Source organism: Megalops cyprinoides, chromosome 3, assembly GCF_013368585.1.
Source record: "Megalops cyprinoides isolate fMegCyp1 chromosome 3, fMegCyp1.pri, whole genome shotgun sequence".
NCBI classification, from domain to species: Eukaryota; Metazoa; Chordata; class Actinopteri; order Elopiformes; family Megalopidae; genus Megalops; species Megalops cyprinoides.
The window spans coordinates 28,056,228-28,123,949 of NC_050585.1; the positions used below are offsets into that span (position 1 = coordinate 28,056,228).

Sequence of the window (67,722 nt, forward strand, 5' to 3'; positions counted from 1 at the left end):
GGGTAAACTGGCTTACCATGCAATAAAGTAAACTATACTCAATCTCCAGGAAAAGCTCATTTTTACTCTTCACTTAGCATGTTATGACATTAAAGTTTAAATGTACATGTTACATTCATTCCTGCTTCTCCTCCCTTACAACACCCACAGGAACTACAGGAAAGAACACTATGACATGTGAGTGTTTCCAACTGCTGGAGCACTGCTGGTAAATTTAAAGAAACAGGACTGGCCTTCGTACTTGCATACTTCTGTTATCACCAAATTCATGTACTCCACTTCACTTAATCGTAATATTTGCAGTGATAGGGTCATTTAAAAGCCCTGTGTGACTGGCAATACATGAAAAGAAAAAAAATTAACATGCGTTCTGTCTCCAAGCGAGGAGGGAAGACACTAAATGCTTTCAGGGATATCAGTGGATGGAGAAAAAAGAACACAGAAATAAAAGAGAAAGTGAAGGCATATCTGCAAATGATGTATGCCAGTTGATTTACACTAATGTTTCAGTGTCATAAAAATGCACATATGTTCATGCAATTAGAGTTGTATTTCATTATAGCTGCAGCTTCACAGAGGATTCAGTCATAAAGCTGTACTGCCATTATTTTGTTAGTGCCATACTTCAAATCCATGCTTCGAATGGAAATTACTCAGGTTGTCCTGTTGCACAATGAAATCAAACTGATAGCTCAGAAAAAATGTGAAGCAATAACTTCATTTTCATACATCACACATCACAACATCACACGGAGGGGGCAGTGAGGTTAAAAAAAACCCTTACGAAGAGATCTGATGTTGATGTTGAAACTTACTGTATTGCTTCAACATCAGACAGCCAACCAACCTTGTAGTGCTTTGCAGCTCAAAGTTATAATGAGATGTGTCACATTACTGTGTCGACTTTATCTCAGTCAGAGTCATATTCACTATACATATTAAACATTCACCCATTTTATTAGCTTCCCATCAGCTATGCCAGCACTGTTGTAAGTGCAAAGAAATAATCACTTAGATAGTGGTTAGATGATGGTATCTTTAACATGAACTTGTCACAATTTGTCTTTGTGAAATGTCAAAAAATCTTCAGTGTAGGTGTGTAGCCACAGCTTGACAGAAGTGGTTGCCCGGTTACCTGGAGAAATGAGAGCATGTGTCAAGCTAGACTTAGTTCCTAGGTAATATTGTTGCTATGCTTTTGCATAGCCTACAGTAGAATTTATTTTAAGGAAAGTGAAATGATAGAGTATTTTTATTCCTATCCATAGTTTGGTCAGGAAAAAAATGGTAATGTTGCATATGTGCAAAAGTTAAAAGAAGTACAAGCAATCTAGTGTCCAACAAACACCCCCAGGCAGGTCCAGGACACACTGAGTATGCTTCAGTTCTTTATTAGGATTCAGTTCATTACCAGAAAAACACAACTGTATGTGCAGACTTCCCCATTGCTGACCCCAGCCTTCTGCTCTCTCATTATCTCAAACACAAAGCTCGCCTGCTCTTTAACCAGACAGCACCTCTCGCCACAAGCTCTCTAAAACAAAGAGCAACAGTCTCCTTTTATTCAGCCAATGCTCATGTGCGTTTCCCCTCAGGTACGGTCAATAATCCCCAAGTGCACTCTAACTGCAGTTTCTCCCCCCTCCCACCGCGCTTTCTCTACTCCCACTCACATCATCCTCCATGACTCACATGCATGCAGTATTGTTGAGAATGCATCCGTTTTACGCACGTCTTCAAATATCAGTTCTTGCATATGCATCTTGGCCACATAAACATACAGCAACCTCTTCCAGTCCTGCCTTTAACACTTCTGTCAATGTTTCCATCTCTCTGGAGACAGCTTTGATCATAAGCGAAGCATTCAACAGTGTTCAGCGGCTGATTATTACAAGGTAATGGCATGGTTGAAGATTTACCAACATTCATTTGCCATGTGCCTGTTATTATCTGACAGACACATTTAGTAAAATGCATTTTTTCATACTTTTCAGTGATAGAAACTAACTAAATGTTTCCAGTGATATCACCAAAATTTCAGGTCTATGCTAAATTTTAAGATATAAGCCAACAGCCAAACAAAAGCTAAAACAAAAGAAAAATGATTAGGGCATCACACATTTTCATTTCCCACAGGCTAGTGGTCTAGCTAGTTATTTGATCCATGCATCATAGCTAATGATTTGCTCATAATTTAAAGAGAAGCAGGGCCACAGTGTTAAGAAGTCTGAGCAGAGATCAACAAATGTGCACATATTTTGTGTTGATAGTCGAGACTATTTTAAGTGGGTGGGGTTTACTGACAGTGCCATGCAATGGCCAAATTCATGTCACTATATCACACACACACACACACACACACACACACACACACACACACAAACATCAATACACACATTAGCACTGCAGGTAAAATTGAAAACTATTTATGAATCATAATAGTAAAAGGTAAAAGGCCCTGCTAAATGGCATACGAATAAAATATAAATTATTCTCTAAAATGCCTAATACATTTTTCACACTGAAATGATCAGAAAACAGAGTGAGGCATGCAGAAGTAGAGCCCTTGTCAGCTGGTGTTATAGTGGCCACCAGAGGCACAATGTACTTTCAACCTCACAATTTTGGTCAAAATAATTCACATCAGTGCCATAATTTCAAATTACACCATCCCCTACTCCCACCCTTGCCTGGTCAGTCTCAAAATAACTTCTTGTTCTGTCATGATGAAGATTTTGTGGAGAAAAATCTGGGCATCCCTAGAACAGTAACAGTAAGAGTCTGTGCCTTACATTTTAACAAGCTCCCCAAGTTTCCTGAATACATTCTGTGGCTGGAGAAGCACTTTATTCTCCGCTTAAGCCAAACCAAGTGAAATAATGACATTTATCACTAACATTATTCAAACAGGACCTTCCATTCAGTCTCAGCAAGCTGACATTCACTCTGATTCCCTGTTCATTTCAGCTGCCATTATGGTCACATAAATGTGTTTGGGCTTGCTAGTGAAGGCTAGACTCTGTCATGGTGAATGGAACATTACATTTGGTTAACAGGATGTGCAATGGAATCTTATCTCGTTATATTTCTGTGTCAGCTTTAAGGTTGATTTTCACTCCCGCCCTGTTCCTCAACAAATACTTTACTTTAAAGTAAAACCAAATTTGTCTTTTCTTATTCATTACTTGTAGCAAACTATAAATAAGGAAGATGGGAGATCTGGGTGTGGGAGAATGATACTAGGTTATGTATTAGGTGCTTATGAACAGGCACGTACCCCGTTGCTTGGTGGGCTTTTCTCTAAAAACTGATAACCACTAATCCTGAGTGCCGGTGATTTATTTTGAAATACCCTGTCTTCACTGTCTTCTTTTCTTGAGCATGACACATTGACAGTATCTCAGGCTGACAAGAAAATGTTTTCACTGATTTTCTATACAGCTGGAGGAGATCAATGATTGGCTCAAAATGAAAACACTCATTTTGACTCCTGGATTTGAATCACTCTTCAATCTATCTTCTGTGTAAATTACACATTGATTTAGTATTTAACAAACACGCACAGAGAATGGAGATGTATTGGATTTCAATGACTTCAAACACTCATAAGCCTCCATACAGTGAACAATATTAAAAGCAAGATACAGAAACATGGAACTCTGTGTACTGCTGTGCTATCTAGAGTGAACTGTGAAATAGTGATGGAGTGAAATGTTAGCCAAAATCTGACTCAAAGTATCATTTTGTATAAGACTTTTTTTTAAGATCCTATCAATTAAGGATCCTATCAATCAGGTATCAATAATCATTTAACATGAAAACCTTGATAATAAAATGTGTTCCTGCATTTATTTTCCGTAAAAGATCTGAAATCCCAGGGGGAAATTGTGGCACTGAGGCACTCACAGTGCTGCATTGAAATGAGTCAATTACAGTGTTGGCTACAAGGAGTGCAGGAACATAAATCAGTCATGAGAGCTTTTACATTACTGTAGACATAAGCCTTGATTTCACTGAATAGATTTCAAACATGACCTCTTCGCTCACAAGCACTTGAATGTTGCTAAATTGGGCACCCCATAAATACAGCTGGTCAAATTCTGCCAGACAGAGGCTGGCCGAAAAGAAAAAAAGATGCAAAAGATAATTATGACGTCAGTTATTTTCCACACAAGAACATTTTTTTCAAACATTTGTAAAAGACTTTAAAGCAGATTTTGTGTAAAAAAAAAAAAAGTCACACACAGAAAAGTGGAACATTTCCATCAATTGACTATCATCAGTGCAACGATGTAGAAAATGGGAAAACAAAATCCTAAACAACTAAGGAGATGTCAACAATGGTGTAGAACCGACCCAAGGGATGGTTAAATTACAAAGACCAGAACCTTTCTATGGCAAACCTCACCATAGTAGGTGGCATTCCAGGCAAAATACATGTAAAAGTTGAAATACAGAAACAGACAAAACAGATGAATGCATACTGTTGTATGCAAAGGAGAGGAAATAAGTCAGAAAATATGCAAATATATCGCTGATGCATGTATGCAAATGTATCCCAAGTACGCATTCAACATATGTTTTATTTGTCTATTATAGGTCTCTTAAATACAGAGTAGCTGCCCTAAGGGGGAAATTCGAAAATCAAATTCAGAAATAGAACCGGATAAAGCACTTCACCTTCATATTAAGGAGACCCTGTGGAAGACGTAGGAGGATTGTACAGCTGTCACCTCAGTATCCCCACTGCTAGAACCTCAGATGCTGAGCTGTGGACAACAGTAAAAATGCAGTACAGTAACAGCAGCAAACAGGGATCAGTTCTCAGCAGAACGTTGATGCTCTTGCAGCGGGGATTTAATTAGCTGCCTATTTCTCATCAGTAAGCAATTTCTGTTTGTTTATAATGAGGCACTTGTTTATTTATTTTCTTATGAATTATATAAAATATACATATACTGAGGACAAACACACATAAACACACACAATTATATGTATATTAATATTTACATATTTTAAACATCAGAATAAAGCTGAACCGCCTCATGAAAACCTATCATAAATACTACATGCATTGATTAGGCACTAACATTTTACATTTACTTTATACATTTACTTTACTGATACATTCACTTTATTACTGATACATTTTACATTTTACAGACTCCTCATGTATAGGAAACATTGTGTTGCATTTTGCATTAAATACCATCAAAATGGAGGATGCAGTGAAGGTGATGTTTGGAATGTCTTTGAGTGTAACCAATTCTATCCACAACGCATCAGTGATGCTCAATGTCTTTCATTCCTACTCTGTCTGAATAATGATCCATACCAAACTGTAATTTTTATGTATGCAGTTATAAATTTCTTTAACAATACATATTAACCATGTTTCCACTTGCATCATATTTTGTAGATAATTTGTCTGATTCTAAATGTTATTTGTATTTATGAATCATGTTGCCTTATTACTCTGTCAGCTGACTCCACAAATTCAGCATCACTTTTAGGAATACGTCCTCAAAGTTCTTCAAAGGTATCGGTGAAATTCCTAAGCGGGTGCCAAGGTAATTAATAAGCGATCATTTGCTTTTATAAATGCCAGGACATTAACTGATGTCCATTGTCATAGCCGTATCCACTGCACATATATGCGTGTATGTGTGCATGTTCAGACATCAAAATAAAGTGCTCCTCATGAAGCCACAGAGATCATCACTGCCTCCCAGTGGAATCAGTTAAGCAGTGAGGCTCTGCCTTGCAGCCTCAGAGGGGAGAGTATAGTGTCAATGACAACATCGAGCACCAAGACACCCTGTATACTGACACCAGGGGATCCCAGTCAATGGGGGCTGTGCATACTCAGCTCTTATTTATTAACATCAAAGGTAGTTTGTAGTTGCTCTGTGCTCACCTAGCTTTGTAAAATCACGTGTCCGTTTCATGTGGATGACAGATCAGTTTCCTTTACTATACATTTCAGCACTCTTTCTAGGCTCTGTTGGTCAACAGTCCTGGTTAAGTGTGGAGGCAAATCTGAGGTTATTCCTTTTGCTGTAGCTCTCTCTTACCTCTCACCAGATGCCCCTGAAAGATGCCGATCTTGAATGGTATTTAAACATTTATTCTTGATTTGCAGCAGATCTCTGATGGAATGAACTGCTATAATTTAAAGTCATTGTTTTTGTGTGTGAAGTTCAGTTTCTGTGCGGAGACAATATGAAGGCCTTTAAAATGTGCATTTGTTTTTTTAATGTATTGTATAATATATGAAGATAGTGACATAGGGATAAATCCCAAAGAATAAAGCAAGCAAACTCTAATTACCAGCTCTACAATGGAAAACAAGAAGTACTTCTGGTACTGGTGTTTTTCCAGGTGTTTTGTATGTATTTATGTATTATATATTACAAATATATTTATTAAATATTTAAATGCATTACTAAAATGTATATTATTCATCAACTGATGAACTAAATCTATTATAAATATATATCTTGTTTTACTAAAACATCATGAGGTGGGTGTAAAAAGAATGGAACAGAGGAAAGTGACTTTAAGAGAGAGTCTTTAATTGAACAAATTTTCTTCAGAAACCATAAATGAGATTTAATCTTGTTAGGCAAAACTGTTGATGAATGACAAAATAAAAGACATTTCACAGATCATACATTATTTTATTATATTTTCCTCTCCAGGCATTGGTCAGGAACCATATATCACTTGGAAAGGGGCTAAATATGAGCTCTTGAGTTTAAATTCAAAGCGTGTCGATTACAGTGACTCCTGCTGGTCACTTTAGCTGAACACATCAAATGTTTCTCAAAGACAGATCCCTTCTGTCTGAGCGCGAGCTTATACAGACACGTGGCTCCATAGTGGACCTCATTCAATGAAAACAAAGCAAAATCCGTCTCTGAATTGTTCCCCGATGTTAAAGGACAAAAAGGAGGAGAGAAACAGGACATTTCAGGCTTTACATCCCGCTCCTTGTCTTGTGATCCACAAAGCATCAGTCTCCACTGAAGATTCTCCACCCCCCTCTTCACGGTCGTGCTCATAAATATCTGTTTTCTCCCCACGCTGGAAGCTTTTCGCACGAGCGCTATCTAACAGGCATCAACCGTGCTGCTGCCCCTTTAAATCCTTACCCTTTATAATCCCTGGAGCAAGCATCAAGCTGTGAAAAAAAGAGAAAGAAAGAAAGAGAAAAGCACACATTCCCCCATACAAACAGACACATGCTCAATCTCATGCCAGCACCCTCAGCCTGACAGCCAGGGAGAACGCACTCCTGGATCTTACACTTGCGAGGACAGAGTGGGTAGGGGAACAGAGAACTTTCTGTAAGGATTTGCCTTGATCGCAGAACAAGACAATGTCCTCCCGCCGAGATTCACGCACCGCTCACTGGATTTAGTAGTTCCTCAAGATTATTTGCCCCACAGATTGTTCAGCGAGGCTGAGAAGCTGAGGATGCTATCACAATTCCTACGGATTCTATATGTCCTGCCTTTTTGCTTTTTTCAAGGCAATTTCATCAGGTAAGAGCAAACTAAATATTTTGCTCATTTGGTGGTCGGTGTTGTCATGGGGGATCACTTGCTCGACTTTTTGAAACAGTGTAATTGACTCATTTCAGGTAGTTGTACAGAGATTTCTATTGGTTTACTTTGACTTCTCAGGATAATATGCTGTATTGTGTCAGTGGCTCATTTGTCCAGTTACCATGGAAAAACAGAGCAAACAGAGAAATGGGGTTTTGTTCAATTCATTCAGTGTTCAACTGAATGAATGGCAGGGAAGTACGCTGACATTAAGCATTTAATAATTTGTGGTCACTGGAGACTGATATATGCTGGGATCATTCCAGTTCATTGTTTTCATATGGGTCATATATTTGAGAGGAATTAAAGAAGAAAACCTACAGCCATAGTTGAATTCATGAAATACCCTGTGAAAAGCATGGAATTCTTATCTATTCAGTGGCCAAGTTGTTTATGAATCTTGTGCTAATTTCTCCACAGAGAAGGAACATACAAATGTATTTATTTGTTTGTTTATTATTTCCCTTCAGAAATCTAATGAACTGTTAATAAACTGTACAGTGGTGCATGAAATGCAAAAGATATGGTGTGGTCTTTGATGCATGGATTTGATGATATGGCCTCAGAATGTAAACAGCAAAGCAGTAATAACAGGTTGGCCAAAAGCTGCATATGCCTTAGGTGTGTAGTGTAAGGAGCTAAATCAAATTCTTCTGTTCTTCTTTGTAAAAAATTCTCCAATGCAACTCTATTGTCTCAGCAGTATTCCATAGGTAAATATGTTGCTGTCTTATTGCATGCCAAACCAACAAAGCTAAACTAGAAGGTAGGATCACCCATCAAGGGAAAAGGAGGCAGAAAGTTGTGAAGGTAAAGCCTTAAACTACACGTCTTGCCTGAGCACTTCTTCCCCTCCCACACTTTCATTGCCATGCAGGAAAGTTTGAGAGGGGCCTGGCGCGGTGAGCGCTTTCCCTATTTCACGCCCCGTCAACCCCAGGTGTGAACTGCTCGGAAATTAAGATCTGCATAATCCTGGCTCCAGAGCCCCATGAACCCCAGGGCGGAATGGAAGCTTTGGCAGCGGGGCCCTCAGGAGAAATCAGGGCGCTTTCGATCCATGGCAGGGTCGGGCTGAGAAGAGACCCACCACATCCTAACTTCCCCAGAGGCAGTGGGCTTTGCATTAGCACACAGTGAAAGCATTTTTCTCCCTGGGCGATCCGTCCCTCATACTTGATTTGGGGGAATTGGAAGTGCCTCCAAAATGGCTCTCCGTAAATGGCATGCCCATCAGAAATGTGCATGGAGTACATGAACCCCAGGGGTTGTGGGGTAAGATAAGGAGTTGGTGCATGAGGAGAAAGATTTCCACCAGATACCCGCTTCAGTGGCAGCGTCGCCCCAATGCCATTGGACATGGTGCAACAGCTGAGGCAGAGCTGACAAGTGGCAGAGACACATGTCCATAAATCAGAGAGTTTACGGCAGAGCTCCGGGGCTTCTGATTAGCAGGGTTACTGTATCCAGTGCAGGAGCCCTGGCCCTAATCCGCTCAGACAGAATGAATATCAGAGCTGCTGTTGCCAGCCCCCAAACTGCTCCATTTCATCACATGCTCCAGCGAGAGAGGAGAAAGGACTAGAGCCAGGGAATTGAACGAAATGATTTCACAACACAGGGCAGAGCGTGACTCAACTTGTGAGACTGGCATCTCGATTAAGCCACTTTTATGGAATCGGGTCAACGGCTAAATAATTACTGTGAACGAGGATGCTGAGAAAATAAGATGACACCACATCACCGGAGAATGACAAAGTGGTCAGGACAACAGGTGGAAGTGGGTGTGACGGTAAAGGTCAACAGTCCACGGGGGGGGGGGGATCACTGCTGTTAATTTATAGTCAGATCTGAAAAAATACACACACCTATAAGATGGGTAACAGAGTGTTAAGTATTCATGAGTTCCTATGTTAATGGGGTAAAAAAAGAATCAGGCAGTGAGTCATTAAAGCTTCACAAACAAATCATGTGCTGTGGAAGCTCAAACCAGGTATCTTTCTGAGTGATGAAAAAAGCTAATCTCAAGACAAAAAAGGTGATAGATTTTCACACTAGGGTACTGAAGTCTTTAATGATCACTGATTTTTTCCTCCCTTATGTTAAAGGAAAACCCTGCAAATGGAATGGTTTGTCATTAATAGTGACTGTATCATTTGAATTTGGATTTCTGTTGTCATTATGGCAAGAAAACATCTGTGATTGAGGGTGTGAGTTCATTTCTGACAATGTGAAGAGAAAAGTTGGAGGAGTGTTAAGCATGTCTTGTTGCTTATCAATTACTGAGTGATTGAGGCTAAGAGAAACAGCAAATTCTGGGTTAATTTCTGCTCCAACTCCTCTAGCTCTGTATGCATCTCCTTCTGTTATTCAAAGCAAGGAGAGAGACAGAGGGACTGAGAGTTTGTACTCCATGACAGGATGGAGACTTGCTGATACAAGAGCACAGGCCAGAGGGTAGTAGTGGGGGTGGTGATTATAGTGTTCGGTGCTATGTGTTACACATAGACTGAAGGTGAATTCCAAATGACCTGGGAGTTTGTGACCTGGTTTCCGCTATAGGAAAAGTCATCTCAGGTCCCAGGGTGTCCATCCCCTCAGTACTTAATGAAGAGGAAGAATGCAAGATGCTGGGCCAGACAGTGTGCGAGTGTCAGCTGGCTCAGTGCACAAAAAATGTCACTTAATGTGTGACCTCTGAAACAGTTGAGGAGGTCTTTCCCATTCATTAAAGTGACGCCCCGCCAAAAAAATATAAATTCAGAAATGTTTTCTGACCTTCACACATTAATTTGTGGTAGGGCTTGAATGGTGTTGTGTTCTCATCGGTTTGGGAATGTTGTTAGCCTGGTCTAACACTATTGCTCAATCAACTTGAATGGATACACTTCTGTTGTCTTGTGCTGGAAGCTGCTCTGGATGCCAGCGCCTGCTATATAAATGTAATGTAATGTAATATAATGACCTCAAATATTACTAATATTGGAGGGATTTTTATGATGTGTGATATCTTGAAGTCTGATCCTTTCTAGTTTGACTGCCAAATTATGACTGTGAATTATTGTTTTCCGTACGGATTGATCTGGTCCCCATATTTATCCTTTTAGTAACACTGAACCCATATCAGTCACATACACATACCCATACAGACCACTCGTTCACTGCTACATTATTCCCCTATGAATCAGTCCATGTGATGATACTTCTTGAGCATTTTAACATTTTGACACATTGATCTGGAGTCTCTCCAATAGGATTTTAACACCAAAAGGAATCAATTTTAAATCCCATTTATTGTGATCATTTACCATACAGTCTATCACACAGTGCAACATATCTATGGTTAATGAGCTTGCTACAATAACTGGCTAACAACAGCTTCTTTGAGAAACAGTCCATGAAGAGCTGACAGTGGGGATAGCACTGGGTACCTCTACTCAGTCAAAGGAAAAAAAGAAAAGTTTAACCAGCACATTTAATATGTAAAAAAAAAAAATCCACAGTCAATATTCTGTCTCAAATGTTCTATCACCAAAAATAACAACAATCTTGATAAATTCATCTAAGAGCAGTCTAGCTAACAAAGGCCAAACTGACAGGCTGATAATTACATAAAAGTAAGCATGCATTACTGCTTAATCTAGTTTAAGATGCAAAATTGCTTTGCCTTTTAAGTTCAAAGAATAAATTGTATTACAAATTGCAATGGTTATTATATCACCATTCATTCCCATGCGCTACAGCACCATTTTAAAACAGCCAGTTGCAGAAATACTGTTAGACCCTTTGATTGCTTATTCTTATGACCAATTTCTTTAAGCAATTTTTCCTGCCATTATGAAGTCAACAAAAGACATGCTTTTGACATGCACTAAAATGCTGGTGAAATGCTGGAAATATCACAGTTTTTACAAATACTTTTATAATACTTCAACATGCGCTCAAAAATAGTACATGACCCTCCCCCTTCTGGAACTGACCACCCTCAATAAACATTGTGCAGTTCCCTACATATACAAGCTGTTGATGTATGGAAAGATAGCCCCTATCCAGTATTGACATAAAAGGGGGGGAGGGGTCTACTAAATAAGGCATGTGATATTCATCTGGGATTCAGGCTAACACACCCACCTAGAAACACCAGCATCACCACTGTTACATAGCATTTACATTTTGGGTAGATGAAACCTCCAGTACATGGAGTAGTGAAAGTAGTGAGGAGTGAAAGAAGACATGTAGCCACAGCAATGTAGTGTATAAAGAAAATCCAGAAATAGTTGATATAGAGGCACAAAAATCGAAACAAGTTACTATATGAGAAATAAATGCATGTGATAAAGTTTCAGTATTTTTTAATGAATCTTTATCTATTCAAGGACCCAGCTTTCAAAATCTTCTGTTAGAGGAAGGTGGGGTAAACAGCATAAACTGCATCTGTTGCTTTATGCATTAAGCATATCGCCTCTGGGTGTGTGTGACATGGGTTTGATGCAGCTTTATTTTTCCAAAATATCGCAAAGTTACAGATTCAGACAGTCCATTTCTTCATTTCTTGCATTTAGTATTCTGTTTCAGCACTGTTGGGGGAAAGGGAATGAGGTCGTTAGCCACAAGAAAGTAAAACAAGTGTATTCCATGAGACACATGACATTTGTTACTGTGTACGTAGCTCCTTTTTCAGTTCACATTGGTCTTCTTCACTTTCTTTTCTGAAATGCTTACCACATCACTGTCTCCTTGGAATTATTGGCATTGTGTTGTTGCTGTTGATGTTTTCAGGTGGGCAGCACAAATATCCAATTACTTTCCATGGGTCATTGCTTTGCACTCACTGTGTGCATACCGTTCAGCTGCATACAGGTATTACTCATCAGCTCATCTCAGTTAAATAGACTGCTGCAGTGCCAGACGCATCTGATCGAAACTGCTCCTAGTACGTGCAACAAAAACAAACAGAGCTTATTGTTATTTCTGTTGATTGTGTTCTCTGCTGTTGTAAAAGTCAGGAAAAGATCTGTGCAAACCAAAGTATGGCCCTTGCAACCACAGAACACATCTCTTGACTAGAGATCGAAAGCCACCAGTAGTGCTTTAGTCCTGATTCAAGGAGCTGACATCACACTCTGTAACAAACAAATGCATGGTACTCATGTAGCCGTTATGCTGGGACTAACTGACACCCATTCAGAAGGGAGGTTAAAAGTGTTAGCCCAGTAAATAAATCCTGTCATGTTGACAAGTTCACTTAGCCTGACCTTGCAAAAGCCAGCATGGCTCTGCACTCACAAATCCTTGTTCTCTCATATAGCCATCCTGTTTCACTGACAGCTCTGTATCAGTCTCAAGAGCATTGTCCACCACAAACCAGAATTAGTGTGAATAAGAGGCAAGCAGTGAAAATGAGTCTTGGATCAATTTACCCTTTTCAGAAATGTTTTGATCTGAGCTTTGGTGCAAAAACAAATTGTGACACTTCCACTCAAAAAGAAAAGAAAATGTTACTTTCTACCAAGAGATCATAAAATCTATCCTAAAAATCTATCCAGCACCAAATCTAGTTTTGGAGTGGAAGTCTTCATACTCAACATAACAATACACACGTGAACCCTGTTTCAGGTAGCCCTTTTTGTCTACAAGTACTCCAACTCTAAGCAAAAAAATCACATGCCTCCTGTTTCAAGTTGCCCTTTATGAGCACCCATCATGAAAGGAAACTGGGTAATATTTGAGGCCGAGTTTTAATCTGACCATACCGTTCTTCTTCGTCTGTCGACCTTGTAAAGTAGTAAGAGCTGTGTGCCCAGGTAATTTTATCATGTTCGGGTTGAACCTGAGCCTGCATCTAGTCCCAGTCATCCAGGCACAATACTTTCCAGGTCTGTGGCAGGGCTTCATTTTCTTTTCTCCACTGATGTAACATGTAAGACTGGCAAAAAAATAACAGTGAGCTATGTGATATTAAGACCCACAGCAAGGCACAGTGATAGGGATGAACCCGAGGTAAACTCATAATCTCCTCCTCCTTGTTCAATCGCCTGGCGAAGATCAGTATGAGGCATGCTCCCCCGGCCAGGCTGGGAAACGCAGGCCACTCCGATGCACGTTTCTTTAAATGGGGAGAAAGCAATTGCAAGTCTGACTGCATGGCTGCACTTCTTTTCTCTCCTGGAGTGCTCTTCTGCTCCACCCATAGAGAGACACAGGTTAATTCAGAGCAGGTAGCTCTGCATTTTATCTAACATGTTTCCCAGCAAAACAAGGTTTTTTCCTATTAAAGATGCTCAAGATGTTTCTACTGTTTTATGAGTAGGGATGAGGTAGGAGCGAAATGTACCATGTGAAACGTACCATGTCAGAGTGAAACGTACCATGACCGCATGTATACAGTAGCTGTATAAAAAATAAAAAATGATTGCAAACCTAGTAATTAGCTGCTTTGTTATAGAAGGCTCGGGGCTGTTTGGAATGTGATTATTGTGTTTATTTATATGCATGTGCATGAAACCATATTTTTGAGGACCCAATTTGTGTGTGTGTGTGTGTGTGTGTGTGTGTGTGCGCACGTGTGTGTGTGTGAATAAATGAAAGAATCACCATATTATTCAATCCTCCTGCATTCTGCTGCTATCCAATGAGAGGCTCCCCAGTAATGTCAAGAACCCCCTCCACACTGAAATATTGGTTGACCCGAGCAGCACTTGAACACTGGGCTCATTGATGTGAGTCATTATGTCCAATGCAATTAGTGCCACATACTGGACCACTTATGCAGCCCTACCCATTTCAATTCTGGTAGACTTGTGAGATCCTGGTTTAGAATTAGACCAAGAGTGGCAGAAGGGCCTCTCCTTGCTCTTCAGGTTATGGATTCCCTGCACAAAGGGGGTGGGGGGCTAATGGATCAGGCCTCCTCCTGCCAACCAGTTCCAAGGTTGCCGACATTAGGAACAGCAAGTGAAATGACAGAAGCACAGAAGTGGAGCTTGCACCACAGGGTACTCGCTCCTCCAACCCCCGCATCACGCATGAATAGTCTCCCAGCCCTGGGAGAGAAGGGGTGGCGGGCGGGGAGTTGGGGGGGGGGGGGGGGGTAGATGAGTAACTGCACTCATCTGATAGCACAATGGCTGCGCAAGAGCCAAGAGCATAAGGATCGTAGCAGTGCACAGAGGGCCCGCGCAATTCCTCCGAAGAGGCTAGACGCTCACATCGCTGCACTCCCTGACCTCAGCCTGACCGAGCAGGGAGGCAAATTATGCTTTTGGTTAGAAGTCATAGTCCTTCGCCTAGGGAAGGAAACCCATCTGAGCACAGGGGCAACCACGGTGCAGACGCAGGGGGGCTAATTATTTGCCTTGTTCAAATACAGGTGTCTCTCCTTCCATTGCACTGCTCTCACATTTTCATTGTACCTGCATTTTATCCTTATCCTGCATGCAAGACAGTAACCATCAACTATAGACATAATAAACAGCTATTCACACTTTCTGGCATATTCCACAACTGCTCAAACAATCAGTGAAGTAATAATGAACCTGTGCCCGGAGTTAACTTATCAATTGACTACATTTTAAATTCTCTGTTCAATAATAGTCATTTACCAGAGAAATTCAGATTAAGGCACTCATTTGAGGGTATAATGTCAATTTCCAGCCCAGGGTTTTCTCTCAAGACTTTCTAGTTGTGGGTTTTGTTGACTTTTCCCCACAATGCCACTCATCCTTTGGTCTGCATATGACATATAGAAAGATGTACTGCAATGATTGCCACTGCACCTATCTGTCCTGAGCTGTCAATACATGGCATTGTTCTGAGTGACATGGACTGTTAACAAGGTTTCACGTATAATTTTAGTCCAGCTGCACTGCTCATGCTACGCAAATCCCAGGTCTCCGCTTTACACCGCTCACAACAGACACCTCCAAAACAAGATGTGCAAGTCAGTCTGATGATCTTGTACAGACATGGCTTCCTGCAGCCTGGTGCTCTGACTAGCCACAGAGCAGTCCCTGAAAAGGCATGTGACCAGTATTTATACCACTCTCATGCAACACTGTTACACCTAGATCCATAGCTGATCAGGTAAGGTATAAGTTTGTAGTCTACATCAGTACACCAGGCTGTGACTACTAAGTCTGTGTTTCATTACACATACAGTGCCAGTCGAAATTTGGACACACCTGCTCATAGAAGGGTTTTTCCTTTATTTTTACTATTTTACACATTTTGGAATAATAGTAAAGACATCAAAACCGTGAAATAAAACAAATGGAACCATGCAGTGATCAAAAATGTTTAAAATAAAAAACAAAACTATCTTATATTTTAGATTCTTCAAAAAACATTTAAAAGTAGCCTAAAATATTTTTTAAAGTTAAAATATTTTTGGAAAGAAATTCATACATAGGCATAAACCTCACTGTTTATATTTGTCTAAGAAACACATTTCAAGCATTTAAGCATAAGTCTTTAGATAAAAATGTCTTTGATGCATGTTTCCCATTATTTTAATCAGGTGTGTCCAAACTGTATATACTGTACAGTATACAACATATTTCATTCATCCATGATATGATGCTGAAACTATTTTTGTGGGGGCATGTGGTAAGACTCCAGAAATCACATCTACGTGCCTATTTTTGCCTGTCTTCCATGTTATAGCAAGCAGAACACAGACATCAGTTTATAGCATTAGCTAGTTCCATGCAAAAAAAATCTTTTTCATGGCTGAAAATATGATCCCTTCTCCGTAGCACAGATAAGGGCATAGGCCCACTGCAATCCTGCACTGTGCTCTGCATCCTAACAAATAAAACCTTAGAACTGGTGCTTAAATCTAGCTAAAGTTATTTCAGTTTAGCAGAATACTGGCCACTGAAAGCTCCATGCCAAATACACCAGGCAGGAGATGGCATACGTCTATCTATGTATGTGTATTTATGTGTGTGTGTGTGTGTGTGTGTGTGTGTGTGTGTGTGTGTGCACATCTGTGTGTGCATATGTATGTCTGTATGTCTGTGTGACACTGTGTCATACTCCCTTACTGAGATCTTGGAAAAAAATCCATAATCTATTCCCACCATACCTGCTTCAAATCTAGACTGGAATAATATCTTCAATGGGATGCTAAGAAGCAGAAGCTGCCACAGAGAAGTGAGCAAGTTTGGAAGCATCCTAGACCAGGGTCCTTTGGATACCTATATAGTTTTTTTTTCCTTCTTAAGGAAAAATTTTATTTTCTGCATCATGTATTTATTATTCCACTATATGCAATGACTAGCAAATATCCCTTGGGATTTCACTGACATACATGTAGACCTGGCTCTCCTGAGGAAATAATCAGTTGGCAGCAGGCAGGCAGTAGTAAAGTAAAATGACTGAAAGAAAGGGTGGCAGGGTGATGTAGCAGGTACTTCTCAAACCAGTCTCTGTCTGTGTGGAGTAAGTGTTCACTGTGGCCAAGCGTCTTTGAGCCAGACCCCCACCAACCAAAGACGTGCTGTGTTAATTTTAGATGGCATTTATGTGTCTGTGGTGGGCTGGCGTCTAGAGTATGTCCTACTCTTCACTACAGTTCACTGTGGCTCTCAAAGGAATAATGTGGTTCTAGAAAAAGGATGGATGGATAGACTGAAATAAAATCAAAGTTCTCCGAGGGTCCAAAGAGTTCTCCGAAAAATGCTTTAGTTATAATTAAATGTTGGTTCTGAGCGGAAGGGACCTGCAATATTTCTGAATAACAGGCACTGTATGGTCATCTGTTATTTTTGTCGTGCTGCATGTACATGAATAATGCAACTTTTTGTAAATTGATGCATCTAAGCAGCTATACGAATCAAAACTCAATGGAGCTGACTTGTAATGTTCCAGCTAGTTAATGCCAGCTCTAATAGCAGTAATTAAGGAACATGTTAGAATAATATTACGATTGTCTGTAATCATGTAATATAACACCCTAACTTTCTAAATATGCAATTTTATTACAGTTATCTTTCATTAATAATAGGTATGTTATCATTATATTAGACATCCAATGGTTATAGTTATTATATAGAGTGGTGTTTCTCCTTGAAATGACCAAAAATAAAAAGTGTGCAGAATAACCAATTTTCTGATTATATACACTGGATGTTAAAGGATATTATCCTGATTAAATGTGTTACACGGTAATTGGGTACGTGCCCATGCATAGTTAAGAGACTCCCTTAGAATGAGGAAACACAAAACCAGATAAAGTGGCAGAGGCAGAATGGCAGAGTATCACTGACTGTGTCCTCCATCTGGAAAAATCCACCTTCAGTTAAGATGGGGATCAAAAATATTAATAACTGGTGCAATTTGTGCCTACTACACAAGGAGTAAAATTGCATTGTATGTCAGGAACACCTCCTGAGATTTAAAAAAACATATACAAAACAATAAATGCCATTGATGTGTATTTGTTTCAGACTACATGGCAAAAAATACATTTAAAAATTGTAATTTCCTCAAATGTTTGGTTTTGTTTATAAGATGTACATGCAGAGTATAGTCACTCTGGATAAGGGCATCTGCTAAATGTAAATGTATTATGTTTCATCTTTTTTATCATGTTGGGTACGTGCCCATTCAATTAATTTAGTTCACTTGGGTAGTCAACGCAGTAAGACAGCTAGTGAGTAATACAGTGCAATTTTCTGAACACATTGACACAACTCTGTTCTAATATACTAATACACCTCTATTAACTGTTACAGGACTAACTTAGCAGTCACCACAGAGTGTGTGTTCCATTACCAGAAATTGCCATTAGTTTGGTCATTTAGTTAGGAAAATATCATCTTCAAATACAAATGTGACTGTAGCACGAATGATACCGACCTCTGTATAAAATAATTAAAATATTTTGCTACATTGTACATTAATGTTTTAAACACATGATGAATAGGTCTGCAGTGTATTGAAATGTATGGATTCAAATGTATACATTGCTATGCAGGCCATCTATGCTGTTTGAGATGCTGGTGTAGTAGCTGTGCCAATGTGGGTGTGCACTGATGTTATGTTGCCATCACTGTCAGGCGAATAGGAAGTCAGTTTTATAAGGAGCAATATAATGCCTTTATTTTTATTTGAGTTATATCTGTGAATATGATATTACATTTTTAAGTACATCATGATAATTATCACTTGTCAGTGACCCCCAAAACTGATAGTAAGCAGTGTGTAGTTTTGAGTGTGTAGCAATTATTACTAGGTGAGCAGCAAAATACCTCAAAAACCCAAGATTAAAGGTCAAATACATCAATTCCATATGTGGAATTTGATTGCTTTGGTTTTGGGCGAAATACCAAATCCTTCGTAAGAGACTGAAATAAATACAGAAGCCATTACCGAACTATACTAAACCTTAAAAATTACAAATAACAAATCTACAGTGCTTCTGCTGTCAAATCCCTCAAACTATAAAGATGCACTTTATCAGGTTGAGAGGACTGGTAATCTTGTGTGAAGCCGTTCTGATGTAAGCCTGTTTAGTATATTCAGATATCTATGTTTCAAATGCTAATGCGGTCAATTTGTCAGATGGAGTTTCTACTTCATTTGTTCCTCCTACACATCAGGTATTATTCTGTCAAAGAATAAATTGGGAAGATGGGGTTTTGTAACTTAGCAGATAAAACAGTTGTGAAAATCTGACACCCTCTGTAACAGAGCAAGGCTGCATATCCAGATCACCATCTAGCTGTGCAAGCCTTTTTTAACTGGAGGGCATTCTAAAGGCCCTTTGCTGATTTCAGGCTGCAAAGTTTGCCTGAGTTACATGTCCACTTTGTGCCCAAGAGTTCTGTGGCATCTCTGTGTCACCTTCAGTGTATTACTGTATTGCTGATCAATATTATTTTAGCAGGTCCTTCACTACAAAACAAGTACTATTGTCCAGAAATTGCTTTGGATGTAGGTGTTTGCGCAACAGTAAGATGGTGCAGCATCTCTCTTAATGATCATTCTGCACTATATGAAGCACATGTCACCAGGATCAGTCTTGTTCAGTTAGAAAACTCCTGTTCAGTGAGAACTCATTTCAGAATGAACAAATACATTGGACTTGTATTTGTTCATTTTGAAATGAGTTTTTGCTGTTCCAGATGATCAGAAAAGAACTACGAATGGTCCTCAAATTATGCTCTGCAAAACGTGGCACTGCTGTATATACAGGGCTGTATGCAGAAATCCTAGGTGTTCAGCCAAGTCTGAACCTTGCTGAGACAGGGACATATACGGTATAACTGACTGCAAAACTGAATCCTGGACTCGGTGCATCTGTACCACTTCACATGGTAGTCCTTGCTTTTTGTTTAATTCGTTGTCTTCAGGGTCACTAGGCTAGTAATCATCAAACCATCAGACCGGAATTCTCATGATGACTGGAGGGATCATTTGGGCAGGGAACAATGAGCACACATAAGCACACTGTCACATCAAGACATTCTGACAACCTGCAAAGGAACATGATTGCTAAGTCATAAAAGAGAGCAGTTCCTTCATTTCAGCCAGTGCTGAACATTGCAATTAGAAAATATATGCACGGTTGAAGTGACACACATAAATGTTTTTTTTTTTTTTTTGTTCAACACACTAACCTTCATGAAGCATTACCCTGAAAATTTAATGCAACTTATTGCACTTCATTTGAGATGACATTCAGAGCAGTTGAGGACTCATTAAAGTTCAGCGCTGGAGGTGTCAAGGAATCGCAGATGGCATTTCTGGATTGCTGGGGACATTGTTTAAGCACTGACAGTCACATCTGAAAGTGCCAATAAACACAAAACCACTCAGTTTTTGGTTGAGGGTTTTTTTCATGCAGACCTTTTTTTTTGGCTGACTAGACTTTGATTGAACTCTGATTTCTGGTACATCAGTTTCATCAGGATGTCCACTGGACATTTTTTATTCGTAATCCTCAGAAATCACTGAGTTCTGTTATGCCATCACAACCCCTCGGTATCACACTTCTCCACTGTGTGATGTTGACCCGGAATGACTCACGCACATTCCTGGCTTTGTTTATCTTTTCCTTTTGAGCATGGATTTGGCCTCTGCCGTTCAAAGCACAGCGCAGCTACAGGGAAACTGTTACAGGTTGCACTAACGTGATCTGAAGAGTGAGGTGGAAAAGGGGGGGTCTGTGTGATGCAGAACCCCAGAACCATGGCTGTATGCACAGGCAACATGTAGGACTCCGCGGGATCTGAGAACTGGCTTGGCCAGGCACGGAGAAGTGCCGAGTCAAACAGAAGGTCCTCCCTCCCCAGGGCAAAACCAGTTCACCTCTGCCAGGAAAGCAGCAATCAAAGGATAATAACCTTGTGACTCAGCAGGGCACAGATCACATAGAGAATAAAGCTCAGTAATAGCCCTGTTCGTATCTGGGGCTGTGATTAATACAGAGCCTGATCCAAGCTGACATCTCCATCCATATTCATACACCACAGGTAGCAAATTGAAGGCATTAATCATTGCAATCTGCTGGCTGGTGGTTATGAAGTTAAATAAAGATATACATGCATGTGTATATTCGGAAACAAACACTAATTTTCTTTAATGAACATGTGTGCAATTGTTACTGCAATTATGTACTCATGTTTTCTGTTAAGGACATTTTCTTTTTGAGTGTTTTCCTACAAAACAAAAAAGAAAAATTAGCTTGTTTATTTATTAAGGTGGGAAAATAATTTTGACATTGAAGGTTTTTTTCTTTCTTTAAAGGGAAATACATTATTGCATGGTATTATTACAAGGAAAAAAATAGTTCCCTTCTATATGTGTACGTGCATTACGTGAGTAATGGGGTTTTTCAAGGGATTGACAGTAAGGATGCTGTCATTGGACCAAAGGCACCTTATCCTTCACCCTCTCCCTGCATTTAAGTACTTCTCTTTGAAAAAGGGTTCTCAGCACTATCAAACTAAACAATAAAGACAGTCCAATGAAAGAATGTCAGACTGGTCACTTGATGGACATGCATTAAAATGTCTTAACCAAACCAATAAATTATCAGACAAACATTTATTGCAGTCTTGTCTGAGTTAAGAGCTCCATAAATACTGTAGTATTGTAGCGGTGTGGTATAGACTCAATGACTTCTCCATATCTGTTTTTGTCACATGTTGCTCTTTTCCTTAATTTATCTTCATACCGATAAAGAAGCAACGAGGCAGCACCCAACTGATTGACAGCAGTTAGCCCAAGCATTTGATTCAAAGCAAATATGAATGTCTACATCCTAGACAGAAGGTTACTTACATTAATTCTATCCATTTAGGCAGATAAAAAGACATGCTGATATAGATACAGTGGTGTAGATGCAGTTCATTGCACACACAGTATTTGCCTTTGAGCTCCAGTATAACAAAAAAGACAAACAATCTTCTCTTTCACCTACCTTTTTCTCTTCTCGGCCCTTTTGGGAGTCTATCTTGTCTATGACTCTGTCCCATTTCCATGATGTGTGTGGGCTGTGGGGGAGAGGGCACACTTGTAGTTGATTAATCAGCCCAATTAAAATTTTAGGCACCACTGTACAGCCATAGTTGTTTTCATACAAAAGGAGGAAAAACATAAAGCCAGTATGCATTCTTCATTCTTTATGCACTCTTAAATGCTAGTGGGGAAGAATTCTTTACCCAGTGTGCACAGAGCACTGCTTTGTTGAGACGCACCTGTCAGGAAACCTGAGATGAGACATGGTGATGTTCAATCTGCTTACCATAATCAACCACTACAGATAAATGAAAAAGCCAGCACCTTTAGAAGATGGAAGATGTTTTTCATTTTAGATGGTAGATGTTGGCTTTCTGTAATTTTGTAATGGTGGGTGGTTCACTGTTTGGTTTGAGAATCAGTCATGGTGACAGAAACCCACCACCACCATCCCCTCCCCACTCTTAATTGTAGACCTTGGATTTTAAAGGCATGTTCCATGAAAGTCTGTTAGTTTTATGTTACTGTGATATATTGTCAAAAAATGTTAAGTTTCTTTAGATCCTGACAGCAGGAGGGCAATAGCAATCTCCTTGCTGCTACTGAAACGTATGCAGCATTTCACTTATTCCACTCCACAAAATTTACCTGAGAATATCTGAGTTATTCTGGGCTTCAAATGGTTTGAGGGTATGTATGTCCAACAGAGTACATACAAGCCTACATGCCTTGTAATTAATGTTTACCAAGCTTTTTTTTCAAACCTGATGGTGCCATTAACACTTCAATCAATATTCATATCCTCTGTGGTATGTGTTCCTTTCAGAGTATAGCATGTAAAATGGGAAGAGAGACAGCTAAGCTTTTTTGCATCAATTGCATTGTAAATGACAAGATGATGTAAAAGTAGAGGCATTTTTCTTGGCTTTGTGTATATGTCTGTGCGTACGTGTGTGTGTGTGCTGGGTGTGTGTGTGTGTGTGTGTGTGGGTGTGTGTATGTGTGAGTCAAAAGAGGGGATGCTCAGAGTTATGAGATGTAACTGCAGGTTCTTCACCTGACAGGAAGCTGGGACGCGGAGGGACAGCTGATGATGTGTGAAACGGGGGCCGCAGCTGAAGTAAATCTGCAGTGGCTGCGTGGGTTATCATTTCGCTAATAGAGACACCGCTCAACACGGATAGATTATTTCTAATGGGCCTCCGGAGACTTCGGGCTGGCCCGTTCCCGGAAGATTAAAGATTGCATTACAAATTTTAACGCACGAGCGGCCGGCAACGCAGTTTGGGGCAGGGACTGACTTCATGGTCAATCATTTTCTCATTATTTTTGCCTCATACACAAAACTAATTATGGTCCTTCTCCCCCCTCTAAAAAAGAGCTTGGAGTGCCTTCAATCAATTTGAGTATGTGAGGAGAGATGCCAGAAAGATCAGAGCAAAGCTATGGAAATGATCGGTGTCTGCGTTCAAATAAGCATCACTCAGAGGACTGAGTGACATTGCACTGATCTACAACGTAGGGTTGGCAGAGGGCAAAGCCTGTATTATTGTTTTACTTTACTATCTGTGCGTCTTTCGACAGTACCCCTGTGTGCTGCTCCATTGCTGAGCTGGTTTGATACCAATAGTTTTGGCACTGCTGTAGGATGACTTCTGTCAGGTCCAAGCTCCAGTTGACAGGAGTCATCTCTTCTGCTTCATGAGGCTTTGTTTTATTATTCAGTGGCAATTAGGAAATAAAGATATACCTGAGCTTCCTTATGGATAAATGAAAAGGTCCAGGGTGTGCTTAGAGGCCTTTCGCACATGACTTCGAATTTTTGCCTACTTCCCTTCGTTACATCTCTCCATGGTGTAAAAAGTTGTTCAGTTTAACATTGCTTCAATGTTATCCATTTACTGCCCGTGACAGCCATCATGCAGTTTCTATACTAACAGTAAATATGCTGCTGAGAATCGAGGACTTCTTTCAAGTTGTTGTTTTCTTAAAAATAGAATCAGCAAGAACAATCACAGAAGCATGATGTTTTTCTACATGTTACTGCCACAGTGGGTCACATTATCACTCCGTGCAGTAAGTACTAAACGTTGATAAGTGTAGGCCAGTTCATGAACATGCAATTCTAAACATTTGTGAAACTTCACAGTGGAAAAATGCAGAAGAAAATAATCCACATCAAAAAGACTCTAGCAGTTATCTCTTGTTTGCTGACACAAAATTTTGTATTTTATTAGTAACACATTTGTACTACCTGAGGATTGTCAGCTGCGTGTATTTCAAAGATGAATTTATTTGAGGATCCCCAGAGTACCTCTCTTATGTACTGGAGTGTGTGCTGTGTGTGTAACTTTCTGTTCAGAGTACATTTGGTACAGAACTCATTTGCCAGTATTCTCTGGGGAAGGGCTAATATTCAAATATCTCCCATTCACTTTGTTTTTAGTTTAGCCCCAGTATCTTTTCCTTCTGAGAGCAGATGAAAGGGCTTTGAATTCTGCTGATATACTGTATGTGAAAGTGCTCTAAATGCAGCAGGACTGTTGGGGAGTGCTCTGGATAAAAGATTTGCCCAAGTATCCATTTACTCCCAGCGTGATCTGGCAATCCTTATTTTGGGGCAGTCACCCCAGTATTGCCACACAGGCCTGGGTCAGCCTGTCTACAATAATTCATAAATGCCTCACTTTTATGTCTAACCTCTACCCTTCCTCCATTCCAATCAAACTGCAGCTTTCATTACAATTGCTGCTTGTGGAGAAAATGTTCATTGGTTTTCTCAGACTTCAGTACAGAGGGCTTGGCCTGGCGCCTCCAGCAAGGAGGTTTTGTTGTACCTTTCTCCCTTACAATGTGGGGCAACACTCCCTCCTCCAAAGCACTCCTCTGCTCCCATTCAGCCCCAGGGCAATGCGAGTCAGCTTTTCACCTCAAATGTTTCTTATTGGCAGCTGTAGATGATCCTTTCTGTAAAGGGCACTTTATCAGCAGCACTGGGGAAGTGGAGGGGTGAGATGCAGGATGTGAGGTGGCCCTAAGAGCAATTGTGCCCTTTGGCAGGAGCAACAACATTAGAAAAAGAATGGCAGTGATCCCATCACAGGAGCAGAGCCTGCATAGCTACAGGAGAACATTGCAATTTGCTCCAAATCACATTCCCCCAAAGGTGCTATCTATCAGAAGAGGTCAGGCTAAAAGCCACCAATTAAAATGAACAGCACACACCTAGTGGGCCTCGCGGGAGGGCAAGGGGCAAAAGTTAAGCAGTAAGCATTGCTGTAATTTGGATTTACAACCCACTCTGCCATGTTTTACAAATACAGCAATTCTCAGAGGTATGTTTTTTAACGAGTAATTTGCGATGAACTGTCATTAAGGCAACAAACATAAATCTTTTAAAAATAATGAATATTAACAAACTGTAGGCTGTTTTATTTATTTAGAAATAGTAAGAACATATTGTACAGACACAGATGAGATGAAAGGTGAATGATTTTACAGATATAGAAAAGAAACCTGAAAGCTTTATTTTTTTCCACAGGGTGGTCTAAAAAACATAGGCTGGGAGGTTTCTGTACTCAGTGTCGCATTATATTAATGACACAGGGGGTTCCAGTCTCAGGGTTCAATGCCTGATGCTTGTGCCCACATAATGACTGATTTCTCCGCTATTGGCTGAGCCAAGGGAAGGACCATATTCACAATTAGTATTCTTTCTGAAGGCTGGTTTCCTAATGAAAAGCAATTAACAGCATATGTTTGCAATTCGTGTGCAGACTATGTGCTCTGCCTAATTGAAATGACTCCAGTTCACTGAAATTCATACTAAGAGGCTGCTTTTCTGCATATGAAAATACAGTTTCCGTAGAATCCCTGTAAACAGTTAAGATTATTGAAGCAAGTCTTGATTTCGATACTTAGACATTCAACCTCACCTCAATGGTATCTTTGTCCATAACACAAGGTACGTTTAGATGAAAAAAAAGATGGATAAACCACGCTAAAATAGCCTCTACAGTACTCACTTCATTGTATCATAGGTGTTTGATACACACAATGGTAATGCTGGATTTGTAATGTTGTCAAAACTCATATAGGTGATGAAAGCATACAAAGGTAGCTTGCCAAAAGGGAGAACATCTCATTACATGTCTTTCACTTGCATTTCGGTCATTTAAGAGTGTGTTCCATTGCTCGTTGTCAAGGGTTGTGACCTTAAGCCGCCCCTCCCCGTGCAATTCATCCTCCTGGATTTGAGAACACCATCAGTCAGAGGACAAGTGTCATGCATCTTGCTTTTTCTGACTACCAATTATTGTTGTTGTTGTTTTGTGTTTTTAGGTGGATTTTTTGCATTCTATCATGACAGCTGCAGTTTTTCATGCACGCAGGCTCTTGAGTCTGTCATGCTAGGGTCTGTGTCAGCCATTATCGGGAGGTCCCCCCATTACAAATGCATGAGGGATGGAGGCTGTGCAATGCCTCAGGGAATGCAGCAGGATCCTCACCTCTTCAGGTCAAAGGAAGAATTCAGCTGAGGTAATCGCAGCCAAAAGGGGTCCAGAGCAGCAGAATCCAACTATGCACAAAGGGACCAAATGCCACTTTGCCCAAAACGCTCCAAAAATCACTTGCAACACCTTGCTCCCACCCCTCTGCAAGCCATTTCACAAAGCTTCCAATAATGTTAAAAAAAGACTACACTTTTAAAATAGCTTCAGCAACAGGATGTGTGAGCCTGCAAAAAGCCATCTGCTGTCAAACAAGTAGCAGCTGAAAAACGCAAGTGAAAACAACAATCTTTATAAAAAAAAACAATTACATTACATTACCGTCATTTAGCAGAGACTCCAGAGTGACTTACATAGGTTATTTTTACATGTTATCCATTTATGCAGCTGGATATTTTACTGAAGCAATTGTGGGTTAAGTACCTTGGCCAAGGGTACCGCAGCAGTGCCCCAGCAGGGAATCACATCGGCAACCTTTTGGTTACAGGTCCTGCTCCTTACCACTGTGCTACACTGCCACCACAACCTTGTCAATGAGTATGAGGGACCTCTGAGTTCGTCCTCCTCACTGCTGTTCAGTCCCAGGGAATACGGATGGCTCCTACAGTCAATGCAGTCTGTGGAGAAACTCAGGAGGGGGGAACACATTGGGGTTTTGCCCGTCTTGCCCACCCTCTCTATCAATTTCATTAAACTATGAGTGTTGACAGCCCTGACTAAAAAGTAAATATCCACCTGCATGAATGGATAATATGTAAAATGTCAGCAACTGTGTCATTCTCTGTGGATAAGAGCGGTTGCTAAGCAAATTTGATATAATGTAATGAAACATAAGTGATTTGTGAAAGGGACAAAAGCACTCATGTACTTGCATGAACTGTGCATTTTGTGTATTGTAAAACTGTTCTTTGGGTTCTATTTGTGTGACTTATTGCAACATAACAAAAAAGGGTATCATAAAACGCAAAGGCCTGCAGAATGCTCGGTGTTACAGTTTGCCAAGAAAGGATCTGTCAGCTATCAAAATAACCCAGAAAACCCTTACCAACACAAGGCAATTGTTCTAAATGAGACATGTTTTACTCATGTCAATATTTCAGGGACACTAAGGAGATAACTGTCACAGTCATTTGTTTGTGAATGCTTGCTGTCAGAATGAGTCACAAATCCACAGCTCAGAGAAAATCAGTTTTCTAAAGGTGTCAGGGAAATTCAGTTTGACGTTGTTGCTTTGTCTGGGATTTATTTATTTATTTATTTGCCTCACTTCAGTTTGGTGTGAGGCAGGCAACTGCTCAATGGCACTTCAGAGTTTGACAACCTGGTTTGTCCTTTCAAACATTCAAAAGCATACATTGAGTTTTGTATCAGTTAGAGCAATTTACATGATTACAATGACTAGCTTCTTTATTTTTTCTAAATACTACATTTATAAATATATAAATTTGTTCATTACTACAGCTGAATGTTTACAGAGGCAAGTGAGGAGAGCGTACCTTGCTCAAAGTGCAACAGCAGCGCTATTTCTGGAAATCAAACCTGCAGCCGTTTGGGTGAAAGGCTTAGCTCCTTAATCTACAAGTACACTGCAGCCTGGTTTCAAAGGCAAGATTGATCTCTATGCCCTGGACTAGTACAAGTATACTGGGATTGAGGATGGCCTCAACACATTTAAGGAAAAAGTTATAATGACATAACAAATGCAATCCAATGAGTTTGATAAGGTGGCAAACTGAATGCACATCTACTGGTTCTAAGCAAAGTGTGCATCAAGGTAGGATCATCCAGGTTGATTGTTAGTTATCTGAGCAAAGGCCAGACTTTATCCACATGTTATATTTCTGGTAAAGCTTCTCTTTTATTGTCTCAGACTTTCTCATTCATGCATGAGGATTCCATAATTAAGAGGATCTCTTTGGGGAAAGTTATGGGATGTGATTCTGTTTTTCTTACAAGCAGCAGTTTAAACCAGCCGCAAATCAAGGGCAAGAATTGCAAGACCACATCAAACTGCGATCCCCAGCGGTGTTGCTCCCGCCAAGGACAGCAGAGACAAGCGAGGAACTGAGAAGTAACATCAGCAGTGTAGGAAATACTGAAGAAGATGAGGCTTGTTAAACATCCCAAGTCAATTCAACATGTGCAGATGGGAGGTGGAAGGGGAGTGGGGCGAGCGCAGAATTGTTCTGAGATTTAATATAACACAGGGTCACACAGAGCAGTCAAGACTGAAGATTAAAGTTCTGCTTGGAAGCGCAAGCTGGATTTTGCAGAGGTGTGAAGTCAGGGCAGTTCAGTAGGGGGTATGCCTTGTCTCCTGATACTAATGTTATACCTCTGCTACCTCAGTGTCTCAAATACCTGCTAGATCCCCCAGCCTATGACATTTGTTTCTTTACTTCATACCAAGGTATTTGAATATTCTGGGGCAGGCGGTATGGAACGACACATATTGAGACTCAGCAAAGTCATGCACATTGCACATTGCAGTCAGGGTTTGGGTTGGACACTTTTGGACTTTGCCTGTGCTGCACAGCTGCTTAATGTGCAGTTTGTTAGGCTTTATGTATCAACTCAAGGCAAAATCTCTTCCTCTTTGCACCCATACCATGTCCCAAGCTCAGACTGGATTAATACATTGGTTGTTATGACTCAAAGTAGAGATTGCTTCTCAACACAAAAAAAATGGAATATGGTGCAGCTTAAGCTTTTGTTTTAGACTATTTGTCAGTGTCCATGCATGCTTCTCCTCTAACTGGTTACTTCCAAAGCTGTTTATTTATACAGATCTTTGAGAGTGACTAAATCAAGCAGTCATATTTGGGGAACTCTTACTGAATAAAAGATTTCCACCACATTAGTCTGGAGGACTGTGATTCATTTCACAGGTGTCAGGTGAATTACGTCATAGTGTCCTATTTTAACTGTCTTATCTCAGTTTTCTGTCTGTCTAGTTTGTAGGTAAGCAAGCTATTACGTTGACCCAGAATTAAACCTGGAGCTCTACTCTTAAGGGCTCAATCCATTTTCGTAACAAATGTCCATTGTTTAAACTTGTTGAGCATTTATTGGTGTTGCATGAATTGTGCTCCAAATGCCACAGGAGATGTGAAACAGAAAACCACATCTGGTTTAAAAAGCAATTTTGTGGCTCCCCCAGGTGAACAAAGACTCAACTGCCCATAGTTCAAGGTCTCTGCTTCCGTAATCTGTGATTACTGGAGCACTGAGGACTAAGTCAAGGGACCTGATTGAATAAAAACACATAAATCACATCAGTGGTCACTATATGAAGGTTCAGTGACCGCATTTCTCAGAAACCTATTTACTCTTCAAATGTACAATGTGCAGCACAACCCAGAGGATCCCTAATCAGGCCCATGTTCCCCGGGCTTTGAGTGCAAGGATGGTGTGTACAAACGAACAGCAGAGGGGCGCTCAGGGAAAAAGACAGAGACCTTGTGACCAGACCGCATGAAACTCCATAACCACGGAACACAACCCAGGACACCCTTATGGAGGGAACAACTCCCTCAGTGGTTCGTGACCACTTTACAAACAATCTCATAAAAAGCATGGGGCGGAATGTTAATGGCGCAGTGGGGAGGCCCACCGGCTGTGGAAAGGCCATTTTCGTGCTGTCACATGCAGGCTGAGCCATACTGCAGTCAGAATCATGGCTCTGTCCTTCATGGCGTGAAATCTGTTGTATTTTAACAGAGATGTCAATCTGTCAAGTCCATCAAAGCAATATTTTCTTTGTGTATGTTCTCATGTGTTGCGTAATTTCTTTCTTTGAAAATATCATTGTACTGTGACCAAGTGTTGAGTCCACGACTACAGTTTCCCATGCAATCATGTGAGAACCAGACTCACCTAACAGTGTATAACATACATGGCTCAACACTTACTTTGAAATGTGATTACCACAATGTGCAACCAGCCATCGGTTTTTGGTCGCCAGAATGGACCATACGGTTGCCATTATTTAGCATTATATATGACCCCCCCTTGCCCCACAATGGTAAATTGCTGACACGAATCTCTTTCTGCTAGACTGGCAAGTTCAGCTGTAATTTTATTTTTATTGCCATAAGATAGATAGCTAGCCAACTAGCTAGAAATGAAACCAGGTTAGAGAGCTAAATAAAATGAGTTTGCCTCATCACAGTGTAGGCTAATACAATAAATAATTCCCTGGTGCCTCTCTTGTGGGGAGGCAGCAAAACTATGAGCACACTTGCTAGACTACTGCAGCTTGCTTTTTCCTGCTAGTAGCTTTGTGGAGTTGAAGATGCAGCAATTTAATCTCAAAGGTAGTAATTCAAAGCAAATGATACAGTACTCTTCCTGTAATGAAATAGGGTACATTCAACATGGTAAGATATACAGGAAAAAATAAAATGTGTAGCTGGCAAGGGTTTTTTGTTTTCTTAATGACAAGGCTATGAACTGCAACTTTGCCAGTAGAGCCATGTCACACTGAAATGTGTGCATTAATGAAGAATGATACATAGCGCAGACATGGGCAGATCAGAGATACGTTAGTTATTCCAATCACAGTGTTAACATATTGACTTGCAGCAGTACTATCAAGTGCAGACTCGCTAGATGAAGTAGTTAGAGCAAAAAATTCACATGTGATTTGTACAAGAAACAAATTTATTTATAGGGAAAAATAATTTACTTTTTTTTGATTGCCACAACAGCCAAACAGGGAACACAAAATGGTTGCCAAAACATTCTGATCTGTGAAATTTGTTTCCCCAGGCAACTGGGCAATGATCAATGTTGAGCTCTGCTGTAGTAAAAACTGAAGATTCTTTTATTCTAATGCTCCTGTCTATCTCTGTTTATTCTATGCACTTTTCTGGCAGGCCTGGCTCTTGTAAAGAAGAGATAAAGTCACCCAGCAGGTCTGCAAAGCCCATGTCACCATCTGACTTCCTGGACAAGCTCATGGGAAGAACCTCAGGGTATGATGCCCGAATCAGGCCCAACTTTAAAGGTAGGCTGGCAGGTAGCTAACCGAACATGCTTGGAAATACAAGGGGAGCTTAAGCGTTGCCAGAAATGGGACAGGAGCTGGTCCCCAAAACGGGAGAGAAGCCTGGCTGAGCATTACCATGACGGAGAGCTATTTTTTGCTGTGCCATTTTCACACTTAATTACCCAGCACAAAGAGTGGAACCTGTTCTGATGCCGGTTCACTTAAACAAGGCAGCATTCAGCTCTTGCATTAACCCACAGACCTGGATAAGTATGCGTTTCTGTCAGTGCTGGAGTCAGCAGATTCTCTCCCATCCTCTTCCCTTTGATTTCTCAGCAACACATCTGGAGTCATACATATTTCATGCTCGTTCCATATCACTAAAACACCAGCTCGCACACAAGGTAATTCCCCTCTGATTATCTATAAATATTATGTTGCAAAAAGAAAATGCATAAAACATACCCACTTTGGAAATGAAATTATGAAATATTTAAAGTGACTGAAGTTCAAATATTCATTACACCCATGGGAACTAATTGAAAAATACAACACCATCTAAATGTGCATGATAAATAAAGCACCTTGCATTTCAAGTACAGCCAGCTGTGTTCTTAATCAGTATGAATTATGGCATTTGTGAATAAATGAACCATGTGGCCAATGGGGTGTTTTTCACATGAAAAAGGTTTTACTTGGACATGTGTGTCCATTTTGCATTCAAAATGTTATTGCATTGAAATTGCCCTGCGAAAAAGTATCCCCTGTGAAAAAATAAATTATTTTAACAATCTTGGTGAGTGATTTAGCTACTTGTGAAATGTAATTACATCTGTTTAAAAATACTGAAAAGCATAAATGAAGCTGTTACCATGGACATTCAAGAAAAATGTAGAGATTTCAGATTTGTATGAAATGAGGGGAAAGGGGAAGACAATGACTTCACAAGCTTGTTTTTTTTTTTCCAGGTCCTCCAGTTAATGTCACTTGCAACATCTTTATCAACAGCTTTGGATCCATAACAGAAACAACCATGGTAAGAGCTCTACCCCCAAATCATAACTAATTTCACATACTGCTTATGTATTCATGCAGGTTAAAAATACTTCAAAATGGGTCACAAGTTCCCATTCTGGGACATTATTACATTAGAGAAAAGAAAAATAATATACTAATGCTTCCATATCAGGAACTTGGAACAGTGGCAAAACTGATCTTATCTTCTAATGATCTGTAAGTCACCTAAGATAAGGGCATGTGCCAAATAAATGAATTAATAATAGTAATTACCATTAATAATTATAATCCTCGTCATCTTAGCAGCAAGATGTGTTCTAACTAGTGTTTTATAGAGGATACCTATAGGGAAGGCACCTGCAGACACCACCAGGTTCTGTCTCAGTTAACCTGATGATAATGAACTGTCTTTCTTGCAATTAGAATGAAAAATTGAGGAGATTGAAAAGCAAGAGGTAAAAAAAAATGATGTAGGTCTTCATTTAGTGGGAATGACCTGGTCAGCAGAAATGTTTCCCTGAGTGCTGGAGACACCAAAAGTCAAAGAAGGATTACTCTAGGGACAGCCCGGCTTATGAGGAGGCCACTCATAATGTCACTGCGTGGCATGCCAAAGCCAACTCTTTGCTGTGATTGATGCATTCTCTGCACTTTCATTTCCTGAAGCCTCAGGATATGAGATTGGCTTTTCAAAACCACAAGGTGGACATCCATTCATCCTAGTTGATCTATGACTGTATTCCTCCTTATTACAACTAAACTCTTTGCTAATATCCCTAATGGCTTTCTCTGTCCAAATGGCATCCCTCTGTTGATAAAAATTACAGGTTAAAACAGACTTGCAGAATAGCGTTTTGCAGCAGCTTTCTACCCCATCAAGCAGGATTGATGGGATTCTATCTCCTCTGTTTGTTGTGATACCTTCCCCTAAAATTGCAGACCATCCAGATCAATTACAAACCATTTCATTCAAGGAATCCACATAAGGGCTACAGCATCAATGTCTCACATTACACTAGAGCCCGCTTCTGCCAGTACTCTACCACCTTCATCACTAATATGTGTTTCTGCCTTTAGTGTAGCAATGAAACATAAATGACATTTTTTTAATTATTATCATTACGTTACATTGTTATTTATAATCATGCAATGTAACAAAGTATTGACCTGTATTGACCCCATCTTGCAGGATTACCGTCTCAATGTATTCTTACGACAACAGTGGAATGACCCTCGTCTGGCCTACAAGGAGTACCCTGACAACTCCCTGGACCTAGACCCATCCATGTTGGACTCTATCTGGAAGCCAGACCTGTTCTTTGCGAATGAGAAGGGTGCCAACTTTCACGAGGTCACCACAGACAACAAGCTACTGCGCATCTTCCAGAATGGCAATGTATTGTATAGCATCAGGTATACACCACCACCAACCGTGCAAAGGGGGCTCCAGCAGGTTATTCACCGTCACCCTTGCTAGGTGTCATGTTACACCTTCAAACATGTATCCCAAAAAAGATTCCTGTTTTTTTTTCTATTGTTCTGATTTTTCCCTTTGCCACATTTCAGCACATAGAGGACTTAAGCTGAGTGGTCACGCTGTGAAGTGTTTCACAGCAATAACTTACATTCACTGCCAAACTATTGTTCAAATGAAGAACCCCATCTTGAGATAGGTGCTACACAATTATAATGATCCAAATGGTTCAACGTCCTGCTTTGTGCCAGTTTCCTGGGGCACTGAAGATATGTGTGGCAATTCTCTTAGTTAAGGACTTCATATACCTGTCAAGAGTAATTTGTGGCAAGTGCTGTAATCACAAAAAATTGAAGTCACTTCCACAGAGCCTTGCATTGCCTTCTAGTGGATAATTACGCATATTTTCCACCCAGGGTCTTTAACAGGTCTTATTCCTCCCCATGGATGTATGAAAGCTAAATGGGAGAGCAGAGCAATAAACAGAAAGAAAAATGTGTCTGGCAATTACTTTGCCATAATTGCAGGTCTGTGTTGACTAAGGCCGCACCTCAAGGTCTCTTTCACAATATTCTCCGCTTTTCAGAGTTACACCTTCAAACCACAACATGTGTCCTTTGAAGTGTATGTGTAATCCTTCTCTGAATTTGTCCTTCCTCCTTCTCTGCTTCCGTTTCTCTCAGTACGGTGTAATCCGCCTTCCTCTCTCTCACTGGCCCTCCAACCCCTCACCCCAGTGCTTACTGCTCTTGTCTCTCTGCCGCTTCCTGCTCTTCCCTTGCTGTGTCTCTCAGGCTGACGCTGATCCTGTCCTGCCCCATGGATCTGAAGAATTTCCCTATGGATATTCAGACCTGCACTATGCAGCTTGAAAGCTGTGAGTCCCGCTTTGTTTGTTTTGTTGTTGCTTGTTTGTTTTTCTTTTTCTTTTCTTTTACTTCTTATTTCCCATTTTCCTCCATTTCCCTCCACACAACAAAGTTCCAGGTTTGTGAAAAAGTTTTCCTTTGTTGTCAACAGGAATACACATGAAAATCACAGGAAGTGTAGGATCTTGAAACATAGCATACATCTTTTTTACTTCTGCACGTACATTGATTTCCCCAAAAAGATATTAATTCATGTTATCATTAAGTCATTTATTATCTGTTATCTGAGATAAAAATTTAATAATTTAATACTTTATCAAACCAAATGAATATTTTATAAAACAAACCTAGATTATATAATGTATTTTGGTACATTTCCCGGAAGAAAATATTTTATATGAATACACCATTAATATAAAAACAAGGTACCAACATAATGACACCTCCAGGATCTAATAAAAGTAATTAGGGTAAAAACCATAACATACCCCTCACATATTATATACATATTACAAACACAGCATGGCCATGTAAAGCCAATGCAAATGAGGACTGTAGAAAAGAAGATCTGGGATGATACAGACATTCTCTTTAAGAGATTTGACTTCTTGAGAGAAATAGGCAATATGAATCTACAGATTTTAAATGTTGCCAGGTGGTTCCATATCTGGAGTGGGAGAAAAGAGAGGTCATGATTGAATAAATAAAGTAATTCAACATATTGGCTCCTAATAGAGTATGAAGTACTCACTTGATAAAGGTCACTTCCACTCCTATTTGTGTTGCTAAATGTGACAAAACTTTTATTTTAATGCATATTTTTCCAACACTTTCCAAACAAAATATCACTTTATATCTAATTTAACTAAACAGCATTTATTTTAAAGGTGATCTGGAGTAAAATTTGTGGAAAAATGCCATGTTTTGAAATAATGTTAACCATGCAGCAGTCCTCATGAATAAACAGTACATGTAATCGTTTTAGCTGATGCTATGGCAGGAAAGAAAGCTGTGCTAACTGAAGTCTTCTTCAGCTTGACAGAATCTAGCAACTCCAATGGGGCATCCATGAGGGCTCTCAATACTTGCTCCATGTCCCATGCAGGAGGGTATTTGTGCCCTTATACCTGAACAGGCAAGTCATCATAAAGAATTCATTAGGCAGACCTAGTGATAACCCATACTGTTGTGTTACATTTGCCATAAAGCTTTGCCATGGAAGCAAAAGTAGGAAAGGCAGGCTTTAAGAGGAGTCAGAGAAACAGTCATGATTTGAGAGTCCAGGAACACACCCAAGAATTTTGCTCTCTGGGGCTCAGCCAATTTCTGAAATGTTGAGTAGGAGCGCAAACCATCACACCTGCATGTTGACAATGTGTTGCTTCACAATGTGTATCAGCCAGTTGTTCAGGTAACTGAGAACTCCAATAGGTCCAGTGGGCCTAATACAGCCTCCATGCACTTTGTGAGGGCTTGAGATGTGAGCAACAAACTGAAAGCAAGGACACAATACTCAAATGCCTTGTTTTCAGAGGCAAAATGGACAAAGTTTTCCCAAATGGATATCTAGAACTAAGTGTCTTTCACATCTGTTGAGGCAAATCAACCCTTGTGACATATTGCTTCCCTTTGAGCTGCAGGATAAACTGTTCATGGGGATCAGAGACAATTCTGAGAATAGAACTTGGATCAATGTTTGTCTTGGACGAGTTCCTACATTGTGCCATAAAACAGGATAAGGTAGACTGGGGTCTGGGGTGTGTTATGGCAGCAAAGCCTACTTCTCAGGCCTTGACAGCCGCAGTAACTTGTACCCTTAAGCAGAGGTACAGGCTTCTTTAGCTCATTTCCTTGCATCCAGAGAACCAAAGAGAGGTCAAGAAGTGATGCTCCGTCCACGTTATTCAGTCCGGATGCTGCCTCCCTGTCCAAATCACAGCAAATACTCCACTAGGCGTTTGGCTTTGTGCTTCAAAAAGCCTCAGGCAATCACCTGTCCAAGGTGATATCACTATGCAGATGCTCCAACCAAAGTTCCATGATTAGATTCCCAGTCATTGCTGGCTGATGAGATGAATGGGATTGAACCCAGACCATAAGGCTCACCCTGCCCTCAGGACAAGCGCCTTAACAGGCAAGTGAATTTGGGAGCCCAGGACATGTCTATTTCAGTTTTACCTCAATACACAGTCTGTGTCAGGTGACCTGTAGTTGCAACTGTGAGTTTCTTATATTTGATATGCCTGTGCTGCTTGCAGACAGGCTCTAAACCAAAATGTCAGATTCGTCCACAACTTTCTATCTGTGGATTCTATGACCTACACTTTCAACTACACCTGGCATTTGCAGAAATTTCCCTGTTAGCCAGTGACAAAACATTCCGAACTCCTACATTTTAGCAGGATAGCCGTACGTTCACTGAATGTCACAAAAGCAGAGATGCTTACACACTCACAGTGTTTAATTTCTACCATCGTGGGTGAGATTTATTCAATGGATGGAGCTTATATGTGTAATAACCTCACATTCATCAAGAATGAAAAAAGAAAAATCTGTAAAGGCTTGAAATATTCAGGAAATGTCTGAAGTATGCACTGCTTGTTCATAATTGAAACTTAAATTGTTCTGCTGGAATTCTATGAGTGAGTTTTCAGTACATAACTAAAACAATGGAGTATTCTTCTTGAACTGTGATATTAAAATGAGATTTATTTCACAACGAATACTTAGCTGCCTTGTTCTAACAAGTTAAAATCGAAAGTGAAATTAGGACATTTTTTAAATTACATTGCATGGAAAAAAAAGAATCAGAAATGAAGGCATCATCATCAAGGCGTGGGTTACCAAAAAAAAAAAAAAAACATCCCAGGCACATTGTTTTGTTCCAATCTGATTTGCTATCCTTCATAAAAAGGTCAATGGAGAAATTGCTGACTGACATCATTTAGTCCTAAGATTTGTCAATCAGCTGTGTACCTTGCCCAACAATGACAGCAGGAGTAAAGCTCAGAAGTAAAGCTTCTTCTTGCAGTTTCTTGTTTAAAGTCAAATGCAAGGCAAGATTCCTGCAGAGGGCTGCAACCCCTGTTGATACTGTTGTTACACATATGTTTTATTGATACAGATCTTATGCCACAAATACAGTAGCTATCCATAGCATGCCAGTTTGAGATACAGTATGAGATACAGTACCTGCATGTTCATAACCCAGATATGACTGCAAGTTTCCATTAGCTATCATGCATACAAAAAATCTGTAGCTAACGCCCTGTACATTAGCATGTCTGTTCATCTAGAACATCAATGATGGCACTACATTTTGGGTTGTCTGTTTTATGACAAACCCCACTTTCAAGAAAATGGGGTTTTCTTGAAACACAAACACCCACACAAACTCACACACACACACACACACGCAAAACATTACAGTATAATTCCTCCTTTCTTGCCAAAATGCCTCATAGGCTTTCTCACCAGTCCCGGAGTTCGATATTCATGCCAAACAGATGAATAAGTCAAGTTATAGATGTACTTGCGTGCCAATCCCTAAAGCAATTTTATTTTTCTGTTTCAATGGAGAGAAATTTGCTCATGTGGGATATTGCTTGCAGTGTGTGTGCATATTTCAATTCTTCCCACCAGTGCGCACCAGTCAGTCAGGGAGAGAGTGATGAATGTATTTGTGGCAATAGACAGATATTCAACCAGTTCCCTATTCTCAGTATGCCCATAATAATTCTACGCAGAGAACACATTGCTCTCCGGTTGCAATTAGGCATCCCTGGAACTGAAGTGCAATCTTGGCAAATGGCACAGACTAAGGAGGTCTATTACCTGACAAGGCTATTACAGCAGCATAATCATTCCTGATTAAAGCAGACTTCTTGTGCGGTCCTGTGGGGGTATGAATTTCTGTTTAGGCAAGTGTTAGGACTCTGGCCAAAGGTACGAACACCTCAAGTGACTGGTTTCTAGCTTACTGTTTCAATGTTCCATCAGCATCTAGCCAGAGACCTCTTAAATTGGATTTACCAATGTCATATGCATCAGTGAACATTAGCAGTCTAATCCTAGGAGCGTACCAGCTCAAGGTCAAAGCTTATCCATTGTCATTGGTAACCAACATATGAGAATCACTAAAAGGGTGACCAATTCATTTTTATCCTGTGATGATTTTACAGTTGTGTTTCCTTGTAATATCACATCAAACAGTCGGTGCATCACCATTGTATGTATCATACAAAACAAATACCAAAATTCAGTGCCCATTGTAAAACAAAGCAAACAGTTTCTGATTGAACATACTGTTAAAGACAGAGAATGGTGAATAGAAGGAAAGAGAACTACATGTAATGGAATGAATGTATCTGGAATGAGCAAAAGTTGTCTTAGTGAGGTCTAGGGCATGAGGAAGGAGAAAGAAACCTGGGTTTCTGCTTTTTTTGATTTTTTGCCCTTGAACAAAAATACACTCAAACGGCCGTGTTGTGCCTCGGAATGAATGATATAGTTTCTAAATCCTTATTGAATATCCAATTCATTCCTTTTTATGGAAAATTTCATTGTTGAAATCTGAGCAGGATAATTGTAAACATTCTATGCAACACATTTAAGACTTTACTGGATTAAATTAACAGGTGTATCTCACGTCTTCATTGAGAAAATTGAGAAATAAATACATTTGATGTACAAGGGTGAATCCCCTGGACCCGATGGTCTATCAATGGAGTAATTCCTGAAGTACAGGGAATTTACTGAAAAGTTCATGTTTGAAAAGTCTCAGGAATGCGTTGGAAGAGAGGATATGACTCCCACAATAACGCATGTACATTTACTGAATATACTGTAGATCAGGTACTTGCTGCACAAATAGATCAAAGAATCATCCATGAATCACATTCTGATTTCATGGAAGATTGTCCCTTTACTTGTTAGATTATATAGATTTCTCTGATATGCCTAAATCAGATTTTGCCAGTAATAACTCAGAGATACTGGACTTAACCACATCCAAAAATATCTCTGTGATGTAAGGCAAGGATTCTGTCAAATACATGCATTGCCTTCCATATTTATTCATATCCCCAATTAAACAGAATCGAAACTTAACAGAATAGAGATATTGTGTGTTTTGGATATTTTTCTGCTTAAAAATGCTACACTTTAATTTCAAAATCCTTGCACAAAGTAAATGCACATTCTTCACAAATAGCTATAATTTATTCTGAAAAAATCTATTCATATACTTCTTTTTGGAAGTTCAATAGAAGCTCCTGGAAATATGTAGAGACCTCCAAAGGTTTCCTGTTTCTTTAGGGTATAAAAGGTAACACCCAGTAGAAATTCATTTGTAACGTCAGCTTGATTAAGGTCAGAGAGGTCACTGCAGACTGCAGGCAAATGGTCATTGACCTCCACAATTTGGGAGATGGCAATAAAAGAATTCACAAAAATCTACCAATTTCCACTGCAGCGTTCTTTATAAAGATATTTAAGGCTGGTAAAGTGGCAACCCTGCCAGAGAGAAGACCTACGTGTATCTTCCCACAGCAGGCTGTGAGACCTTTGGTCAACAACTACCAAACAGCTCCACAATAGACTAGTACCTTTCAACATCATCTGCCTAAATGTGGCAGTCAGGTTGCAAGGAAGAAGCTTCTTCTAAAGGCAGACTACAAGAGGCAACTTGAATTTGTCAAACTACGGCTGAATGGCAGTTTGAAACATTGTTATCTGAATATCCAGACCCCAATGCAATCAAACCTTTATAGTTCAAACTCAAGAAAGCAGTTCACAAGCAAAAAACGAATGATCTGAAGGACCTAGACCAACTTGTCTGAAGTAACTGCTCTCATAAATGTCAGAAATTCATGAAGCCTTTCATCAGGTTAATCTGGTTCCAGAGGAGAATTTACAAAATACTAACTGCAGGAGTGTGAATGAATGTAACCCTCATGTTTTCTAGAATACAATTCTTTTTTTCCCAATATGTGACTTTGCTCTGTGCAGTGCTTTTACATTAATCTTTAAATGTGATTTTTCTAAGCAGCACAGATTACCTAATACATAGTTTGTGTCATATCATTTTTGTTACCCAATCACTGAAAAGCAACTCAAACTGAAAAATAAAACAGTATTTTTCATAACTGGTTGCAAAAATCTTTGAATGTGAGAGAATGGAATGAGCGTGATCCAGATAATTTCATATGTAACAACATATGAATTGCATGTGACAACATTATGTGAATCAAGGTGGGTTACCAAACACGAAAGAGAAAGGACCACATGACACAAGCAACATCAGAATATCAGGCACTGTTATGATCAACCAGATGTGTTGTAGGCAACATTTCTCAAATTTAAGATTTTAAAATAAATGTGCATTTAATACCATGAGTCACTGAGAACTCCCCACTGTATCCAAAAAAGTTAATGTCTGTTTCAATTTGAGTTGGAGTATTTTGAATGACACCAAATATCTTTTTTTTTTTAAAAAAAAAAAAAAAAGATGCCTGTTCTTGTGAGTCTTCTTTTATTGTTCCCTGGTGGCTGGTGGAAATGATGAATGACAACTTGAATTATTGATGTGGTTGTAACTCATACCACAAGGGGTTTACATAGATATTGGTGTTATTCACATGTGTCAGGCACTCCACGATGTTATTGCCTGCTTCATGCATTTTAAATGGGCCCGTAATATGGCTTTCCGCAGAAGGACAGAAGGATCAGAGATGTGAGTGTTGTGTCAACACATCAGATGGATGAACATTGAAGAATACTGCAGTCTTGTTCTTGAATCATTAGAAGTGAATCTGACAGATTTATAGCTAGTGTCCTCTGTGATCAGAACATCTGTAAGCGCTGACATGAATCTCTGCATTTATTACTGAGCTAGCCTGATCCCTGTGCAAACATCTCGGGTACTCATGCAGAAGCATGCTAATAACATGTGTCTTTGCACCAGGTTTCTGGACAAACCTTCAGGTACTTAGACTAACCTGTTTCTCTTCTCTGGATCTTTCTCTGTCCCTCTCTCCAGTTGGCTACACCATGAACGACTTAATCTTTGAGTGGCTGGATGTGAGCCCTGTGCAGGTAGCTGAAGATCTGATGCTCCCCCAATTTGTCCTGAAAGAGGAGAAGGACCTGGGCTATTGCACCAAGCACTACAACACAGGTAGAACCTGTCACTCCTTGGAAATTGAAGAATTCCATTATTTAAAGGCCATTGAATGGTGAGGTGAACTCAACAGTGAAAGATGCTACAGCATCTGCCCCAGTCTTGACCTATGTTTCCCTCTGGCTGCAGGCAAATTCACCTGCATCGAGGTGAAGTTCCACTTAGAGCGGCAGATGGGCTACTACCTGATCCAGATGTATATCCCCAGCTTGTTGATTGTCATCTTGTCCTGGGTGTCCTTCTGGATTAACATGGATGCAGCGCCAGCCCGGGTGGGCCTGGGTATCACCACGGTGCTCACCATGACAACCCAGAGCTCTGGCTCACGGGCCTCTCTTCCCAAAGTAAGAGAAATCACCTGACCCCAACACTCCATTACCTCATGTAAGATCAGGTTTCAAGCCACTGTGATCAACCACAGCAGCATCAACAAATAACACCATGAACTACAGGTTTTCAGTTTGATTTTAGGACTCTTTATCTGTTGCCTTAGTGCCTGCGCACAGATGTATAAAAAGAAGACAGGATTATGGCCTGCAACAAGCAATCCACTCAGCAAAAAGTCTCAGCTGAATTAACAAGAGAAGCATTTGTTCTCTCCATGGCAAGACTCCAAACTTGCAGTGTGTATCGTACAAGATTAATTGTTAGATCCAAGCCTGTCTTCATCAGATGACTATCACAGGAGCCAGTGATGACTCTTGACAGTTTTGTGACCTGATGTACTGCAGGTGTCCTACGTGAAGGCTATCGACATCTGGATGGCGGTGTGCCTACTGTTCGTGTTCGCCGCCCTTCTGGAGTATGCTGCTGTCAACTTTGTCTCACGGCAGCACAAAGAGTTCATCCGGCTGAGGAAGAAGCATCGCAGACAGAGAATAGTGAGTGTGAACTCCGCCAGACATTACTCCTCTTGTTTCAACATTCCTATTGACCCTGTTGTCCAGTAGAGGTGTTGACTAACATGCCCAGCATGGTAATATACACCTAGGTGCCACAGCATAGGTTGGGAGAGAGAGTACAGATCTCTTGGTTTCAGTAGCCTACATGGAATTCAGATGATGTGTTCCCTTATCAAAGCTGGTTGTACTGGTTATCTGAGGTCAACAGCTGCTGTCCTTATGCCACAGTAGTGCAGTGATCATAATATTATTCAGGCACTTAATTGGCAGAACAATAAAAATGATAAAGGTCTTGCATAAGATTTGGCTTTGGTGTAAGCAGAAAATCTCATAGGTTCTTCATAGTTACTAGAACTTGCAGATTACCCAGGAATGAATTGAGAAGTGATGCTGGGCATGAGAAACTGGACTTTGCTCTGAAGATCAGAATGTGAAAACTTCTGAAGCTACTGTAGCTGGCTTCCCTCGCACTCTGTCCAAGCAATGAATCCTTTTGAGACAGATACTTGTGCCGTTACAATGGCCTTCTCCTTTCCACACCCACAGATCAGTGCCACAATTACTCCCTGCCAAAGTTATGGAGTACCGAGTATTCAATAATGGCAGTATTGATGCTTGGCCTCTGGCTGAGTGAGATGTTGTTTGGCTGATGAAGCGCCCTAGCCACTGACCAGGATTAATCAATACTGGCCTCCCTCTCATTTACTCAGTGACTGCCTTGAAGAACACTAGAATGCAATCTTGCCCAGGCTCTCATCCTTAAAATCATCACTTCAGTCCGCAACGTTGCCAATCTCCTCCCTTAATCTCATCACATTCCCTTGAGACGCTGACACAGAGAGGAGTGGGAGCAAGTGGCGGAGGGAGCCAGATGCGCCACTATAAGATTACATCTGCAACAGATGTTCATTCTGTCTCTCATGCCCACAGCCGCTCACAGGCGCAGATTTCCAAAAACACTTTCTGCTTCGTGTGACGCTTTTATCTGACTGTCGAGATTCGCCAAGTTTTTTATTCACGCCGCCGATTTGCGTCAGCTCCAGCGAACTTGCTGGCTCAGATATCGCATTGGCCTTGTCTTCTCAGGCTCCGTCTCCATTTTCCAGTCAACGCTTATCATCTGGAGAAAGCGTTCTCCGTTTGCTGTACAATATCCCTGTGATTCAGATAACAACATATCAGCCATCCTGACTGCCATTTTTCTACTCTGCTTGGCTTTCCGCCAGTGTTCCTCCTTTCCATTAGAACATAAACTCTCATATCTTTCATAATAATGACGTGGGCCTGGAAATGGGGTACTGCATTCTCATCAGTTAGTTTCACTGAGGTGTTATGTCAATCAGTGACAGTTACAGAGGCCAGTGGTCTCTTTGAAGGGATCCAGTAACAAAAGCAAGACAGAGTCCCCTGCTTGGTCTCATGCTTCACCATGCATTCTATTCATGGCTGAGTCGCCATTTACCCAGAGCAAATCAGAAACAGATTCTTTTAACCTGGGGCGCACTTAACGTGTTAGCCACACATGGAGATCAGGTGTTTTTTTAAATCACATTATGCCAATCTGTCTACCTGCATGGCTCCCACTGGAGATCCTGGCTAGCCAACCGGGAAGCGTCGAGTCACTGCGGAAAGTGAACGACCTGCCGGGCAACGGCTCCACCTATGGGAACCTGCACCAGCACTGCAGCACCTGCGCCAGGGTAAAACGCACCCTTCTGTCCCCAAGTGTAGCATTTCCGGCACGTGTCAGTGTCCCTCCCCCAAAGACCTCCAGATGTCCACAACCCCTCCCCACACCACCACCATCAGCCTCAGTACCCCTTTCCCCAATGCACTTCCCTCTTCCTCACCATTCTCCCTCAGAGGTGTTTCAGAGGTATGTCCATGTAAGAGTACTTAAATAACCCCAGCTTCACTCTAAAAAATATCAGACAAATTGGATTTACTTAGATAGATAGATAGATAGATTTCTGTTCATGCCATCGGTTTTCCGATTTCATGCAATACCAAATTAGCAAAACCTTCCACCTAGCCCACTAGTACCTTGAAAATTAAGCTTGAAAAGGCTGTTTGTTTGAAATGGTTTGGAATGCCTGATTGTGTTAGTGCACAATGTGCATGTATCTGGACATTAATTTATGTTCATAGCTAGTTTTGCATTGTTTTTGTGTTGTGCGCTGTGTTATTGTCCCCTGATCCCCACCTTCTCACTTGTGTTCCTCTATCTGGTTTGGCTGTTTTTGTATTTATTTTTTTGTGAAGCAGCTATGAATGAATTAATTTTCAGGACAATCTGAGTGGTTTTGTCCCAGTCCAGAGAATGGAGTTTTAATTATGAATGGAGCCCCTGCTGTTCATGTCGACTTCCTTCATTTATTTTATCAACAGTATATTCAAGCCATCAACCAGGAAATTAAGGTCACTGTTGGCTAACAACAGGACATTTTTTTCTGTTCAACTGCAACTCCCTTAGGCGCTATCCCACCTGTGGCAAAATAGAATGTATTCAGTTTTTCAAAATAAATTAAAGGTCCTTTCACTGGAGTTGCCTTTCTGCTTGAGTATGAATGGAAAATAAAATTGTTAATGGTTGAACAACCTGAGAATGGAATGGGATGTTTTTCTCAACCAAAAATGAAAAACTCTGATGAAAATTAGTTAGGATTATGACATGGTCTAGTCAGTCCACAGCCAGTAAAATTTCCAAATCTGAGTTTGCTAATGTGTCATAATTTGGAACAAAGCTGTGCAGTTGGCTTTAGTTGTTGTTTTCTGCCAGAATTATAGTAATCCATATGGCTATTAATGGCCTTTTACACAACTTTTGTGAATAAACCTTTGCAGAAAGGCTGCATATATTGGTTTTGGTGGTAAGTGTAAAGCAAAAACCTACACAGCAACAGTGACTTGTTTGCAGTAACGACTATCCTCAGAGATCAAGCAGCAGTCTGAAGTGAAGCTACCCTGCGGGAACCATTACAAGCTGCCCTGAAAGGATGAGCACCTATTATCTCTTCTGAAATGTATCATTAGAGTTCAGCACATGATGTACTGGAGGAGTTAGGTGGAAATCAAGGGTCTAATCAAATACTCCACACCAGGTGCTTCAACACCTCATCCCCGAGAGAAGGGTATAATTTTTAATTAAAAAGTCAAGGCAGCAACTGGACCACAATATGTGCAGACAGCAGATGCCACATGTTGACAGGACAAAACCTGCCGATTTGGCTGGGATACCAGAAAGGGCAGTGTGTCACCAAAGACCAAGATGGACAGGGGACAGAGATCCCAACCAGAGGCAATGAGCTTGCTGTTTGGAGAAAGGGTTGAAAACGCTTGTGAAATGGTTCAGTGAGAAATTGCCATTTGTGATACAGAGCCCGTCCTCTGGCTGGTGTTCCACTGCAGGCCTGAACCACTCTGTGGAGAGGTTAATAGCTACGTATAGTACCACAGAGCTGTGAGGGTCAGGGAGATGGAGGCACGGGGGTCACGTCACACGGGGCCTGCCGTGGAGACTGCTAATTATCCAATTTAAATACCACATCTATGCTTGCCCTGCCAAACTGCATCTCTCAAGGTGTCAGGGGAATGTCAAAGCTTAGCTCTGCAGGCTATTAATATGCCAGTGCATATTCTGAATGGGGGCTCACAGTCAGAGGGAAGAAGTGCCATGCCATCCATCAAAAGGCAAACGCTTACTGTGGATTTCTCTTTAGAGCCTGATTTGATATGCTGGCATTTTGAGAGGTCCATTATTTCAATTGGAGATAGAGCTAGTGTCCTGTGTCCACTGAGAGAACGAAAGGTTAATTTTATTCCCTTCAGTAATTAAAAGCTCACTTGCGTACAAATGGCATGGTGTTTTCACAGCCGTGGTTTCATGTGTAATACCTTCATGTGTCTTTGATAAAGTTATCCATTCTGTGATTTTGTCATGGGATATGTAGCTACTCCCCCTTTAAAAGCAAAACACTACGTACTTGTCAAACTTCAAATATCATTGAGACTAGCTTTCTTTGGACAAGAGGACATTTTCTTTTTTTTTTGCATTCTACTTGCACTGTTTGTAAACATGCTTGTAAAAGGCTGGAAACCCAAGAAGCAACGAGAAACAGGTGGAGCAAAAAGAACACACTGAAATGCATCATGAAAAAAGGGTACCAATGAACACATCTGTTGATTTCCTGTTCCCCTTTTTCCAGGAAGAGGAGCTGGTGCGGGACAGCCGTGGGTTTTACTTCCGCGGTTATGGACTGGGCCACTGCCTGCAGGGGAAAGACGGGTCGGCCGTGGAGGGCGCCACCGTCTTCACTACCCCGCCGCCCATGTCCGCCCTGTATGACAGCGACTCTCTCCGCAAGAGGTTCGTGGACCGGGCCAAGCGGATCGACACCATATCCAGGGCTGTCTTCCCGTTGAGTTTCCTCATTTTCAACATTTTCTACTGGATCACCTACAAAGTCCTGCGACACGAAGACATCCACGCAGCCTTGTAACCTGCTTCTACCCTCCTCCAAACCATTCTTAAAACAATCTCTACATTCATTTTCAATATGGCTTGAACTGCTTCTTAAAATCAAAAGAGTAAAATCTCCAAAAAAAAAGACCATGTATTTTAGAAACTTTCTGTTACAGTGACATAAAAAATGAGATTCTGTGGACCAGAGCCACTCCTCAGGCTCTCAAAGTGGGAGCGTCCAATCAGAACGACACAAGATGTTGGTTGGGCTGCAGTTTCTTGTTTTGTTTGATTTATATTTCTTCTCCCGTTTTGACTGGCTTAAAAATATAAGTGATGGTTATAACATGGTTATAACAAACTGGTCTTTGTGACTGATCTGCAGTGTGTGAAACATCAGTCAGCTGTAGGGATCACAAACAGGAAGGATTAGTCTAAATCTTTGACTAGCTGGCTGAGTGTCTTTTATCCCACACAGTATCTCAAACTGAATGTTTTTTAGAGAATATTTTTACACCTTTGCACAGTTAAGTGAAATAAGCTTTTAAGATGAGAGGTAAGTAATGGGATCTTTTCGGGATACCCCTCAGAAAAGGGGAACAACATTTCTGTATATTCTTAGGATGTTGATACATTGAATCTTGTGAGCTGTAGCTCAACAGAACAGCCCTTGCCTTGTAGAATAGCACAACATATTTTGTCAACATATGAATAAACTGGACATTCTGTACAGAGATTTAACTTTTGTTGTTGTTACTGTTTATTTCTGGCAGTGGAAAAAGAATTTAACTTGACTGAAGTTGACATAAAATACTTATAATTTCATGCCATAACAGCAGTTAATAGCCAGAGATGCACCCCTTTGTGCTCTGATCAAATTTTATATATTCTTTCATTTATATATTAATTTCCACACACAGACACACACACACACACACACTCACACACACACATACACATATGCATATATATACAGTATAAAGACAGAAATTGTATAAGAATGACAGAAAATGAGAAGACAGAGAGTAGGGAGAAAGAGAAAAGGAGAGCAAGAATGAAAGAGAAAATGGTAATGGAATGAAAATCACACATATTGCCTCACAGCAGACAAGGCCCATGGGGAAAACAATTAGGACTGCTTGTTCCTTACAAAGTGTGTGTCTTAACAATTCATGATGTTTTGTACTTTGTCATTTTAATAGATCTTAACAATTGTGTAACTAGCAAATGTGCTTGTTCATAAGAGGGACCAGCAACAGGGATTTTCAAAGATTAAAGGATGTGTCTAAAAACAATATTTTCACTACATGTCTTTTGTGATTTTGATGAGTTAGGAATGATAAATAATCCTCCCTTTCCAAATGTGTAACATTTTCAGAAGCATTGTATACTATGATTTACTGTTTTTGTGTCCAAAATACTTGTAATTTTCATTCTCATATTTAGTTGCTTGTGCATTGAGTGAACACTAAATTTATTTATTTGGATGGGCTTTTTTGTTGTATATTTTGGTTTTCTCCTGTTAATACATAAAATTTGACCTGGGGGTTTTTTCTTGAACAAATGCAGCCATCAGCTCATGTTGCTTCTTTCCCATTTATAAGCAAAATGTGTCATCTTCTTGCAGTTTTTGCAGTTAATATTTTCCTGGAGCCCATGTAAAGCATTTACCCATAAAAGCATTTATGTTTCTGCAATGCAAATGCCTCACAAAAAATTCTTGGCTAAACTTATGACAAGCGTAATTTATTCTCTTGCTCCTAACATCGGGGTGAGGTTGTGAAAATGCAGGCAAAGAATTTGAAAGCAGTGCCACTCAGGAAGGAAGAATGGACTCTTTAATGGAAAATCAGAAGTTGGTTTATCAGCTAAGGAGCTCTAAAGGACTCCATGTTACATGTTAATGATAATGAATTCAGATTAGCCCTCCCAGCACACCGTCCTTTATTTGACGTTGAGGCTTCCCTAATCAAGTACACCTTACGCTCCTGTCCCATGTGTAGGTGGGAGGGTGTGGGGGAGGGAGCCACTTGCAGAAGAGCCGAAAGGGAAGCAGGGAGTGAAAGGCTGTTGATCACCTTGTGTGATGAGAGAGGACATTTTGTTCAGGCCCCAGACCTGGACTGCCAAAAATATCAGGCATATCTGACATTGTGTTAATAAGTAGGGTCTTCATTAAGGGGGCTAAGCATTCCCTGTGTACAAGGAAAGACAGAGCAAAGGAAAGTCTACAAGGGGGATAAAAGAGTTTGGGGGTATAGCAAAACTTTTTCTGTTCTTAAAATAATTCTATAGTCACAATCTACATCAACACATCCTGTACACTATCAGTTTTACAACCTGCTCCTGGTATGTACATAAGTTTCCCTCCTGTGAAAAGAATTCTACCGCATTGTTCTAAAAAACAAATGAACAAAAGACACTGCAGGAAGTCCAAATGAAAATATCATCACAAAGACTAGACACTAGTGTCCCATCAGTTCCCTCCCTTTGAGCCTACATCTGCCGTATTGCATACAACATCAAAGATGCGCACAAAGCCTGACAGGGCCAACGAGGTTCAAGAACAGCTGTACTTCACAGGCAGACCTCCATCACACAGTCCCCCCCCCCCCCCCCCCCCCCCCGGGTACACCTACCGCCCTTCGCCCCAGGCAGAAGCAATCAGACTTCATCATTCTCCCAGAACATCATCCCGGCACGGACTTTGGAGCCTTATCTCAACATAGCAGAAACATCCAAAAAAGGCACCCTAAATGGCAGTACATACTGACTGAATTATAATTGCCTGTACTGCTCAGTGGTTTTGTCATTTGAGATTTTAAATTTGTATTTTCAATTTATATTTGACTCTTTAGAAATGTAAATACTGGATTCCCGCCACTGATTGATTGATAGCAAATAGATAAACAAACATTGCCCCAAAGGTGAAGGGTCCTCATGAGTTTCAAGTTGAACCATGGGATTTTTGACACATTAATGCAGAAAACAACACCTGACACATTCACTTCAGCTTATTGTGCTCACTGGCAGCTTGAGTGGATTTCTCTGAAAGAGTCTGGGAAGAATGAGCCAGCCTAAAAAATAATTCTTATTGCATAGCCCGATAAATGATATTCTCAGAACATGGACCACAATGAACAGGGAAGTGTGCCATGTCCAATGATATTCTTTGTTTTATTGGTGCCATTGTTTCGAAGGTAAAAAAAAAAAAAAAACAGATAGGTGACCTGTGCTGTACAGTGTCATAAGCTAGGATCCATAGATTCATGCTGATAAGGCTTTTGGATGTCCACATGTATTTTGAATGCATATCTCTACCATCAACAACACTGTTGCTTTTTTAATAAAAATGGCTTGTGAGTTAATGAGTCTACCCTGAACATGGTTGTGATAGACATGATTAAGAAAAATACAACCAGGTTTTGTAACACTTCTGATTTTTTTCTGGCTGTATTCCATTTCCCCTTCCCAAAGGAAACATTCAGTGCTGCTTTAATGGAAGACAGGGAGTGTAATGGATTTCAATAAAGTGCACAGCCTTAAAGACAGCACCGTGGGCCCTCTAATAACCAGTCAGTATTCATAAGATAGCAGTTATAATGCACTCATGCAAATCATGGTCTTCCACATAGGACAAAGGGATTGTGAGATGACAACTGTACGTTTCAGGAGGCTCTGTTTTGATCTGATGTGATGCATAAACAACTAGCTTCAAAGGTGGTGAACTGCAGTGATTCTGAACAGCACTGAGTCAAATAAATGAACCAAACATTTACTCTTTCACCTACTACAGAAGCCCCTTACAGTAGACCTTTAGTCTGTGTGGTATCTCTGCCACCACACACAGGTATTTCTTATTCATATTATAACACCAACCTGTAGTTTTACAAGGCCAAGGAAAAAGTAGTGAATGGACAACAAATTTTCTGCAGTAACAGCTTTGAATTTGGCAGTACACTTCTGAAAATGTCCACACAGATGCACATAATATTAAGAGGACAAACAAGTGGAACATGATTGGTCAGGTGATAGCATTCCCAAGGCTAATCACAGGGACTAATCAGTGCTGTTCATGTGGTCAAACTAATTGGCAGGCTCCCTAATAGGTGATTCCTGTGGGATTCACAGACGTGAAGAGGATAAGGTGGGGTTGCTCCCTACAGCAAGACCCCATACTGCCAAACTTATCCATCAAAATGGAGTCAAACATATCTTTGCAAAACATACACATTGTGTCTCCATGCACACTATGCATGTATAATACTGTTGATTCAATGTACAATGTAGACCGAGTTTTTCATAGTAACCTCCTCATAATGAAAGTCATGTCTATTTCTTATAGTGCTCTATGCTAAATTCCCTTTTGACAGATCATATTTTAAAATCTTGCATCTAAAAGAGACTTAAGCTTGAACAATTTTGAACCAGAATCCTGAACCCTACACTATTTTTTATGTTAGTTTATTTTTTCTTCACATTTTCGACTTTCCTCAGCTTCAGACAGATTACTGGATCTGTAATAGCTATCCATACATGCCATATATTATTTTGTTCAAAACAATTTTGTCTAATGGAAAATGCCATCAGGAGCCCTGACCATGGCATTAGGAATTGTATATGCCCTGTTATAAAAAGTAAAGAAACATATATTGCAAATAAAGCAAATGTGTCCGTTCAGGACTCTCTACAGAGACTGATAGTATAGACTGTCTGGATCATAACCATATAAAAACAGGTCAGAGGGACCTTTATTGCTTTGTAACATGAAAAAGTATTAGTTGAGTGCCAGGCAAAAATATGGTCAGAAATTTGATAGATAAATTAGAAGTGCTGTCTTTATTTTTTTTTAAATACTGCAAACAATAAATAACTACTACGTTAATGATTATATAAGTCTGAAGAAGTGGGTCTTCAGTCTGCATCGGAAGGTAGCCAGTGATTCCAGACCATTCCACCACTGAGGGTCCAGTACAAACAGGGATCATGTTTGAGGTAGTTTGCTGGCGTTCCTTTTGTAATTGCCTGTCATGGTTCACAAAAATAAATATCATTGTGAGTAAGGGGTTTTAGCTGGCCTGTACCTACATAATGACAGATCTGGATAAACCACTAAAATGACCGCAGTATTGAAGGGAGATAAATGCAAACATTGCACCACTATTGCTGAGCCAATTTTATGTTTACTGGTTATATACTTCACACATTGAAAGTCTCCTGAACAAACAGGAGGTTTTTGCATGGAAATATTAAGTTATTCAGCAGAGAATGAAGCAAGCTCATATGGCCACAATGTGTTTTTTAAATGGGTGAACATATTTATTACATATTTATTAACTTCTGACAATGATAATTAACATTTAGTATATGCCTTGTGTGTTATGTTGTTCCACTTTGTCCTGCAGGGCCATTTGTGCCAAGACTTGAGGGGTGTCCTTGCAGTTTGTGACTATGGGTCTGATGGAGTTCACCAACTCACGACAGATTTGTTTGGTTCTTCAAGTTCGCTCAGTTCTTTCAGTACTTGACCATGTGAATCTTGTTTAGTTTGTTCAGTGTATTTCCTTTTATGACCACAGGGTAACTCCATTCGTGTTGATACTGTGGGGTTTAGCACATAAAAAATTGTGTATCAGGGAAAAATCAAATACTTCAGACAGTGTTTAAAACTGACATTGCAACATTTCATAAAAATTAATACCATGATGAGGATCGTTGCTAATTTAAGGTAATTACTGATCTATCAGTAATTGTACATGTAAGTTAGTGTATACATCTTGTGTGGAACTGGCCCTGCAGAGTCAGCTGGAAGTAGATGAACTAGCCAATGAACTGGATCTTAGTCACTTACTGAAAGAAGTAGAGCAGCTTTATTCAGAATATTTGGCAAGATGGAAGAAAATATGAAGGTTATCATTTGCAATACATATTCATTAATATCATGACAAAGTTTAAAATACAAATAGGAAAATAATGTTAATGACCTTTAAAAATCTTAAAACATTAATTCATTATTTTAGTTTGCACACATCCATTTGACAGGAACTGAATTAGTTTTCTGAAACTGAAATTACTGAGAGAAACAAGTTGGTTCTGTAAAATAATGTGGTTCAGAAAATGCAAACGAAACCATAATCACACAGCCGCAGCATGCATTTTGTTAGCCTCTCTGCCTGCACTTTTTGTGTTTTCATCCCTGGCAAACCCCCTCCACCCCCCCACCCCCCCCCAAACACAGCCTAAGAAACATCACAGTGGCATCACAGTATAATAGTAATATTCAAAACTAGACAATGGCAATACATGTGAGATGAAAATTCTCAGATGTTTCACTGAGACAGACTTTGAAATCGTGACGGCCATCAGTACCATGCAGCACAATAACATGAAAGACGGGGACTTCTTAAGTGCTAAGGTAACCAAGGAAACCATGGTTTGTGCTTAAGTTTGCCTTTATTCCCTCAGGTGCATTGCCTCAGTACACTTCACTCTGGGGACACTGTGGACATGCCATGTTCTTGGAGAATTTAGCAAACTCTAACTTTAGTATTTGTTTACACCAATTGATTCTAAAATCTCCTCATATTTGGGACTTTTAGGATGTTCACAGGGCCAATATACTGTATGAACTGAAAAAAGTAAAACAACATTCAAATCTTTGATGCTAAGTTCAAGAAATTATAATAAAATAAATGATAATATGGTAACTATTTCTTTTCAACATCAGAGCAATGCCTGTTGGGAAGCCTCTATTGTAGGAGGGAGAGAAACTTAATTATCTGCCCAAAAATGAGAATGCCCTCATAATGTTAGACATAAAGTATAAAATTAATAATTTGTGTTCTCATTTGAAATACAGTGAATTCACGTGATATGTACTGTACAGACATTAGCGCACTAACATAACCAGATAGCTCAATAAAGATATCAATATAATGTAAATGTATTCCCTATGTGCATGTTGGGCTTATTTCAATGGCTGTCCATTTCCATGGTTACTATGAGTAAAATATCCTCTCAGTGCTATCTGACAGCATTTGAGGATTTAATCAAGACATATTGTTCTCTCAGTGCAGTTACTGCATTCCCAAAGAGAGGTGTCAGGGACAGTACATTTCTCTCAAACAGTGTAATAATATATTATAAAATATTGCACAAAATGAAAAGAGACGCATGGTGATATTGATGTTCTTTAAACTTAATTTCAATTCATGAGATGTTTGTAAAGTAGCTAGCTTGCATTTTGGTGCCATGGCTAATGCAGAAGCAGATATCACAAGAATTAACGCTGATTTTTAGCCCATGCCAATACGTCTGCTGCTTTGTCAGTTTTCAAGAATGCAATCAATGACTTTTGCAAGAACTGAGCAACAATGGAACGATTTTGCTGTGATTTCAGTTAAGTAAGGGTCAGATGAGAGTGAGTAAACTGCGTTTAACACATTGACCTGTTTTACCTCAAGGTATGATCACAATGAGGATCAGGATGAGTAACACTCTGTCCTTTTTATTCCTGAGCATAAACCCTAGTATTGCTGCTTGGCATGCAGAGAAATGGCCTTGTTCACAAGGGAGCAAAATGCCTTTCTTTTCTTTGTGCCATGAGAATCCTGTCCGTTGGTGTACCTGTGAACTATGAATTGATTATTTAGTAAAGCTTTTGCCCAACTCGGGTTGAATTTTGGAAAATGTTTTTGTCATAGTGTCAGACAAGTTAGTCGCATAAACGATACACGTCGCTGCATACGTTGATGAAATCACCGTGATATAGTTGTGTGGTCACCAGATGTGCTTGGTGTTTTTTACAAACATGCTGCAAAGTTAAATGTTGAATCTCTGATCTTCAACTTTCAACCAGTGTAAGTGTCACAACATGCAACCGTTAAAAATGGGAAATTCTGAAGAGACAACATATTCCATGTCCGTTTAAGTTTTAAGTGAGACAGAAGAGATTATTTTTCCCTTTACCATTTCTCACCTTGCTGCACATCTGTCATTCAGACATGTAGGTTGATGTCTTAAAAGGTGCTTTAAATTGTGTCTGGGGATCACAGGTAAACAGTAGTCAGAACCTCATTTCTAAAATTTGGTAGAAAGTAAATGAAAGAGGAAACATTCTGATAATAGTCTTGGGTGGTAATATCACCATTTCTGCTCCACGGCAGCCAATGGTTCAGTCTTCAGACTAGATCCCTCTACTCTTACTCTTCCCTGCACCTACACAGACAACTGAAGCAGAAGTAAATCGGGCAGCAGTGTAGCATAGTGGTAAGAAGCAGGTCTTGTAAACAAAAGGTTGCTGACTCAATTCCCCACTGGGGCACTGTCACTGTACCCTTGGGCAAGGTGCTCAACCCGCAATTGCCTCAGTAAATATTCAGCTGTATAAATGGATAGCATGTAAAAATTGCAACCTATGTAAGTCACTTTGAATCAGAGTATCTGCTAAATGACAGTAATGTAAATTTGCATTCATTCACTTGGCAGATGTTTTTATCCAAAGCAACTTACAAGTGAGGCAGAGTACAACACACAAGAAAGCCATACATGGAGTCACAGTATTAGAAGTGCTGTATGCCTAAGTTGAAAAGCATGAAGCAGTACAAACACTGATGCACACACACACCCATACAGTAGTGTATAAAAGGGAAAACATGGATATAGTATGTGTGGTACAGATCCAGTTATAACAACTTTTGGATCACAATTTTTGAAAGCCTCGTACTGGCAGCTTGGTTTAAACGTACACTGATTTCAGAGAGACAGAAGAGACATCAGGATTTCATTTTTGCACTGAAATCCTGGTGCAGCTTATTTCTGGTCACCTCCCTTTTCCCTCAAAATTTGCCTCAGTCCATGGAACTCTTGAGAGCTGAGTATAATGAGCTAATACAATTTTAAATGAGAGTCAAACCTTTTCAGAAAATAGCAAAGCTAAAGCTAGTGGGCGCCTTCTGACTCTGAGCTGACGTGAGCTGACACACGTTCCCACTGTGTGGGTTGCCATTCACAAACCTCCACCACACCCTTCCTCCTCATTCTCTTTGTATGGAAGGATTCCCTCTGTCTTTCTGGAACTTCTTTTATTCTTTTGGATGATTAAATAATCCTGCTGTGGGCAGGGCCTCAGCACCCCTGACAGTAGCACTGGTGGAGACTGCATCTCCTACATTTCTTACCACCCATACCCATCTTCCCAGCCAAGGCTCAGGTATCCCCTCCTCTCTTCTCTCTTTTCTGAGTTCAGTCCTGGTTTCTGAGTAAATGGATAGTTTTATTTGGATTAAATGGATCTTATTTCCCCTAGTCCAGGCCTTGTGACTGTCTAACATAGTGAACAGCCACATAACAAGGGTTGAGAGAGACAGGGACTGGTACAAACTGGGGGCCAATCAGGAGCAGTACAGGGTTCAGACGTAGAGACTAATCACTGCCCCACATGGCAGTGAGAGTCTCCCTGACCCCTGTGCTTCCTCAAGCAGGACAAGATACTGTACACGCACAACACCCACATTAATAAACAGCACTATTCCTGTGTAGATTTGAAAAAGTACCGTTTACTTAGTCTTTCAGTTTTCAGTTTCAGTCATCATTGCTGTGTGTTTATGTCTCAAACGACTCTCATAAAAATATGTCTTCCTTGCCTGTGGTTGTATATCTTTTGTCAATATGTATATGTTGCATTTGTTTCATTGTTTGACCTTCTTACACTGATGACATTGAATTAATACCACTGCTATTCAGGACTATGTCAGGTTCACAAAATTAATATATGTACAAGAGATTTTTGCTTCTTTGCCTGGTAAATAAAAAAATGACACTTGTAAGGTGGAATAAAATTACACAACTAAAACTGAAATAAAGTTTGAGAAGAGGCTGGCCCATTCACAAAGATAATACAGGTGGTCCTTGCTTTCAAAAGACAAGGTGTTCCTAGAGGCCCTCATTGGAAATCAGACATGCAGTGAACTGAATTTTGTTTTCCTATGGGTGCAATGTACACTGGATATTTTCCACAAAATAGGTTAAATAAATATAGTAAGTAAGTAAGTAAGTAAGTAAAATATTTCTAAGATATTAATGCTGCTTAAATGTTTGTATTTTACCATTTTGATTTTTTTTTTTACCAGCATTTACCATTAAACTACTTGTAGTCTGTCCTCTTTGTGTTATATACAGTATACAGAGGAAAGACAAGCAAATCATAGTGTTTGGACCAGTGTTCATACAAGGCGAGGGAGACTGCACAAAAGGGATTAAATAAACAAATCTTGTTCAGCTCTCTCCTGGGTCCATGCAATGAAAACCACAGATGAAAATAAGAAAGAATACACAACAAATCCCTAATCAGGAAAGAAACTGTCGGCTTTCTGAGAGGTATTTTTTTTTTACCTTTGCTTGCTTTCGATGGCTCTTTTGCTGTCATCCTAACTGCATGAAATTCATTGGGTAACAGCATTACATTAGTTGTAAAATAAAATATGTTCGAGAATTATCCTTGAAGAAGTAAAGTAGTAAAGTAACGTCAGATTAGACTAATTTCTTTGTGCCATGCAGCAGTTAATGTCAGCATTTTTTTCCATAAATCAGACCTAAATCAGGAAACAGGAACTACCCACACATTTAATCTGTTAGAAGCGACCTATCTATAAAGTACGAATGTCTTTCAAGGAAACGTTAAGCTGATTAAAGTACAAACATGAAGACCCATTCAGTATAATCTTAATGTAAACATTTAGATTGTAATCGTAATAATTTTTTTTTCAAGAAACAATTAACACAGAAAGGCAACACAGAAAATAATATATTATTTTATTTGAGCGAAGCCCAGTGGTTAATACTCTCACACACATATACTTATTAGATTTGGACTGTCATATAGCATGTAGTTCTCTTCCTCAGGCAAAGTTGCTCTTTTTATGCACTGTTCTGGCCTGCTGCAACATATTCATCAAGGTTTTCTTGTATAACAACAAAAATACTCTAGGTTGTTCCACACAATAAATGTATTGTTCCAAAAGACATCATGTCTGTTGGAACATCTGTTTTCAAAGCGTGACATTTATTTTGGACCTCCCCTTGAATATGAACTTACATTGGAACATGTAATTGCACCCAGCAGTGCAATAGCTTCAGGATTTTTCAAGCATACCATAAGTTCATTATTTTTATTAAGTGCAGTAAAATAAGACCATAATAGCTGTACAATAGGAACTGTATTTGTCAGCTGGCTAGCTGCATAATATGATGCTTGGGATGTGGAATTTGCATGTTCCCGCTGTTTTGGAATGGGTGTTCTACGGGTTCCCAGAAATGATGCCTAGGTTGACTGGCAGTTATATATTGTCCTCTATGCTTATGTGTGTGTGTGTGTGTGTGTGTGTGTGTGCGCATTTGCACATTGTGTGTCTTGCTTTGACTCAAGCCCGCTACAACCCATTCCAGAATAATGTGGTCACTATAATGTGGTCATAATTTTTTACTCTATGTATGCCATTTACAGGGTAAATTATCATGAACCATAAATCATTACCATGGATATTTTCTTTAATCAAATTTAAATCTTTGGAAATGCACAGAACAAATGAGAGCACAGTAACTGAGTTTTCTGTGTGAAAACCTTTCTACCATCCATACTGAGTCAAATTGGTGGACAAATGGTTTTCACAGGCTTAGAATAAACGTAATCTACAAATCCGTCTTTAATCAACTCTGTGATGGCCTGAGTGTATCTGTCCAGCAGCAAGTGAGACCAAGGACTTTGTATTTTCTGGCCAATGTTTCATTCTGACACAAACATGGCTTGATGTGCCAGCAGCCATGAGCCAACAGGGGGGCCAATAGCCCCCTGAAGTGGTGAAAGGCGCTAGTCAAGTCCCCCCAATCAAAATGAGACTTAAATTACTAGAGCACTCTGAGAAGGCCCAGCACTATCACAGCAGGATTCTGAGACGGTCACATTCAGCATGATAATGATTGCTTGCAATGTCTCTTCAAGGGCAAACAATTCCTTCATGTTCAGTCCTGCTGTCGCCAAAGTAAGTAAATATCTCTCGCTTTGTTCTTTAAGAGAAAGGAATGCAGAATACTTCAGTAAGTCTTCTGCCCCTGGGTTCAATCAAGGGTGGTACATTGTTGTTGCCATTTTGTGTTTTTCCCCCTTCCACGGGCTACTGTATTAATGCGTATCTAGTTTTCGCCATGATCTTCAGTCATTTGAATCCAACTCCTCTCTAATGCCTTGCAGATTTTCATGACAGCAATGGCAATGAGATCCATCTCATGTCGTATGCTTTCACTGGAGAAGGAGAGTAATTAACTTGTTCCTGTGCTAGTGGCTCTGCTTCTTGGAAAGTAAAATGAGCACATACATGTACAGACACCCAAGGGTCTCTGGGAATGGTTTCATTTTCTTAATGCAGTCTTTATGCATTTTTCCTGGAAGCTATGAATTGTTTTTTCTGTCTATAGACAATAATGTGCTCAGTTCTACTCTGCTGCTGTAGTAGGGTGCAGAAAACACCCTTCTTTGTTTTTTTTGTTTTTTTTGTTTTTTTTTTTTAATTTGGTTATTGACTGATTGAATTTAATGTAAGGGCCAAAATGGTACAGTACATGCCTAAAATATTTCATTTTTACATTTCTGGAGTTGAACATTATGTATATTATGTTATCTTAAATAACTAAGCAGCAAAACATTCACACATTGCCATGAATGGTCATACTGATAAACTGTTCTTATTGCGCAGAGTTGATGTCAACAATATATTCTTTTAAAGTATGTACATATTATTTTAATGTATATAAAAAATGTGGCTACTTGCATGTGGGGAATCTATTATTAACCCCTAGCAAAGGGCTAAAATGGAAGAGGTAAAGCCTCTGTGAAAAACGTTCCTCCATGACAGACGTTCAAGTTATGCAACCTTGGACCACAATTTCTGAGAGGAGAATAAGCACCGTGTAGGCTTGCAACAGCTGTAGAAATAAAACCAACCTTCTCATAAACACTTTGTTTTGCCATTAATTGACGTCCAGCACTTCGAGCCAGTTCCCACGTAACAAAGGAATGTTCCTGTGTCTTTTCTGCTGTATCCTACGCTTCAGCTTGGCACCGGGATGACTTTGATGAAATATACATGAGCCAGTCGACTGTGTGTTTGTTGAATACAGGAGGGGGTGGACAGGGCATAATGGTAGGAATGATTTGACAGTTGACACAGCACAGCGCAGAACTTCTGAGAGCCGCCGGTGGAATTAGACTTCTTCTTCTCTCCATCCTGCTGCAGCCACTTTGACTTGGGCTTAATTTAAAGGTTACCTAGCCTAATCTGATGTTAATATTCCAGACTGTTCTTACTACAACACCTCAACCAGTGGATTGCTGTTGCTTCCAATTAAAAAGGTCTCCATATTACCAAAGCAGACCTGGACAAAACAAAACCATCAACAACAAGCTGCTCCTCCTCTGCAGCTGATCAGTTCAAATTCTTTCACAAGTTTGACTTTTTCTGGAATTCTGCATTTCTGAAAGATTTCATGTCATCCTGTTCCTATGGCCTTAGTGCTGTCTTCTCCTCTGCCCATTATTATCAACAGTCACACAAGTAATCTCATTGTGGAATCTTCATTCAAAATTTGGCTTCATTTTAAAACTATTTTAGACTGTGCAGTCTTGCTCGCAATCTCCAACCTCACAAATCCCCTTCTCTGACTGCATTTCACTTATTATCTGACTGGGATATTGTCAGATTTTTTGAACACCATGTCTGAAGTCACAGATTCTTTTTCTTTTTCAAGTGATGGGAGAACAGGATTCATAGGATTCCTGTGTTTTTTCCTGCCTTTTAGTGGCATGGATTTTTTAATAGATTGCATTGAGGGTCCTATTGATTGAGAAATGCTTAGCAATGCATTAACCCTTATTTACTCACACTGGATGTATCATATTGTCTGAAATGTGAGTTATACTAACTGTGAGATATTAATTCTGCTAAGAAATAAGACTTGCTTCATTAAAAGGAACATTAACAAAATTCTGATTTTGTCTGCCACTCCCGACTACACACCTTTAAAGAGGAGTAAAACGTGTATAGCCATGGTCCTTCTGGTGACTATTTGGAGGGACACCAGATGAACACCAAATGATAAGACTAAGACCTTAATCTAATTTCAGTGTGAATTGTCTTACACTGTCAGCAACACATTTCAAAGCGTGTTTCGTTTTACTCAGTTTCCGTGGCTTCCTAACTTGCTCAAGACTTGTTTAAACTCATAGATTATGTTTAAGTACAAAGTACATCATGGTGAAAATGAATGATGGACTAACATAAAGTGTTAGCCTAAATGCAATATTGCTGCATATTCCTGAATGTCTGACCAACATCTATTTTTGGATCATATAGTGAGAGATATAGATTGTCTCTATTCATGATTCCATTACATGAATAAAAGCAATGATTTTGTATATGGGTAGCTCATAAACACCAAAAAACAATAGTAATCAACACTGATCGTGTAATTAATGTTCCTTTATAGGCACCATTTTCCCACTTTAGAATGCACACACCATCATTATAGCGTGTTTGTTATATTTGCTTTATTGTGTAGTGTATAAAAAGAAGCAAAAGTGAACAACAAGGAGAAAACAAAAAAAAACATTTTCTTAAAAAAGACAGAAATGAAAAACCATGGCTACACAGCAGGCCCTGTTACCATAGAGACCAGCCCCTGCTGAGGAGTGGGACGGTAATATGACCAGGGGAGGATGTGAAGGCTGAGATGGGGTGGGGAGTGGGTTGGGATGCACCACTGGTCTGAGATGCTGCTCCTCTCCATCGCCCTCACACCTCAGCCCCTGACTCTCCTCACCCACCTCATCTGGGGCTGTGATCACAAAATGCAACACGGTGATCGCATTACCTCGGACCCCTACCTCTGGCGCAGATATTAAGCCCGCAACTCCGCCCTCCACACTGAGCTTTCCAAGTAAAGAGGGACATCGTCACGCCAACGAGTAGCTCGCCCCAAGTGGCGGCATGACAAATTGGGCAGGAGGTGCTGAGGGCGCACCCGCGCCTGGATATTTACTACCCAACCATTGCCTCATTGTGTCCTTCACATCCACACAGCCCCCTCCAACAGGCTCACAGCTATGTGTCATTTTAACTGCTGGGCATAAAAAGGGCTTCATTTACTCGAATTTGTCCGGGTTGTGACTGCTTCCAATGTAAATCGCAAAGAACAGGGAAAATGCGGAGATTCTGGCCAACATGCAATTTGTCTAGCATTCTGCCTGATCCTGGCACTAAAAATGATCATTTTTATCCCCAGCCATCTCCATTTTCATTTTCTGTATGGCTGACAGCTTCTGAAACGCAGTCAGTATAAATGAAGCAAACAGGAGTAGGCAATCCCCAGTAGTTACTTCTGTGACTCATTTGTTCATTTTCCTCTTCTCATTCCTTCCTTTTGACACCAAGCCTTACAAAGGAGAAAGAACTGTTCTACACAAAATATCAGTAGCTCGGCACACTTTGTAAAGAACGGCACTCCATCTTCATATATTCTATTTGGGAGCTTGGACCGAACAGTGAAACATCTTCAACTGATATAACTGACAGCCAGTGAATTTCTTACAACTGCATCTTATCTCCCCAGAACAGAAGTGTATGACAGAGAGTGTAGAATGAAGGAGAGAAGATGTTTTTGATATAATCAACCTTTCTTTTGAAAGGTCTGTCACTTGCGTGTATGGACGGTGCAAACCAAAGACAATTTGCCACAGCAGTGTCTATAAACAAGGAATGAAGTTATTGGAATGTGATGATGAACTGTCTATACTATAATTATTACACCATTACATTATTAAGGTACTACTGCAGTGAGTATTTACTAAATGGGTGTGATTAAAAAACACTGAGTCTTCCAGTGGCCGCCATTAAATAAAAATCCTGGAAAATCAGGGATCCGCCTCTGCCTCTAGGTTTACTCAGATCAGTAAAGTGTCCAAGTCCCCTGACTGAAGATAGATGTAGAGCAGTGCTCAGAGACTGCATAAGGGGCCTAAAGCACAGAACCCAGGAGAGAACCCATATCCCAGGAGGGTGGAGATCTGTGTGTGTGTCTATATACAGAGTAACAGTCAAAAGTTTGGACACACTTTTCTTTCTTTATTTTTACCATTTTCCACATTTTAGAGTAATAGTAAAGACATCAAAACGATGAAAGAATACAAATGTAATTATGCGGTGACCAAAAAAGTGTTATAAAGAAATCAAAAATATCTTATCTTAATATTTAATATATTTTAGATTCTTCAAATTTTTTTTTGTTAAATTTTTTGGAAAGAAATGTATACATTCATTTAGATTTGTCTAAGAAAGCATTTAAGCATAAGTCTTTGGATCAAAATGTCTTTGAAAGTTTTACTTTATCCTAATCAGGTGTGTCTAAACTTTTGACCGGTACTGTACATTAAGCAGATTATTTTGCCTACATAGGTAAAATTGATTTACTTTTATGTACTTGCTGTAGATGAATGTAAATCCATTCATATCACTATTTCCATGCTGTAGTGTGTACCACTCAGTTTTAACAGAAGTGGTAAGTGATGAATTTGCCTTCTTCTTTCCACAAAGTAAATATTTAAAGACAGGGGTGCCACTATAATGGGATAGTTTATGTAAGCACCAGGATGGGAGCTTATAGTGTCAATATGACCTACTGACTCAGTTTAGCACTGGCATCACAGTTTAGTTTAACATCTCATATGGACCGAACTGTACACAGTAAAATATAGGATGCGGTTACAGGGAAAAGACACGTCCCTGTGCACACACCCCTGTTTTCAACCAGCGCACCTTATGGACCTCTAGTGGACCAATCCAGTAGGCTACCTGCTCAAGCATGCAGCACCATTGTCTGATGGGGGATTCAGATTCAGACCTGCAACCTGCTGTTTGCAAATCCACTTTCTTTAACACCACTCCATATTGAAGCCTGTACGCTGGTCTTTTTGCATTTAGGTCCAGTGTTTCAGAAGTACGCATGCTCTTTTTTCCCCTAGAAATGCCTTAAGTTGGCAGATCTTTGCTGTGCTCTTCCTTTAGCTGCCTGCTGGTTTATTAAAACGCCACCGCACATTTACTGCCACAGCTCTGATTTACAATGGAGTTCACAGCAGACAAAAGTCAATTGACAGAAGAATTTTTTACAGAAGAGGGATTTTACATTCTGTTCCCCACCATCATATTAGGATCATCCGGGACCCACTCAAACCCTGCCTAAGACCAGCCAACCTCCCCCACAAGCAGCTCATTCTGATCTGTTTTAACTGAACTCCCCTGTCCATCAGATAGCAGTGCTTGCTACTCTGTAAATGTACAGCACAACTGAAATGCCAGCCTGACAGTCATCACAACAATCAGTTATAAGCATCAATGCAATTCTGCTGCAAGGAAGCCAGACATTATCATGGAAATGAACTGGGTTGCTTTGAGGGGTTTTTTTGAAAGGGCTTTTATCAACTGGTGCGGAACCATTCCATCAACCCATCTCATTCTGTCTGGTTTTCTCAAATAGATTTTCCCTGCATGGGGGTAAACATGAAGACAGCAGGTCACACAATTGCACAGGATAGTGTTCCCACAGGAAAGCAAAATATTCTGATGCATTATCAATAGTAATACAGTGACAACCACACACACACAGGCATAAAACCATCAGGGAGAAAAGAGGGATCCACATGTACTTTTACTGTTATTTTGAGGGAGAAAGTGTTCATTTCTAAATGGCAGAGTGGCTTGGTTAAGGAAGACACTGAGTCTGACTCCAGGCTTATGGTTCAGGGCATGGTTCAGACTGCTTAATCAGGCATACAAGTACAGTGATTCATGCATTTTGTAAAAGATAAGCAATTTTAATTTTTTACCAGAGTTTTTTACAGCCCTCAAGCCATAGGACAAGACCTAAGACACAAAGGCTTTAATGTTTGTTTTGAGAAAATGTTCTTGTTTCTTCAAAAGACAGTCAATCAAGCCAAATTAATTGATGGCTATGTGAAGCCAGTATGCTGTGTCATTGTGGAAGATGTCTTTTGAGAGCCCTGTCATAAAATCCCAAACCAAAGATAGTCTCTTATGAGAATGGCTCATGGCTGGGATAAAAATGCATTCACTTTTAGAAAGCAACTGGAAAACCTGCCCAGTACATTTCAAGATGTTTTCGTTCTCCTATTGTCAAGAACCCTACACATGTGGCAGACCGGCTGCTGGCAAGACATCACGTCAAAATGATCATTACTGTGGCAACTGTGCACAATATAGGATGCTGGGCCATTTTGTTTCCAGAATGTAATTTCCAGAGATCATTCTGACAGATTTAAAAAAAAACTTTTAAACAGTCGACAGTGTGCTTTATCCCATTTGCAGTTGCATTCATTGTGCTTGAGTTAACGCAGCAGGGGAACAACTATGCACCAGTTGTGTGGTTCCTGCCAGCCCCAGTCTTTTCTTGTATATGGACGTCATGGTGAAGAGACAGTTGTTCAAATCATTGAGCTGGCTGTTGTTTGCACTTAGGGGTCTATCTTTTATTGTTGCGAGTTTTCATTATAATCACTTTTTCACAAGCTGTTCATGAAAAAACAGCAATGACACTCAAGTGTACGTCTCTAGTTTAAGGGGATTGACTGATTATGCACACTCTTTATTTCAAGTCGTTCATATTTTATCCACTGAGAGCCGCCGCAGTTCTGATGACAAGTACTTCATTCTGTCCAAACAAATGAAAGCAAGATTCAAAATGTGCAAGTGGCAAGCATTTGGTGACTAATTGCATTCTGTCCCTTGATGGTTAACAGTATGTGTTCACATCTTAATGGACAAAATTGCAGATCCAAACCCTTGACACATTTTTCAATATTGTAGATACCTTGAATCCAGGATCTGCCATGTATGTATAACAATGCCTCCTAGGACCATGGGTGACACCCCTGGCTTCTCCATCTCACTTCTGCCTGTGCTAATGTTGATGGCACAATGTCTCAAAGGAATGAAAATACATTTCCCATTTTTATTCCAGCATCCATGTCTCCCATGCAGAGGTGTGAAGGGGGACCAATGATGGATTGATCGAAATGCAACATAGCCCAGAAGTTTGTTTATTGACCAAACAGTTCTTTTCAGTGCTCCTCTGGAGGTGCCATCCAGATCCCTCGGGACTAATCAAGCCCTCTTTCAAAGGGCCTGTGGAGGATTTCTACAGCACACATGAAGGTCTTGAAGCTTTGGCAATAACTGTAATGTCAACATCACCTTCAAAACTCACAAATACCCAGCAGTGTGAAAACACCCTTGAGCTGTTTCCCTCTAGCTACTTGAGCACTTTTCTGTGAAAAATAAAAACACACTGCTACTGCTGCTTTCATGGTACATACTACAATTACCAAAAGCAGAGGTAAGCATTTATATCTCTTTCAAGCAAGAACAACACTCATTGTAATTCCTCAAATGCTAGAATAAAAATGGCAACACCACAGAACTGTTGTAATCATAGCATGAATGAAGGTCATGTATTTGTTTAGGTGACTTTTTAAAGACTATGGCCAGACTGCTGTATTGATCTCACTATTAATATTGATTTTCTTCAAAATATACAGGAACCTATTCACCGAGGCCTTGTACCTCTCTGCTGGGGTAGTCACTTTACCATGATTATTAATAATATTTATGTGTAATCAGAGACAGAGCCTTTATTAAACACCACTTTCACAACAGGGCAGACATGAAATAATAATTAAAGGCATAATTCAGGTTGCTCGTTCCCCGGTGCAGTGCCTACAAGTGCTCACTTGTGTGGTCTGCGTCTTGGCAGCAGTGTGGGGAACAGTTGTGTTAAGATCCAGACAATAAGAAGTTAGAGGGTTCTTTCAAGGACAAAATCTGAGAAACTCAGATTTCCCCACAATGCAGAAATGCAGATGCAGAGCAGAAATAAAAAGGGGAAATGGATAGTGTCCAAACTGAGAAATTTACGGGGACCACAACCAAGTCGTCTTTCTTTTGTTTAATATCATATAGGTATCTCCTGCTTAATGAATCCTTTGTGAGCAAAGAGTCTTTATAATAAAGTTATACATCTTCATGAAATGATTATAACATTTGTGTGTTAACCTCCAAAAATCTGTGGGTGCATGTAGCGCATACTCAACCGTAGTGACGGCACTCCGTCACAGTGCAA

General features: G+C 40.1%; 1 protein-coding gene across 1 annotated transcript; it reads left to right on the plus strand.

Moving 5' to 3' along the window:
• The first annotated feature begins 7,211 nt into the window (after positions 1–7,211).
• glra4b (glycine receptor, alpha 4b) lies at positions 7,212–47,528 on the plus strand. Its single transcript, XM_036524243.1, has 10 exons — positions 7,212–7,547; positions 31,465–31,595; positions 32,546–32,613; positions 33,784–34,007; positions 34,863–34,945; positions 41,977–42,114; positions 42,247–42,461; positions 42,849–42,998; positions 44,609–44,719; positions 47,225–47,528. Exons 1-10 carry the CDS (start codon positions 7,480–7,482, stop codon positions 47,516–47,518), a joined length of 1,482 nt encoding a protein of 493 aa, XP_036380136.1. The 5' UTR covers positions 7,212–7,479; the 3' UTR covers positions 47,519–47,528.
• Positions 47,529–67,722: the final 20,194 nt, after the last annotated feature.

What these genes read in the sequence shown, in the direction of transcription:
- glra4b (XM_036524243.1), top strand. Translation starts at nt 7,480, where the DNA reads ATGCTATCACAATTCCTACGGATTCTATATGTCCTGCCTTTTTGCTTT. An exon ending in CCATAACAGAAACAACCATG is followed by an intron (nt 32,614 to 33,783) that starts GTAAGAGCTCTA and finishes CCCATCTTGCAG; the next exon opens with GATTACCGTCTCAATGTATT. An exon ending in AATGTATTGTATAGCATCAG is followed by an intron (nt 34,008 to 34,862) that starts GTATACACCACC and finishes TGTGTCTCTCAG; the next exon opens with GCTGACGCTGATCCTGTCCT.